Source organism: Centroberyx gerrardi, chromosome 13 (genome assembly GCF_048128805.1).
Source record: "Centroberyx gerrardi isolate f3 chromosome 13, fCenGer3.hap1.cur.20231027, whole genome shotgun sequence".
Lineage (NCBI taxonomy): Eukaryota > Metazoa > Chordata > Actinopteri > Beryciformes > Berycidae > Centroberyx > Centroberyx gerrardi.
The window spans coordinates 11,784,114-11,856,202 of NC_136009.1; the positions used below are offsets into that span (position 1 = coordinate 11,784,114).

At 39.4% G+C, this 72,089-nt stretch overlaps 1 protein-coding gene and 1 pseudogene across 2 annotated transcripts; both read left to right on the plus strand.

Moving 5' to 3' along the window:
- Positions 1–474: 474 nt before the first annotated feature.
- LOC144542105 (sodium- and chloride-dependent GABA transporter 2-like) lies at positions 475–15,353 on the plus strand (annotated as a pseudogene). The gene is made up of 15 exons (XR_013507100.1): positions 475–586; positions 816–950; positions 1,099–1,239; positions 2,304–2,388; positions 2,479–2,611; positions 2,826–2,960; positions 4,397–4,500; positions 4,582–4,706; positions 7,731–7,843; positions 7,970–8,107; positions 8,428–8,530; positions 10,510–10,610; positions 10,903–11,073; positions 12,804–12,979; positions 13,230–15,353. The product of XR_013507100.1 is annotated as a sodium- and chloride-dependent GABA transporter 2-like (transcript).
- Positions 15,354–21,136: 5,783 nt separating this feature from the next.
- LOC139923290 (sodium- and chloride-dependent GABA transporter 2-like) lies at positions 21,137–54,959 on the plus strand. Its single transcript, XM_078287641.1, has 14 exons — positions 21,137–21,326; positions 21,431–21,565; positions 21,707–21,847; positions 22,961–23,045; positions 23,136–23,268; positions 23,746–23,880; positions 47,343–47,446; positions 47,538–47,662; positions 50,621–50,733; positions 50,857–50,994; positions 51,310–51,412; positions 52,818–52,918; positions 53,209–53,379; positions 54,777–54,959. Exons 1-14 carry the CDS (start codon positions 21,137–21,139, stop codon positions 54,957–54,959), a joined length of 1,857 nt encoding a protein of 618 aa, XP_078143767.1.
- Positions 54,960–72,089: the final 17,130 nt, after the last annotated feature.

The window sequence follows — 72,089 nt, forward strand, 5'->3', positions numbered from 1 at the left end:
TGTGTTTATTAAATGTTTTTTTTTTTAAGCCACGTGCAGCCATATTACGTTCTGTCACCTGTCAAATTGAGCAAGTGCTGTCACTTATTATGAAATTAGTATTACCAGAGGTATGACTGGACTCTGGGGTTTCATCTACCCCAGCTCATGAAGCAAAGGCTGCATGGAGGCTAAAGGCTAAGAAACCAAAAAATTAGGGTGAAGCACTTGCTCATTTCCTCATTCTACTGTTCTTTGTGAAAGTTCAATATAATGTAATGTATAATGCCATTTCTTCAAAATATATACAGTATATATATATATATATATATATATATATATATATATACACACATTATATACTTCTCACCACTCACTCCATTACTGTTTTAATCCAACATCTCAACAGTTGACCCAATGGAGCCAGCAAGCAAGCCAGAGATTAAGTTGATGAAAGATGACAATGATCAAGATCATCCACCATCAGAGCCTCAGATGAGAGGCCAGTGGGCCAACAAAAAGGAATTCATTTTAGCAGTAGTTGGAGAAATCATTGGTCTCGGCAATGTTTGGAGATTTCCCTATCTGTGCTTCAAAAATGGAGGAGGTGAGAGCATGATTTTAAGGCATAAAAGTCTCTCTGTACAGCAGCTACTCAGGAGGAAGATGGAACAGATTGCATGAATTATATCTTGAAACAGTCACAAATTTAGAATTAGAATTTTTATTGATGTAATAACCATCATATTAGAAGTGCAGTGAATTGTGATTCAATTTCTCTCTATGTCTCTCTGTGTCTTTGTCTCTCTATAATCCCACAACATTTTTCCCATAAGGAGTTTTCTTTGTTCCGTATGTTCTGTTCCTGGTTACCTGTGGAATCCCCCTCTTCTTTTTGGAGATATCTTTGGGACAGTTAACCGGTCAGGGTGGAATCACATGTTGGAGGAAAATTTGTCCTTTATTTGAAGGTACTGCTAGCTCAACTGAACCTTCAATACAATAGAATACAGTTTATGCAATATTTATGCATGTTGAATTTGTTGTGCATCTACATTACATTATGTTGAAAATTTAGCATTTGTATATTTGCAGATAATGACATATTTTTGTCAATAGGTTTAGGCTACGGCAATCAAATGATTATGCTCTACTGTGTGATGTATTATATCGTCATACTGGCTTGGGCCTTCCTCTACCTGTTCTCCTCTTTCAACACTGAACTCCCCTGGGCCAACTGCAACAACAGCTGGAACACAGGTAAACATATACAGTATGTCATAAAATTTGGGAAACTGCATTTTGAAATCCATATTTAATATGAACTTCTTTTCCCTTTAATTTGAAAGGTAATTTCTGTCCAACTTTTTTACAAGAACTAAAAGCATACAATAAACGTTTTGAGATGGAAAGTTGCTTACAGGAGAATTTGGTAAGAGGTCATGGATTTGAGTCTGTCTTATGGCCTTTTTCCCACGGCGCAGCCGAGGGCATCACAAGCCAAATTCAGGTCAGTCAGTCAGTCAGTCAGTCAGTCAGGTATGATGATGCACTTCGTCAGATGGCCTCTAGGGGGCGTTTTTGTCTGTGAGATGCAGTGTTTCCCATATAGAGGCACAAAATCAAAAGTTAGTCAGTGTGTAGAAATGGATCTAAATCGATCTCTAATGCGCCTGATGTGCGCATCAAGTCATGTCTGTAATTTGGAGATGTGCAGACCAGCAGCATTGAACTCAATCCACAGAGTCTCCCGGTGTGAAAACAAAAGTGAAACTTAATATTCCACAGTTAGTAACGAGGATTTGCAGACAGTAACTCGTCTTCGCTGCCCTACAAACTTTAACGGTAGGTGACGTCATCGTGTGGTATTTAAGTAACTAGTGGAATTAGGTAATTTTACCTGTCGTAGTGCTTCAGTGCGTAGAACTGAACACATGCGCCATGAGTCAGTACAGGATCTGTGCTTGTTTATGCTTACAAACCAAATTAGACCATTTGAGCTAATTGTAGCCTATCGGGACAAATGTTTAACCACCTTGTCTCTTAAGAGGACAGGCATAAAGTGGATCTGTGAAGAAAAACCCTGTAATTCCATCATCTTTTGAGGATGATCTTCTGTTGCGGTTCTTTTAGTGACCAAATATCAGATGCCACAGACTTTCTGTAGAATCAAAGATAATGGTGGCAACAGATCGCCACAGTGTTAGTTGTTGGAAAGCATAAATGCATACTGCAGCTTTTAGTTACAAAGCTGGCATGAATTGTTGACCAACATGTTAGCAAAATGCCATCCTTACTTGTTATTCTTACTCTCCCACTACAAGAGGACTGCTCTGATTATGGTCAGAATCATTCATCAAATGGCCACATTTAGGGGAATGCAACATCTTCAGTTAAAGAATTCTGGCAGTACGTATTCACAAGAACTCTATGAATGAAGAAATTGTTTTACACAATTGAGAAAGGAAAATGATCCTAAACTTAAATTTCTGTGTTCAGGAGAAGAATCTTGGGTGTGTCTGGAGGAATCGAGGAGATGGGTAGTATCCGCTGGGACCTGGCTGGGTGTCTTCTACTGAGCTGGATCGTCTGCTACTTCTGTGTCTGGAAGGGAGTCATGTCTTCAGGGAAGGTGAGATCTGTAGATAGATATACTGTATATAGGTAACAGTATATATATCTGAGATATATATTCATTACATATGCTTAACTGTTAAAAAATGCAGTAAGTATTTTATGTCCAAACGTTTCTCATTTTTGCATTTCAGTGATAATCTATGTCCTGACTTGAAGTAAAATTTTACCCCCCCTAATATAGTGATTATATATTGGTGGTCCTCTTTCAGGTTGTCTATTTTACGGCTACTTTTCCCTATGTGATGATGATAGTATTGCTGATCCGTGGTCTGACATTACCAGGAGCCATAGATGGCATCAGATTTTACCTCTATCCTGATCCAGGCCGCCTTGCAGATCCTCAGGTGAGGCTAAAGCGTGAATGATGAGTGAGTCACTCTATATAACACTAATATTTCAGCATCACAAACTGTATTCTTGCTTTCTAAAACAGCAATGTAAGATTACTATTTATAGTTCAAACATTTCTATAATGACCTTTAATCAGTGAATATGTTCTAATTAAGTTAAGTATAGCCTATTAATGAAGAACAAACCAATACTGGTGATGGCTACAGGGTTGCATGTCAAATCACACGCCATGACACCCACCATCTCAGACTGCTCTGAAAGGGTTCCTCTTGTTAGAAACCAGTAAGACAAGTATTCCTGTAAATTGAGCTTGGATAAATCAAGCTGACTGCACCCAAATTGGACATTTTAATTGGGTGGAATTCATATAATATTCAGTAAATTGTCATTCTTGTTAATGATTCAGATATGAGGAATCCAAATAAATTGTCATAATCAACCCACAGATCCCCCTAACTCCACGTCAATCCCACCCCAACAGACATATATATATATAACGTCAGTTCTTGTTGTTATATAAGTAGTATGAAGCTGGGCCTTGGACTATTGCTTCCTCATACATCATATTTGATGTATTCCTAGTGGATATGGGGATGGTTATTTCCCCCTGTATAGATTAATGAGTCATTGAAGTTGTTTGTGTTACGTCGTCTTACAGTATGGTAATGCCCGGTTCTAACCACCAGATGGTGCTATTCATGTTATTCAGTGAAAAAGTGAGAAGAATAAAAATAAATGTTCTCAATGTGAATTTAAAGCTTTACCTAATGATAATGACTTAGACATGTAGACCTAACAGGTAATATTAGAGAATTTGCTTATCAACCGTCAGTGCAACATTTGGTGGAAAATTGAAAGGAAAACAGATTATCATTCAGTAGTCTCAGGATTCATGTGGTTTGCCATTTGTCACTTGGCCTTGAGAATCCTTGAAAGTTTATGGATTTGAGGAAAATAAAATAAAGTCTTAAAAGTATTTGAAAATGAATAGATGGCCTTGAAAGTACTTGATTTTTTGTATATTATAATGTATCACCCAAATTCATTAATACACCTCAGCTCTCTGGACCAGGTGGCTATTTGATATAGGAGCACTTTTAAAATGAATTGGACATTTTATTAGGATTAATACGACATGTTGGACGCAGCTTGTTTCCAGGGATGACAGTGACATTTAACATTTCTATGTAATTCTAGCCACATCTAGACTTATTTCTTTGAGAGATCTTTTTGCTGGTTTCTTGTGTTTGTTAACAGATATCAGTCTTTTTGTTGTACTCTGTAGTAACTTCAACTACAGCAACAGTTGATGCTGCACACCTAGCTAGGCGCTGTGGGACTGGACAGCATCTACCACCAAACCAGAGTAATCATACATGTCATGCAGAAACAATAAAACAACTAAAACCATTTCATTGTTTGTTTTCAGGTGTGGATGGATGCTGGGAGCCAGATATTTTTCTCCTATGTTGTATGCTCAGGTTGTTTAGCATCTTTGGGAAGCTACAACAAATACAACAACAACTGCTACAAGTAAGGAAAATAAATATTTGTCTGTCTCTATTTATCTTTCTGTTGTTCACATGACTTAGTATTAATCTTTTTCAATTACAGAGACACATTTGCCCTCTGCCTGTTGAATAGTTTAACCAGCTTTGTGGCTGGCTTTGCAGTCTTCTCTGTCCTTGGCTTCATGGCGTATGAGTTGGGTGTAGACATCTCAGAAGTGGCTGAATCAGGTTGGGATTGTCCATAATGCAATGTTATGGCCCATATGTGCTTTATTTTACTGTGTTGTTTCCTTTACATTCTGTTTTCGTTCAATGATATTAAGTTTTGCTCCTGTTTAATTTCCTGCTTTTTGTTTTGAAAAGTGTATTTGTGTATATTGAAGGGCAATATACCAAGTATCTTTGTGAAGGCTTAGAAGACAGAGTCAGGGGGGAGATTTTGACCTTGACCAGTAGGGGTACATAGTGCCAGAATTAAGTGTCTTAAAGCAGAGGTTCTCAATTGTTTTTCAGCCAAGGACCCCTTACAAGACAGAGAATATACCGGGGACCCCCTCATTCTGATTTGTGATTTTGGGCTATATAAATAAAAATTGACTTGACATGTATGTCCCTTGGAATAATCTGACGTAGCCTATTTTTTACACTTCTATAGTCTTAGTTATGTGAAAGAACAACACAAGAGAAATGTATTAGAAAGATATTAGATATGTATTCAAAATATTTGCACCATCTCAACACAGAATACCCATAAAACAATCAATCAATTAGCTGCAAGTAACACTGTATTTAAACAAAATATCAAAGGGAAATCAAGAGAAAAGTGCTAATTTTAAGTGCATTTCAGAACACACACACACACACACACACACACACACACACACACACCAAGATAAAGTGTTTCACTCTTAGTTTATACCAGGGGTGCTCACACTTTTTCAGCATGCGAGCTACTTATAAAATGACCAAGTCACAAAGATCTACCCACTACAAAAATGCAAAACATAGAATTATTTTCAAATATATTGAGGATTCTTTATTTACAATGTATGTTGATGTACCCTGCGTAACCGCATGAGCCAATATTGCACAACACAACTTAATTAACTATGAACATTTTTTGTAATTACATCAGTTTACTTTGATGACTTGCACTGAATTGAATCAGCCAGGGATGCATAGTCCGGACAGTAGCTGCTGACAGCCAGCCTCAAGCACACTTCCAAATGTTCATCAGTCATGGTGGAACGGTACTTGGACTTAATGATCTTCATGTGGTATTCTTCTTTGGTATTGCGATGGTAGACTGGCAGATGAGGCAAACGCACTTGGAAAATGACATCGTGAAAAAAAAGTCCACCTCCCATTCCATATGAAAGTGATATGTTTTTGTCTTCTTACTTGGTCCAGCAACCCCACTCATTTTTGATGGTCATAAGCTTTCTTTAGTTTTAAAGAAAAAAGCGAGGGCTTAAAATTGGAGATAACTCGCTGACTAGCTTGTTAGTTTTGCTGCACTTAGCGCCTTTTTGCGCATGCGCGGTGACCTAAAGGTCAGAAAAATTTTGTTGTCATCTGACTGGCTGCCCTGTATGTCAATCAAAAAAAAAAATAGACGTCTATTTTTTTAATGTCATGCGATCTACCAATACACTTTTGCGATCGACTGGTAGATCGCGATCGACGTATTGAGCACCCCTGGTTTATACGTATTGATTGATAAAAGTCTAAACATAAAATAAATGCAGGCTATAACAAACTGGACACATGCCTGCATTGCAACATACTGTATGTATCAAGTAGATTGCAAAACATCTGCAACATTGCTACAATCCCAAACCACTACTTTGTTTTGTAACACTCACCATCCGTTGTTGTTGCTGACGGTAGTCCTCGCCCTTCCTCTCAAAAAAAGAGCGGTCTTTTTTTACATAATCTGGACGCTTGGTCTCGAGGTGCCTCTTCAATTTGGCAGGCTTCATCGCCTCATTGGCAAGACACTGCAGGCATATAAAACATTTCGGCCTCCCTTCCACTTCAATAAATCCATATTGGAGATACTCCTCATCGTATTTCCTTACTTTTGTTTTTTGTTTTTCATTTACTTCATTTGTAGCCGTAATCGGTCGTTTTAAAAATCTGTCCATCTTCGTAGCATGCTAGCAGCCGCTGACTGACATACCAGTTATTGTTGTTTCCACGGTAACGGGTGACATGCTTGACTTTTAAATTTATAGATTCATTAGATTAGAACGTAATCTATGAACTATTTTAGATTTAAAAAAATAAAATATTATTCGTTGAACTATGAAGCCTTTTGTAAAAAAATAAAAAATAAAAAATAAACTTTTTTTTATATCATGATAATTTAAATGAATGAATCTGAAAAGTTTTCACGGACCCCCTGGCAGAGTGCCACGGATCCCTGGGGGTCCCCGGACCCCACTTTGAGAACCACTGTCTTAAAGGATACGTTTGGCGACTTTGGACCCATATATAATTTGTCTCTTACATACCTGTAATACTTGGACTCGCAGACAATATTGGCTCCCGAGTCAGCTGTCAGTTGAAACGTGGAGCTCCGTTACTAGGCCTCTCACTGCTAACAATGAGTCCAAACCAGGTATGTCAAAATATCTCCAAAAAAGGCATTTGTAGAGTGAGTAAACGGAAAAGTTGCAAAGTACAAAAATTTTTAATGATCTCTAATGTCATGACACAATTCTGCCATTATGCACACTTGCACTAATCAGGAAGTCATAGAATTATTTTTCTCTGCCACAGCACAGACTGATGTGAGGTGAAAGTGCATTACTGGTGGCGTGATCTAGTTTTACAGAAGGTCAGGTCAGATTGTAAACAGTTGCACATGGAGCCAGGTAAAGTTTGGTAGAAGACTATCCACTGTGCAGACTGTGAAAATAAAGACGGCGGTTGGTCACAATATCGGTTTGACAGACTGGCTTTTTTGGAGATATTTTGACAAACCCCGTTTGGACTGACTGCTTGTTAACGCATGTTAGCGCACTGCATGAGCTCGCCGGTTCAGGTGATAGCTGACTCGGGAGCCAATATTGTCTGCGGATTGTCACTGAATTTATCCTTTAAATACTACACCATCTCTGGGCACAAGCTCAGCAGGTGTTATGTGATTACTCTTGCTCTACTGATTACATGGAATTAGTATACAATGTACAGTATCACCTATAATGACTCTAACATATTTTGGCATCTGTTATGGACCACTTACAGGCCCTGGCCTGGCATTCATTGCCTACCCTCAGGCAGTAGCCATGATGCCTGTTCCCCAACTCTGGGCTACATTCTTCTTCATTATGATTATCTTCCTTGGACTGGACAGTCAGGTAAGGTGTTACCATTAAATTGTGGTAAATAAATGTAGAAAGGATGTAAACTCAAGCAACATTCCCATTGAAGCCCTTCAGTTATTTTTTATTTGAAAAGTAAAAGCACTAATTGTTTACCCACAGTTTGTGTATCTGGAAGGCCTGGTCACATCCATATCAGACATGTATCCATCCTTCTTTTTCACTGGTCATCGACGTAAACTACTTCTGCTGGTCATCTGTGTTGTATGCTCAATTGTTGGCCTGTTGATGGTCACTGAGGTGGGAGTCCATTTTGTTTATCCTGTGTAGTTAAAACTGTTTGGAAATTACCTCTATTTGTAGTCATATCCCTTTGTCTGTAGTTCCCTTTGTCTGTCTGTCTCATGTCTGTATGTTTCTCTATCTCTCTTTGTCATATATGCTTTGCTGTTGGACAGCTTTGCCTGCTGTGGAATGGCAAGTGATTTTGCCTGTCCCCATAAGATAAACATACCTCTACAGCTGAGATTTGTTATTTCAAAGGACCTGCCTCTTTTCTCTTTGTTTCTCTCTCTGTCTCTTTTCTGTCTCTCCCTTTCTTTCTCTCTAATGGACTGTAGGGTGGAATATATATATTTCAGCTGTTTGACTACTACGCTAGCAGTGGAATACCGATAATGTTTTTTGCCATTTTGGAGTCTATTTGTGTAGGATGGATATATGGTGAGTTACAGAACGTTATTATTCAAAGACAATTATCATTCATGGCAGTCATTAATTTGCATTAGAAAATATGGATTTAAAAATACAGTATACTCCAAAGCCACCAATAATACTATCTTGATTTGCGCAGCAACTTTCCTATCAATCGAGCTTACGAGGCAGGGCAGGAGTTTTCAAAGAAATTTTGACCTTCAATTATAATGCCCCCATCTGGCCAATCAGTGTATATTTTTAAACACCAGAACACAGTGTCAAGATTTAACACCCTTCCAAGTTTCTTCAAAGTTGGACCAGTGGTGTATCAGTTATGGCCTGGTTTAAAATGTTGACCTTTATAGCGCCCCCATCAGGTCAATTCATGTTATTTTTAAACGCCAGAACACAGTGCCAAAATACATCAACCCTTGTCAAAATTGGACCATTGGTGTCCGAGATATTGAAATTTTTTACCTTTGAATATAGTACCCCCATTAGGCCAAACACTGTAATTTGTAAGGAGAGTTGAATGAGTGTAGCAAGTTTCATGTCATTGGGATTTAACTGTGTAGGAGTTATGACCTTTCAAATGTAGAAATGTTTCCCATGAATTATAGCGCCTCCATCAGGTCAATTGGTAAAATGTTTTAAACACCAGAACACAGTGCCAAAATGCGTCATCCCACCAAGTTTTGTCATAATTGGACCAGTGGTACCCAAGGTATCCCATTTGAGTTTAAAATTCTGACCTTCAGCTATAGTGCCCCCATCAGTTCAATCAATTAGACCAGTGGTGTCTGAGATGTCACCTGACATATCACATTTGACAGATGGACGGACACAGCCCGCTCCATAGACCCATCCATAGATGTGTTACCACAGTTGTACTAAAAACAAAATAAATGTCTGACTCCCAATGTCCAGCCGAGATTATGTTTCAGCTCTTGTTCTCTTTGATTAAAATTTGAGATTCCTCCATGGTTGTCCAAGGCAGTATAACAGTTTAAGAGATTGCTATTGATGGCTGCATTAGGCCACTGCAGATGCATTTCTTTCATTTCATTTCATTTTGAAGTGTGTAATGGCAGAGTAAATAGTCTATAGTCCAGGCCCTGGAAACATGGTAACCATTGGTAGTCATTTCCACACCAACTCATGAGTCTACGTCATGCTGATGGAAGTAAAATCATTGTTCTAGCTAAACTATTCCAGAGGGATTAATCCAGGCTTAAAGGTCCCATATTATTCAGTTTTCATGATTTTGTTGTCAAATGTACTGGTTCAGGATGACAATAACATTGTGTTTGACATTATGTTTTGCAAACAAATTAAGTTTAGTTAAAAGTTGAATTCATGTAGTTAAATTGAATAATTTTGAAGACTCACAGGCACAAGAGTCACAATACTGGACCTTGACTGGCTGACAACAGCAGCTCCTCTAATTCAAATCTAAACCTGCTGAGTGGAGGCTTTCCAGTGTGTCAGTTCAAATGCTGCAAATGGGGCTGATTGGAAGGATTTCAATAATTATTTAGTGAGGGGAGCCAATCAAAACAAAGTCCAGTTGTGGTGCGTTAGTCTGAAATGGTGGATTTTGAAAAAAATAGCCTAAATTTAAATGTGACTGCTCAAACAAAATCAACCAATCAATTTTAACAATGTCTTTTTTAAACATTTTTGATTATTTGAATATGAAAATTTTAAACCTGTTAAACAAAGTTTTAATGCTATGATACACTGGGCTACTTTTTGGCAACTCTGAATGACAACGGTGCCCAAAGAGTTGCCTCATTATTGTTTTAATCAGAACATTGAACATACATTGCCAGGAAACATTTAAATAGAAATTTGACCATGGGACTCACCCTGTTGCCTGCTGAAATATGCCCAAATATTGCCTAGAATATCACCTTCCTTACATTCAAATATAGATTATTGAATACACAGCACAGGACTTCATGCTTTGAAGGCTGATATGGCTAATATGAATGTCTGTCTCCAAGGTGCTGATCGTTATTATGATAAAATTATGGACATGATTGGTTACCGCCCGTGGCCTTATATGAAATGTTGTTGGAAGTACATCACACCTTCTGTCTGCACTGTAAGTAAATGTATTGTGTATTATTGTTTCTGTAAGCCTCTGAAGGTCTACATTCGGCTTTATCAAAATACTGTATGCCAAAACTATTCAAAGAAAAAATGAATGTGTTATGGGTCTGTATGCATGTATGTGAGTATGGATACATGAATGTACAAACGTGAATGTACGCATACATACAGACCCATAATTATAATTCATTTTTCTTTGCATGTTTTATTTTTATCCCATTACGAAGTCAAAAAATATGCCGTTTAATTTACGTTCTCTGCCTCTACCTCTTCTTTTTTGACAGGGCATATTACTTTTCTCTCTGGTCAAGTTCACCCCTCTGAAATACAACAACACCTATCAATACCCCTGGTGGGGCAACGCCATTGGGATATGTCTTGCTCTCTCTTCGGCTCTCCTGGTTCCTCTGTGGTTTCTCTACAGTATCACTGTAACCTCAGGAACACTGAGACAGGTACTCTATGTATTATGCAAATTACACACATTAGCTATTAGTGCATCTGTGGTGGCCCAACGTACCCTGTTCAGTACAAAGATTTACTTGAGTTGTGAGCTAGTGCTACTGATTAGATTAACATTCAACTTTCAAAAAGTGCTCAGGGACAAACAGGGACTTTTTGTCAACATAACAACAATCCTTCTTTGTTATTTGATTGTAATGATTTTATTAGGTCATCATTAAACTGTGCAATGGCTGTGGTAGTAACCTTAATTGGCCAGTTGATGGCCCTCATGTAACATCATTCCTAAGATGCTACATTGTTTGACATACATTGTTGTAAAAAGACATAATATATCAACAGAGACAGCCCCTAATACAGTAATCACTCAATTTAAAACTATCATTCAACACATAAAACTAGCCAGCTTATGACCTGCAACCTTACAATAATCTTGTATATCAGCTAACTTTAACACAACAACTCAAATACACTCGATAATTATAGTAGTTGAGTCCTGTGTAACTAATTGATTTGATGGACAGGATATCTAGTGGTCTGTGAAAAAGCTGTGCCTTTCAATAACTAGAAAAATTGTAATAACCACACACAACCTTGCCAATATACAAAACTCAATATAGGCCAAACTCATTAAAAGAATGTGCTCAGTAGAGCACAGACCTCCGCCATGTCTGACAATACCTCTTCAGAGACATTACAAAAACCATAAGAAGGCATGGCCCAGTGGTTCTTCCCTGCACATCCTTTTGTCAAAGTTGTAATATGTGAATCTGTTCTGAAGTTATGCACCTTTTGGTGATATGCCACCCCTACCTCCATGCCCCCTTTTGGCCAATCGACATGAAAAGTTAATCAGTTCTTCCTTGGCCCATAACCAACCTTCATACCAAGTTTTTGTGCAAATCTGTGACCAATGTTTTGAGATATCCTGCTAACGGACGGACGGACAAACATACAGACGCAGGTGAAAACATTACCTCCTTGGCGGAGGCAATAAGCTGGCCCCCATCCCACCAAAGCTGGTGGACTACCACCAAATTTACAATCAACTCATACAATAAATAACTATATTATATCTTTATCATGGAAGCCTTAAAGAGAAATGAGAGAGTGTGAAATGTATTAGAAAATACACAATCTCGAAGTAAAACACTGAGAAACAACACAGAATTTTAAATGAAATAGCCTATGTAACGGTATGCTTTTCAAAACCATCACCAATTAATAAAAACTCATCAAATCTTCTCACCTAAATGCACAATGTCAGTTATTAAAAAATGTATGGGTTAATGAAGATTGACTCAGGCAACAACTCATGCACACTTTATTATCACACATACACACTTTGTGTTAAACAAAGTGTGTATGTGTGTTAAACACACATGTATTTTACATTTCAATTGCAATATAATAAATTAGATTATCGATACATTTTTTGTTTTTCTCTATGCCCAATTTATTAATCTCACTCACTCATTAGTCATGATGTTATCCAAGACTATAAACGAAGGACTTGTAACATCCACTGAAATTGTATTCTTTACCCTTACACTGCTGTAGTGATCAAATTGGCACGAGTGTTTCAGTTCAGGTTTTCAATGGGGTCCTATTGTCTTTTACTTTATGCAGTCTGCTCTACTTCTAACCCACCTGTTACAGTGAATTTAGTATGAGAGTGAATTCAGTGGTTAATGTTGGGTTATGTTTTCCTCCCTTCTTCCAGAGACTGAAAACATTATGCACTCCAGCAAGAGACCTGCTCAATGCATCACCAAAGAGGATTCTTGACCCCGAAACACCCCATTCTGTTACAGAGCTGTGTACTTTGACCACGGCTGAAAACCCTATTCCAGTTCTGAGGGGGATTACTTTTAATGAAGACATCAACACTGAGACGCTGTAAGTCAAATGTTGGTGCACTGGTGGTGATTTGTGGTTAGTGTTGGGGATTGAACAATTTGGCACTCTGTGCACTCTGTGGGCCCTCTGTGTACAGAGGGTGAGAAGCCAGAGAAGACCATGAGTGCTCTGGAACAGAATGACCAAATTGTTTAATTGTATTATTATTATTATTATTAATTATAGTACACACAGTATGATAATGAATACAGATCATAATGGGGATTTATGTTTCTCTCCCTCCTCACAGAGAGTGAGAGTGTTATGCACTCCAGCAGAAGACCTGGTCAGTGAATCACCAAAGAGGAACCTCAGTCCTGAAAACATCTGTCATTCACAGAGCTGTGTGCTTTAAACATGACTGTAAAGCCAGTTTTGATGGGGCAGTGCTTGAATGAATACATCAACACTGAGATGCCACAACACAGATCATATTATGTGAAGTAATGCGGCACAAAATTACAAAGTCCTACAGAAATGACCCTTCATCTTTGTTTTATACATTTTTTGTGTTGTTTTTGTGTTTTGTGTGTTGTTTGTGTTGTCAGCTCTCTCTTTACCACCACGGTTCGATACAATGTGAGCATTACTGTAGCTGTTGCACCTAACCGGACAATGTCATTTTTGCTTTATTCAGCCACCGCTTCATATAGCTTCATTCCTTTATGCATACACCGTTTTCCCCTCATGGCTCACCTTCAGACGGTTCACGCTATAGACAAGAAGGGCGAGAACACAACTACGTTAGTTCCTTTTTTAGCCGCTTTTTATTCTATTTTTTCTACCTTAGAGAAGACTGGTCATTATGTGGTCATGACAGCTCCGACGTAGCTAATTAGCCACTTGTCCATTCACCCACCGCCACCTGCTAGCTACATTGAACTAACACTCCTATACTACCTCAGCTCACATGGCTGAGAATAAATTTAAGAAGTGTTTCAGTGTTTAAGAAATGTATTCCTAAGCTTCCCTTCATCTCCAAAATACTGGAGGAAGTAGTAGCTGAGCAGATTCTAGAGGTGACTGAAGGACACAACATTTTTGGTTTCGACCAAAAACAGTACTGTGACTGCCCTGCTTAGAGTTACTAATGACATCCTCATGTGTGCTGATAACAGTGATTATTCCATCTTAGTGCTTCTCGACTTAAGCGCTGCCTTTACCACTATTGATCATGCCACCCTCATTGATAGGCTCGCTATACATGCTTCCTTTGGGCCAGATTTTCAATAGTTTTGATTGCATCTCATATCATTGTTGCACTGATGATACTCAGTTAATTCAATCTATTCATTCTCCATGACTGGCTCCTAACATTAACACCGCTAAAAATCTGGCTGTTGTTTTTAACCAATGCATGAATTTTGAACAGCATATCAACAAGCTGGTTCAATCCTGTTTTCTCCCAATAAGAAACATTGTAAAAATTAGATAAGTGCTATCTGTCAAAGATCTGGAATGTCTAATTCATGTTTTCATTTTCTCATGTTTAGATTATTGCAATAAATACTGTTCTCTTGCCTTGGCCAGGCAGCCTTGGTTTGGCTTCAACTGGTCCAGAATGCAGCAGCCAGGCTTTTATCTATAGGACTAACTGTAGGGCCCACATTACTCCAATTCTCGCCTCGCTGCACTGGCTGCCTGTCAAGTTTAGAATTAATTTTCAGATTCTTTTAATCACTTACAAGGCCATGAATGACCTGGCCCCTGATTCTATTTGTCAGCTGCTGATCTGTGAGCTATTAGATCAGCTGAGTCTGTTGACTCTTTTAAGCAGCTCCTAAAAACCCACTTTTATATGCTGGCCTTTTTGTGAAAAGTGGTTGTATGGGTTTCTTCTTTTTATTTGGTTATGATTTGTGTGTATGCGTGATTTTATGTGGGTATTTTTATAGGTTTGGCCTCTATCATAACAGGATCTGTAAATGTTTGATGTTGCATGTGTTTTACTTTATTGTGTATGATTGTGTTATTTTCAGATGGCTTTTAAGGGATTGTCTCTTCTTAAAGTTCTTTGTTACCATGTGTCCTTTTATGTCTTTCATGTCTTTTGTTTTTATTCTCTCTTTGTGAAGTGCTTTGTAAACTGTGTGTTTTAAAAAGTTGCTATAAATAAAGTTTTACTTACTGACAATAACGCAAATTGCATTCTGTGACAATGGTTGGTAACGGTTGCCAACCTTATGTTTGCTGACGTGGGGACCCCAGAGGAAGCATGGGAAAGGTGTGCAGTGAGATCAAGCAAGACCATGTCTCAATCTGTCTCTGGTGGGTGGATTGGGGCCAGAAAAGATGATCTTCTTACCTGTTCAGTAATTAAGTGATGAGTGATTTACATGTCTTCCTTTAGTGCCTGAGACTGTTTGGGAGTCATTTGTGCAGGTGGATGCAAGGAGTGGGGGTGGAGTTGGTGGTGAGAGGGTGAGGGAGACCCCTGCTGGGAGGAGGAGAGCTTTGTCTGGTGGTGGTGGTGGTTCCTGTAGTGTTATCAGAGTTGTGTTGTGGTACATCACTGCCACCTGGTGGACAGATACGGATAGTATCCTGTAATAGGGTTGGGGTTACTAAATAAAGGTTACCGAGTTGAACACAAGACGTGTCGTCCCGAGTGCTCACTTCTACAGTCCTTCCTTGCCATCGTAACTGGGTTGGAAGTGTGGTGGAAAAAGTTAAGAGTTAAAATTGGATAGAAGTTATTAAAAGTTAAGGACATCCTCCTGCATGACCTGGATTAGCAATTTGATCTTCTCAGCACTGGTCTTTTCCGAGGGGAGGTCTTCTGAGGAGATCAGGTCCTGGTAATTATTACTTTAGCACCTCCGTAAATATTATCCCAAACAGAACAGCCATGGCAATATTTTTTTCCACGCTAACCCAGTACAATATAAGTAGTAATCTGCCATTTTCCAGAAGACATTCCTCGGAGTTTCTGGAGCACCACCTCAGTATCGGTGTCACGGTAAATGTCAGATTCTTATTTTTGACTTGTTTATTTAAAGCAGGTTTACATAGGCTACAAACTATGATGGATGTCACACAGGCGTATTTGTGGTAATTCTCCGTATTGGCACTGCTAGTATTAGCCTATTTTTTTTTTTTTTCACACATTACTGTTTATCCCGTTATCTCGACATTACAAATGAATTGTCACGTGATATCACAATATTTTCTCGAGATTACGTTTTATCTCGTTATTTTGAGATAACAAAATTGGTGTTCTCGAGCTCCCCACTTAAATATCCTGATGTCTCCAGATGAAAAAAACATATTTTGTAGTATATGTATATAGCCTACCTCACTTCAATATCACATTCCTGTTCGGGAATTTTCTTGACATAAATTATAGACTAGCCTGTAATTAGTTTCACTTTCAGCAAGTACTACGTGAATTTAGTAGCTACAGTTTGGCTTGCTTATGGGCTATATCTGGTTAATGGTTATTATATCTGTTCACATCAGGTTAAATTCAGCCAGGTTAGCACGGTCTTTTGGCTTTGAGGGAAAAGGGTTATCTTGATGGAGAGAACATTACGCCAAACTCCATTCAAAAATCTGGCAGATTAATGTTGCCTTGCTCATAGGCAAAGGGACATATCATTTAGGCTAACACTTCGTACGAATGGTTATGACCTATCCATTCGGCATTCATCCAGTCCACATTTCCCTAGTTGAGTAGCCTAATGAAAGTGAGAATAACACAATTCTTAATAATAATGGAACTTCATTCTAAAATGTAACTACAGAGCAAATTGGATAGTTCTCTAGAAAACTAGAGCCAGCAGCTTTGTCTCTCCTCAGTAGACCTATTGCTTATTCTGAATGTGGTGGTGTGTCTGCACCAAGGAGGTTCTATATTAACTGCACTCTGCAGCTTGGTAGGCGACTGTTGCCAGGTGACGGAGTCGCGAGTGGGGAGGCGGCGGGAGGGCGAGAGTCGGGCCGAGATTTAAAAATGGCTTCTTCCTCTTCTTCAAGCCTCCCGTCAAAGTAGAGAGAGAGGGAGACTGAGGGAGAGATTGTGAGATATTGCCCTGAATATGAAGCCGAATAAGCGTGGCTTGTCAGCGTTGGAGAGGATGAAAACTAGTATTGAAACTGAGCCAGCCCATTTTACAGGTTCATCACTTGACGATAGCAGGAAGAGGGCTGGTCTAAAATCTCAGTTTAGATTCAGTAGACCTCAGTTGAGGTTTGAACTATTTTCATGAACACAGTTTTGTAAGTCCTAATTACAAATCACATGAAAGTTATTTCAGTTCACTAAGAAAAAAACAAACATGACAGACGTGAATCATTATAGACCTAATTCAACAGCAATTCAATTAATATGAAAGCAGAAAGGAGACAATTACATATATATTAATTACAATATATGAACATGTAATTTTCATTTGGAGGCAGTCCAGTCAGTAACAGAAACTAACACTCTTATTTGGCGATGTAATTTCTGAACATGGCCCTCCAACTCTGAGTTAGACCATCATGAGGAATCTATGGCAACTAGTAGGCTATCGTTTCATTAGCAATAGAAAACTTGTTTAAAACCAAATGAATGAGACATTGTTCATATTTTTAGTGCAGTGATTGATTTAGATCTTTATTGTATTCAGCCATTCATGTATGTTATTGGCTGATACTTTTTCTATTTAACAATGAATAAAATACAGCTCGACACCAATTTCACTTTGGCCAACAGAGCTGAAGTTTACAAATGTTATATCCATATTGTTAAATGACAAATCCACCCTAAAACAGAATTCATATAATGCTATTCATATAATGCTATTGCTATCCTATGGATTTGTGAACATTAATACTGTAATAAACTTTAGCTGTTGAAGATTTTAAGATAGCATAAAGCTGCCACCACCTTTGTTAACCCGGTCTGGTCCGGTGTCAGAGGCAAGAGAATATTCACCACACAGACAGATATATGGTACAAAAAATAGCCTTTATTGAAGATACGAATTCATTAAAACTACAGCTAGACAACCCAAAGCAAAAAGCCCCCACAGAGGTCGACCCCTAATAGGCACAGGCGGCCACCCTACGACCCTACAACACACAGCACTGCAAGTGAATTAGGATAAACTTGGCACACACCCTGGCAGAAACACTGCACACAGTACCAAACGCACAGCAACCCATACACTGCACACTAATGAAACACGGCATCAAAATGCACATCAATCAATAAGGACCACTCCAAACTGTAGGCAGGTCAGAACCATTTCTACCAATAGGGGGAGGCAGAGGGCCCCCTTAGCCACCAGCGTTGCCTCTTAATGGGCCCCTGGCAGGGTGTCAAATCACTAAAATCTGTTTTTACAATAAATCATATAGACCAAGACAAAAACAACTCTTAACAAGACAATATATAAACACTTATCTCGCCCCGTCTGGCGATAAGACCCCCCCGTGGGGCGCGAACATAGAGCCTCCCGTAGAACCAGGAAGCGCCCACAGAAACACTCGCTGCAGCCAGGATGCCAAGACAGTGACGGCAGACGACCTGCTTGAGACGGCGTGACGGCGTGAGGTGATGTGTGGAGTCACGATGATAACAGCCCCGTGAAGCACAGGCAAAGGCACATACTAGTCCCCGGTCCCTCTCTACCTAAAGGAGGTGTCCAGTCTCCCCTCCTAACACAGGAACGGATCCCCTGCTTGGCTGTCTTCACTGTCGGCAACACTAAAAGTTGCGAACAGCACCCTCCCGCCACAGTGCCACAGCCACAGCCACGGACAAAAGCAATTCAGTCTCTCTCACGCGCCGTCCGGCCGTTCAATGCCCCTCTTATTCCAGTGTGATCCTCCCCACCCCCCTGACACAGGTGAGAGTCATCAGTCATCAATTCTCCCAGATACGCGGGAATTCTTCCCTACGAGTGTCCACAGGGAGATCGAGACCCTCCCCCACATTTCCTCACTACAATACGTAGTCGTGAACTCGAGAAACATCTTGTGATGATGCTATTATTAAATCCTGATCTCTAATAACGTAGAAGAGTAGAGAAAGTAGAGAGTAGAGAAAGTAGTAGAGAAAGTAGTAGAGAAAAGTAGAGGAGTAGAAAAATAAATGACTAAGGCATTTCTCTGCTTCCATAGGAATCAATATGTGGCGATGCGCAGGATGTGTGATGTTTCAGGAGACTATGGTCCTCTGTAATATGTATGTATACAGTACACAGTTAGTGGGGCCACGTCATGGTAATTATTAATGTTATCTTGCTTCATATCAATTTTAAACACAGACATTAAAATAAAAATACATTTCATTTAGGCTAATTGTTAGGCTAGGATAGTGCCACAATCAATAGGTGCAGTTGTGTGGCATTATCTACAGCTATAAAAGAGCTAGCCTACATGTTGGTGAAGTACTCCTGAAAAATGCATACAGGATTACTGAATAGACAGGTAGAGACCCTAGAATCCCTACCTAGAACAAATAAAAGAACAGATAAAAAAGGAATCTGGCTAATGCCCAAAGCCTTTATGTTCTGCAGAAGGGAATTTCATGCACATGCTTTGGTACTGTGCTTCAATTAATGAACTTTAGAAATATGTGACAGATATTTTACAGAGAATATTAAGAATAGGCCTTTCAAAATGCCCTCTCCTTTTATTTTTTGGTATTAGCCCAGGTGCTCATCTGTCTTTTCAGGATAAACGTATTGTTTTGGCCGCATCAACGGGTGCTAAAAAAAACTATCCTTAAAAGCTTGTTTGATCCTACAATTTCACTGAACAAAACATGGCTATTTCTTTTTAATAAAAATGGTGAAAGTAGCCGCACACTCGTAGCTCCGATGCAATAATTTAATTTACTGAGACATTAACAAAACCGACGTTTCAGCAGCTAGGCTGCCTTCATCAGGGTTGATCTACCAATTTTTTAAATTTAATTTAATTTTTTTATTTCTTTTGAATGAAATTTGCTTAATGGAAAGATCAACAGCTAAAGTCAATGGGGTCAGATGCTCTCAATTTCACACAGACGTTATTGTCTTCCTAATATTCTCCGGTGTTGGGATGGAGCAACACAAACAAAGTTGGTTTTTTTTGTTCTCTGATATTGTAATAACATTTTGTCGATGTTTCACTGATTATATATTCTCAATCGGAATGTATCAGCAGAAGGCCTGAGGATGTATTGGTACCGGCCCTATGTGCATATGGATGTGTATGCATGTGTCTTATATTTCGTCTTAATAATTATGCTCCTTTTTCTTTCAGTATTAGTATCATTATTATCATATGTGTTTATATGTGTATGTATGTATATTAGGGATGGTAAGACTCACCGATTCGCATTGGTGCACCGGCATAAAAGTTCATGATGCGATTGCCCTGATTAAAAAAGTGTGCACCGGATACAATTTGGGATGAACTCGCGATGCATCGGTAAAATCCGATTTATTTATATATAATTATTAGTAGAGGCCCTATGCCTTTATTATTTAGAAATGTGACCAATAATTTGTTACCAATAATTTGATATGTAGATTGATTCCTCCTTTCTAAACTGTTTCTCAAGCGCACTCTCTCATCTCCACTGCTATCAGTGGCCGACGTCAGAGGTCAGAGGCTACTACGGAGGCCGAGGCGTGTCACATTAGAGATCAACATGGAGGAGGAAGAGGTACACAATCCACCGAAGAATACCTATAAATCAAATGTTTGGCATATACATATAGATACAGATACATATGAAGTTGCTTCATATGTATCTTTAATGTATCGGATCGTTGGCAATGCATCGAGATGCGTATCGCATCGGCCTCAGTGATGGAGATGCACATCCCTAATGTATATGTGTACGTGTGTGTATGTATGTACAGTATATGTATATATGTTTTTTTTTCTTTCTTATTTTTTTTATTTCAATCTATCTTTTTTAGTGTACCTGTTTACTTTTTAGTGTATCTGTTTACTTCCCCCCTCCCCCTTCTCTTCCTACCCCCGCCCATCATGTACTGTAGTGCTGTATCTTCACATTAATGTTTTGTACATTATATACTCCTTTTTGAAATGCAATAATAAAAAAACAAGCACAAAAAAAAAGAAAAAACAAAGAACAGATAAAAAAGAACTATACTTCTCATCACTCACTCCATTACTGTTTTAATACAACATCTCAACAGTTGACCAGACCCAATGGAGCCAGCAAGCAAGCCAGAGATGAAGTTGATGAAAGATGACAATGATCAAGATCATCCACCATCAGAGCCTCAGATGAGAGGCCAGTGGGCCAACAAAACGGAATTCATTTTAGCAATAGTTGGAGAAATCATTGGTCTCGGCAATGTTTGGAGATTTCCCTATCTGTGCTTCAAAAATGGAGGAGGTGAGAGCATGATTTTAAGGCATAAAAGTGCATGTGCACTAAATGCTGCTTTAATTTGCCCCTGACAATTTTTTTTTTTTTTACAAAATTCTTCTTCCCATAAGGAGTTTTCCTTGTTCCCTATGTTCTGTTCCTGTTTACCTGTGGAATCCCCCTCTTCTTTTTGGAGATATCTTTGGGACAGTTAACCGGTCAGGGTGGAATCACATGTTGGAGGAAAATTTGTCCTTTATTTGAAGGTACTGCTAGCTCAACTGAACCTTCAATACAATAGAATACAGTATATGCAATACTTGCATGTGATAAATCTCTAGTGTGTATACCTGATATCATTTAGCATCTACGTATATTTGCAGATAATGACATATTGTTGTCAATAGGTTTAGGCTACGGCAATCAAATGATTATGCTCTACACTGTGATGTATTATATCGTCATACTGGCTTGGGCCTTCCTCTACCTGTTCTCCTCTTTCAACACTGAACTCCCCTGGGCCAACTGCAACAACAGCTGGAACACAGGTAAACATATACAGTATGTCGTTACTGTGTTACTATTCCTAAAATTTGGGAAGCTGCATTGTGAAATTCATATTTGATATGCACTTAATTTCCTTTCCCTTTAGTTTGAAAGGTAATTTTTGAGTCTGTTTTTTTATCCTTACAAACCAAATGAGACCATTTGAGCTAATCGTATCAGAACAAATGTTTAACTGCCTTGTCTCTTAAAGGAATAGTTCACCCAAAAATTCAGTCAATTCACCCAACAATTCAGTCATTATCTACTCACCCCCATGCGAGTTGAAACTCTGGTGAAGTTTGTTAGTCCAGTGGTTCTCAAAGTGGGGTCCGGGGACCCCCAGGGGTCCTTGAGGGGTTCCAGGGGGTCCCCAGCAAAAAGGGGAATAATTTATTTTCACTATAATTCCATCCATAAGTAACACAATGACAGAATGTATGACTATTTTGGCCATGGGTTTCATACACTTTCTGTAATAAAACATCTAAAAGCAAAAATCTTATCAGATGGGGGACCCTGGGACAAAATCTTATCAAATGGGGGTCCGTGGTCTAATTTGTGTCAGTTTAGGGGTCCTTGACGTGAAAAAGTTTGAGAACCACTGTGTTAGTCCATAAATGCATTCCGGAGCTTTCCAGCACAACTTCGTAGCAGCGTTCTCCAAAAAAAACTGAAGTCATTAGGAGTGTAAACAAGGAAGTGGAGGAGATTCACTGCACACGCGCAACATTTTTCTAACGTTTTTCGGCTGTAGTGAAGATTTGCTCTAAATAATGGCGTCAATATCGATCTTTTCCACTCACTGTGCGATTGTTGGCTTCAGGAGACTTGGATTATGCTTCAAGAGCTGTATGGAGTCATTTTATGGATATTTTCTGTTCTTTTTCTGCTCTTTTTGGAACTCTAAAGATCAGTCCCTAACTACTTCAGTTTTTTTGGGAAGCTGGAAAGCTCCGGAATGCTTTTATGGACTACCAAACTTCACCAGAATTTCAACTCGCATAGATAATGACTGAATTGTCATTTTTTGTGTGAACTATTCCTTTCATCATCTTTTCACCAGCATGTTAGCAAAATGCCATTCTTACTTGTTATTCTTACTCTCCCACTACAAGAGGACTGCTCTGATTATGGTCAGAATCATTCATCAAATGGCCACATTTTGGGGAATGCAACATCTTCAGTTAAAGAATTCTGGCAGTACGTATTCACAAGAACTCTATGAATGAAGAAATTGTTTTACCCAATTGAGAAAGGAAAATGTTCCTAAACAGACATTTCTGTGTTCAGGAGAAGAATCTTGGGTGTGTCTGGAGGAATCGAGGAGATGGGTAGTATCCGCTGGGACCTGGCTGGGTGTCTTCTACTGAGCTGGATCGTCTGTTACTTCTGTATCTGGAAGGGAGTCAAGTCTTCAGGGAAGGTGAGCTCATACCTTGCCTACTTGTAATTGCCAACTTGGTTGTAATTTAACTCCGTACAAGTTTGGTTGCAATATGATCCTATCACCATTACACTTGATCATTACACTAACTTGTACATTTGATTTCATCTTAATCAAGCTTTGTTGTAAATTATATATAATTGCATATAACTTTTATATCTAAATACTTGTATATCTGTTATACATGTGTTTGAATATGTATATATATATATATATATATATATATATAAATATAAATATATAATTTATATATACATTCATTCATTTCTTAAAATGACAGTTCTGGTCCTCCATAAGTTTCAGCTACATAAATATAATTGCAAATGTAATATAAATGTAATTATATATAGATATTTATTACATATATTACATTTAAACTGTTACAAAAAGCAATAAGTATTGTAGTATTGTCTTGAAGTAAAATTTGACCATTATATATTGTTGGTCCTCTCTCAGGTCGTCTATTTCACGGCTACTTTTCCCTATGTGATGATAATAGCATTGCTGATCCGTGGTCTGACATTACCAGGAGCTACAGATGGCATTCGATTTTACCTCTATCCTGATCCAGGCCGCCTTGCAGATCCTCAGGTGAGGCTAAAGCATGAGTGATATCAAGACAGGTATTTTGCCTTTGGCAATGTCAAACGCTTTGCATTCAGAAATGTTGACGCCTCCAAGTAGAGATGGTTGATCCATTATTACAGACACACAACTATTCGCTCTTGCTCCCATCCCGTCTTTCAAAATTGTGCACTAGGCACAAACCTGCTGGAAAGAGCAATTTATCATCAGCTTCCCTCTACGTTCAATAGCTTCTTCAGAAGAAGTCAGGAAAATCATAGTTACAGTACAAGATGTAAGAGACAACTTTTGTTGCCTCTTACTCGAACATCCATGTCTCAGTTTAGTCTTCATTTTAGAGGAGCCAAAGTTTTCAATCAACTCCCCCCTCATTTCTTTGATCTCACACCCAATCTGTTTAAAAAAGCTGTCAAACAGTATTTATTTCACAATCATCATGTTTATTGAGGTGATCATACTGCTGTCTCTTTTTTGGTATAATTAATTACTTTATGTTAACTAATCCTTTCCTTTTTTTTGTTGTTTTCTCTCTTTATTCCTTTGCTTTTCCTTTTCTTTTTGGTTTCTTTTAATATTCTTTTACTTATTTTCTACTTTCCCCCCTATTTATTTAACAGTATTACTTTACCTATTGATTTGCTTATATTGTTTTGTTCTTTCTAAACTCTTTTTTGGGTTTCATTACACTATATTGTAATTATGTGGGAGATACTCCATAAGCCCCTCTGGGTTTATTTGGTCTTCCTTGCACATGCTCTTTATGATATTGGTATACATTATGGATATTTTGTTTGAATTACTCTTTTGTGCTAAATAAAAAATATATATATATAAAAAAAAAAAAAGAGTGTGTTTACACACTCTTTAAAGCTCTATGTGATAACTTGGAACTTGGCATGTCAGCGGCTACTCTGGTTAGAATTTGCAACTTCACTCAATTTCAGTCAATTTTACTGCTGCTGCACTTTTAATGACATCAGACAACAAACAAGCGTGTGCTTATTGATCACGTAAACACTCACTGTAGGGTGCTTGTGATAGAACTGTTTGTACACATAAACACTCACAATACTGTATGATGCTTGGGATAAAACGCTGTGTCCGCCATTGTAGAATACAACTCACAAAAGCCAGCGGGATGGGTTAGGGTTAGCTACAATGCTAATGCAGCCGTGGTAGTTGGTGTTAGCGTTAACGTCTACTATGAGGAATTTTAGGAAAACATTTTTTAGATGTTAGCTAACATATTCAGTAATGGCATAACTGTTATTTACATGCTACTTATTGTTGCTACACTGTAAACCCGAATGCTCAAATTAATTAATTGGATTAAGTAGTGAAAACTTAAAATATGTTAAAAAATACTACTAACTTAAACATTTTGAGTGCCTGTAGCATTTTCTTACTTTTGAGTTCATTAAACTAATAATTTTCGATTCATTTGAACTATTTTTGCGGATTAAGTAACCAGAATTTACAATTATAGATTCAATTGTACTTAGAATTCTACAGTTTCAACATTAGTGCGTCTGACGTCAGCAACGTCAGTGCGGGTGCGGGAATGTGCCAGAAATGGTGGATCTGCAGCCTCGTGTGCTTCTGTGTTCTTCGTTTCGCCCGGTATCAGCGCTGTTGGATTAATTGTAAGTATTAAACACGAAATTAGATTTTGTTTTAATGATTTGTTGATATTTGGAAGTTGAACGTGCTGAGCTAGTATTCAGGTTAGCCACGTAACGTTAAGCTAGCGGAACTGTAGCCTACCTGTATTGGATACAGTGATGCTAGTTAGCCAAGCAGGCTAGTCAGAGGCTAGCTCCATTGGGACTGGCGCTACACTGCGTGGGCGCCAATCTGTGACACGTGTGAAACATATTGTGTGAAAATATTTGCAATATAGTATAAAATCGGGGCTAACGCTTTACAGCTCACAGGGGAAATTTTTCAGACCTTAATATGAAAACAGTTGGGAGAAGCCAGACAAAAGTGAGATTTTATACTTAATTGCAAGTATATTCAAAATATGTTTTACTCGTCTAAAAGAAAAGGGTTCAAGGCTTTCAGAAATCTTATCATATTGGCAAATTTCTGGAATTTCTGTCTGGAAACGTTGCCTACATTAAGGGTTAATGGCGCAAAGATTTTGTCCAGGTGATTTTTATGGAAGGCGGGACTGGCGCCCACACAGTGTCAGGAGTTTAACAGAAATGCCTGCATTGTTTGCATTACTTGCACGTACAGTTAAAGATGTGGTTGTGGAAACTGTTTATGTCAAACCTGCAATGGTGCATAGCAGAATGTAATTTATGACACTGTGTTCATAATCCAGGGAAACCAATCAGTGTTTGAGTTGCAGTGCTGAGTGAACAGCCAACGTCACACCTTCACCATGTGTCATTAGGTAAGTTAAATGAGTTGGTTAAACTAAAGAGAAGTTATATTAATTCAAAATAAAGTCTTTCTTAAATGGGGAAGTTAGGAATAGATTGTTATGTTGTAGAGTTAGCATAACACATGTGCATTGGAACCACTCAGTCTAGGGTGAGGGAGGGGGGCATCTGTGTCTATGAGAGCTGTGATGAGAACCGTTTAGCACCAACCGTTTTTTGTTCTTCTGTCATTTAATGTCATGAACAGGAGGCCCATTGTCAGAAAGGTTGTATGTATTCTGATAGAAAAATGGGTTTAGGTTGATGAAGCCACCAGACTCCCTAGAAGTGACACAGCGCTAACATTTTGCTGTGTGTGTGTCATGTTGGCTCAGGCACACTCACAATGACAGTGCTCCTTGCACCTCTGCTGAAAGGAATTCTGAGGGAAACCCTGTCTTAACACTTATTAGATACTTTAAGTGATGTTGTAGATTTGGCAAATAGATCCACTTTATTTTTGAACAAATGTTAGCTGTACTGCATGAGCATGTTTTCCTAGCCAAGAGTATCATGAGGCAAATTTAGGTCAGTCGGCCAGTCATCTGTTGCCTTGTCAGATGGCCTCTAGAGGGCGGCTTTGACTGCAAAATGTAGTGTTTCCCATACATTGGCATAAAATCAAACGTTGGTCAATATATATAGGAATGAATGTAAATTGATCTCTAATGCGCCTGATGTACACATCAACTCATGTCTGTCATTTGGTGATACACAGATAAGCAGACCCAACAGCATTGTACTCTGACAGTTGCCCACTGTGTAAAATTGCATTTGTTGCAAATTCTCCTGTGTTAGTAACAGGATTTGTAAACAGTAACTTCATAACTTATCTTCTGCTGCCCTACAAACTTAAACACTAGGTAACGTTATTACCTTGTAATATTTTAGTAATGTTAGTGGAATTATTTAACCAATAACCATGTCAAAGTGTTTCAGTACATTGAATTGAACACATGCACTGTGGGTCTGTACAGGATGTGTGTTTGTTGTAACTTAATGTTAGTGTACTTGTACTGAGTTGTGAGTATAATGAATAGGGGTTCAGATTTAAATGTTTTATGGAGGTTTACACGTTATCACAAGCATCCAGTAAAAAAAAAATTCTTGTGTTTTCAGGTTGCTGCCCCCAAGATGACTTGGCAGTGTAAGTTGTGTTCGGCACATTTCACTTTCAGAACACATTTATTTAAACATTACAGACTGCAGCACAGCCACTTTTCAAGAGTTAGCCCACTTCCATGCCTTTATGATGATTGCATGTGCACATTTCAGACGCTTAATGCACTGAGAACTCATTTGTCAAGATACCATACTCCAGAACTTACCAGTAGTGCAGGGCAGAGGCCGCAGCCTATGTCATTTAAGTGCCCTTTATGCACATTTCAGCAACCTTTTGCTGAATCTGTACTCTTCTGTCACTTCAGAAGGCATTTAAAAAATCATGAAACAGTGGTGTGCCCATACAAGGATTGTAGTTACAGTACAAATGTGTACTCTTCATTCAATTCCCATAAAAGTAGAGCACACCAAGCAAGTCTTGCATCAGACTTCCGTAATGACATTGTTTGTGAGCATACTCAGAATCTCCAAGCCACTAGTTCTGAGGGCACCAGTGATTTGCATGAAGAATGTCCAGGCCAGAGCACAGAAATGGAGGATGATGATCAGTGTGATAATGACGAACTAAAAAGTCAGCTCAAACTTAATGTAGCTTCTTTATTTCTAAAGATGCAGGCTATCCTTCATGTCTCAAACACCGCTACACAAGAAATTGTGGACCACTTGAATCAGGTCTTGTCTTTATCCCAGCCATTGATCAAGCAGGCTGTTAATGAGATATTGCAGAGACATGGTCACAATATTGCAGATTCTGCACTGGATGAAGTTGTCAGTGCTGTCATGGACTCCAACGTTCTATTTAGTGCTACCTCCAAAGGTGCAGAGTTGTCTTCTTCCAAGCGAAGAAAAACATTCATTGAACGGAACTATCCATCTGTAATGCCAGTAGAGTATCAGTTGGAGCAACCTGGTCATACCATGATGTATGTTCCAATCCTTCAAATGATTCAGGAGTTGTTTAAAAACACAGACATTCTTGACAAGATCAGAGAAACAAACACTGAGCCTGGTCATTATGTGTCATATCGTGATGGCTCTCATTTCCATGAAAATGAGTTACTCGTGACAGGAGATCTAATCCTATCACTCCAGCTGTATATTGATGAGCTTGAAATTACTAACCCTCTTGGCACATCACGCAAAGTTCACAAACTTTGTGTAGTATACTGGGTCCTTGCCAATCTGTCGCCTAAATACCGATCAGCATTACACACTATACAACTAGCTGTGCTGGTTAAAGTGACAGACCTCCAGAGGTATGGATATGCAGCTGTACTTGCTCCAATGCTGCGTGACATTCATACTCTTGAACAGGATGGTGTCTTTATTGAATCTGTTGGTCAGAATGTCAAAGGCACCATCTTTTGTGTTTCTGCTGACAATCTGGCTGCACATGGATTAGGTGGCTTTGTCGAGTCATTCAGAGCAGAGTATGTTTGCAGATTCTGTACTGCCACAAGTGAAGAGTTTCAAGTAACTGAAGTCAGAGAGGAACACTTTACTCAGAGAACCAAAACCAGTCATGACCTTCATGTACAAAGTGTCCTCGAAAATGACAGCAGCCAGTTTGGTGTTAAAGGTGATTGTGTCTTGCGCAAGTCACTGCAAAACGTCCATCCTGTCACAGGTTTTCCTCCAGATATACTACATGATCTTTTGGAAGGTATCGTTCCTGTTGAACTTTCTCTTTGCATTAAAGAGATGATCCGGCTGAAGTACTTCACTTTAGAGTATCTGAACCAAAAGATCAGATCATTCCCATATCAGCACGCTGATAAAGTAGATAGACCTCAGCCAATTCCCAAAACATTTCTTTCTCGAGCAACAATAGGAGGCAATGGGCATGAAAATGCCACTCTGCTCAGACTACTTCCCTTACTTGTAGGCAGTGTAGTACCAGAGGGTGATCGTGCATGGGCAGTTTTGATGGAACTGAAAGAGGTGGTGGAATTAGCTTTGAGCCCATCGTTTACTGATGAAACCTTAGACTATTTTGAGTGCAAAATTAGTGATCACAGACAGATATTGCAAGAGGTTTTCCCTGAGTTTAGGCTTCGTCCTAAACATCACTATGTGGAGCATTATCCCACCCTAGTTAAGTGCTTTGGGCCGTTATTGCATGTTTGGACCATGCGGTTTGAAGGCAAACATCGCTTTTTCAAGAGAGTGGTGCATGACGCTCAAAACTTCAAAAATATTTTGAAGACACTGGCAGTCAGACACCAACAGATGATGGCATATCATCTTGGTGCACCATCGTTTTTCAAGCCGAAAACACAGACATCCAGGGTTGACTCTGTTTTGGTTTCAGCACTACCAGAAGTAGCTCAGGCACACATTAGAGGACAAACAACTAGTGACACAATCTACCATACATCTAAAGTGACCATTGATGGCACAGACTATGCCAGTGGAATGTTTGTGTCTGTTGGAGTCAGTGGGGGACTGTCTAAATTTTGCAAAATAGCACAGATCTACCTTGTGAATCACAATGTCTCTTTTCTCTGTTGTGATTATGACTCCTGGTATGTAGAACATCTCCGGTCCTATGAGCTGTCAGCCACACAGGAAAGCCTATGTATCCACCTGCACTCTGAACTCAATGATACAGTCCCACTCTCTGCATACAAGATAGATGGCTTGCTGCTGTTGACTCCAAAGAGGTTCATACAAGTGAGACAGAATTGAGACTATTCTATGGTGAGTAATTCTTTATTAATCAGTAATTGTATCTTTGTTTTGTTTTGTTTGCTCAGTATAATCGATCAGCGCATAATCTGTATATTTGAATGGCAACCTTTTAACCTCTCAAATGTGTCTTCATTCATTAGTGCAATGGCAGCTGCAGCCCCACAAAACATGATCCTTCGAGTCATTGAGAAGGACCACGTAAGAAAATTAAAACTCAGCTCACGGCCAGCCTCTGTTGATGCACTGATTATGATTTTAAAAGAACAATTGGAATTGGACCTTGACTTCAGCTTGCAATATGAAGATCCAGACTTTGATGGAAAACTTACTTCCCTGGTTGACATCGAGGAGCTGCCACAAAAAGCTGTTGTGCATATCTCACTTGCACAAGATTCTAGTTCTCTTGCATCGACTGAAACACTTTCAGATGTGTCATCCCCAGAACGTCTAAGCAGATGGCCTGCAGGTGCTTTTCCAATTCCCACATTTTCGTTTGACGTTGAGCTGAAACTTAGACAAGGGAATACCGAATTTGAGAAGAATAGAACACATCTTAAGTTGACAAGGGACCAAAAGCATGATATTTTAGAAAAACTTGCGTCTACTATATATGGCTTCAAGGCGTACCCAAGTGATAGAGAGATAGCAATGGCAGCTGAGGCTCTTGTGGCCAAACATCCCTGTTTGAAAGAAGCAGGATCTGACACTGGCTGGAATGGATGGAAGAACAGCATCAAATTTAAGATGGGCAATTACAGGACCAAGATGAGAAGGGCTGGATGTCAGGAGGTCACTGTAAATGCTGGAAAAAGAAGTCATAGCAATCCTGACAATGAACCTTCACACTCCAACATTAAAAGACCCAAGCGTGCAGAAGTCAACTTTCTGCCCAACTTTCCCCAAGGAGAGGATCCCTCAAGTCTTGAGCATTTGAGGCAGAAAATTGTTGAAGAAGTTCAGAAGACTGAGAGAAACCTACCCCTAATTGGTAAGATGATGCAGACCACATTTGCCCTGCGGCGACAGACCATAGTGAAGACCTGCCCACCGGTGAAACAGCTCATGGACCTTTGGCCTGCTCTCCATATGGAATCTGAGGTAATATGGATTAGCTGTCTTTTGCCTGTTTTTCCTTTGCTGGTGATGTATGTCAGAAATTAAAACTCAGTCATTCATTATCTCTTCCCCCCCATGCCAGTTGAAACTCTGGTGAAGCTTGTTAGTCTATACAACAGTCCGGGAGCTTCCCAGCACAACTCTGTAGCAGCCTTCTCCTAAACAACTGAATTCCTCTGACGCCATACGATTGCTATGGGTGGAAAAAAACAAAATTTTATCCATGAATTAATGCAAATGGAGGCTTCCTTCATTGTTTAGCTTCGGCTTTACCAAACCTATGTGTGTGCAACAGTGCGCGACCTTCATCTTCTGAGGTTTGGTGATGCGGAAGCTGAATACAGTGCAGAAAGAATCAATTTGCATTAAACAATGGATAAAAGTTTTTTTTTTTCCACTCAGAGTGATCGTATGGCATCAGAAGACTTGGATTATGCTGCATGAGATGTTCGGAGTAATTTTATGGTTATTTTTTGAACTCTAAAGATCGGCCCTCAAAGACTTTAGTTTTGGAGAACGCTGCTACGGAGTTTCAACTGGCATTGTGGGGGGTGGGGAGTGGTGGGGGAGTAGATCATGACTGAATTTTCTTTTTGTGGGGAACTATTCCTTTAACATGCAATTGTAGTATGCCCTCTTGTGGTTAAAAGTTGGCATTACAGGTTTTAGCAAATACTTTCATGGATATTGGACCAATTTTGAAATTCTCACACCGGCCCAAGCCTACATTCTGTATAGTTTCACCAAATTTGACTAATGTTGAACTGACTAATTGATGTCACTGTACTGTCCTTTTCCTCTTTATTTAAATGTAGGTGTATGCAGAGTTCCAGCGGATCACAAACCAGAACCTGCCCAACACATTCTATGCTGAGCTTGATCGCCACACTCCTCGTTTGATGACCTTATTCAGACAGAAGGCATCCAAAACTGGGAAGACAGCAGATGCTTTGGCTGAAATTTTTAAAATCCATGATGAACAGGTGAAGAGATTACACATTTCACATGTTAAATCTGTGTAATATTGGTGTTATTTTTAATGATTCAAGTGAGCTTTTGAATTACACAATTAGTCCTCTCTATGTCTTTGCCATTTCTCTGATTGCCCCAGATAAGTCAGCAGGTTGTTTGTGGATTTATGTCCAGATATCAATGTGGTGGCCAATTGCTTGGGACTCTTTGGCATCAGGTTTGATTAGTTAATTGATTAGTTATTTACACGTCTGTTGTAATCTTCATAGGAGTTACATGATATCCACACAAGGCGTACCACTGTTCTACATGCCCTTCCTGTGTATCTTCGTGAGGAAATCTCTGGATTTTTCAGAGCATGCATGGTAAGTCCCTTTGAAGAATTATCAGGCCCATTACCTTCTCTTTTGTGCCCATGGTGTTTTAGATGAAGTGGATGTGATTAATGTGATCTCTCTTTCATTCTTTCAGGATGATACTGATGAGCCAGAGATTGGGGATGCACCAGTGGCCCTCCTTACAGTCGTCAGCGACAGTGCCATGAGTCCAGTTCACTACCATCCTGTGAGAATCTCCGTCGTCCTAGAAAGTGATGTCGTGGTCAACCTCCCCAGACTTGCCGATGCCTTCCTGGTAATGTTTGGCCTGATCTATGCACTACATCTCAGCTATCCCAAAGGACTGACCAACACTTTTGAATTCACTCAGAAAATTTTACTTGGTTTGGAAGGTGGTAAACTGTCACCCAGGCTGCAGACTCTCAAGAATGACTTGATGATACATGTGTAGTAGGGATGGCAAGATCTGCGTATCTCATGTTACGATTCGATACGTGATGTGGGGTTCACGATGCGATACAAGACATTCTGAGACACAAATCTTTCCACGATGGCACCAGCTCGCTAGAATGTAAACCAAAAAAAATGTCATTACAAAGTGCAAACAATGTCATTTGGATGGAGAGTTTGTGAAATTTTAATGGGCAAGCCGGGGCAATTTTCATTACTACAGCAGAATAAAATGTAGCTAATATCACATTTTTGTATTGTGATATATTGAATTTTGATGTATTGTCCCATCCATTCCATGTGTAGAAATTGGTCTGATAAGCGGAAAAAAGGCTATTTTATGGTTGGACATGTACCCTCTAGTTCAAAGTTATTTACTTACTACTACGATTTTCAACCAGGTGTCCCAAAGTACACACTGTGCCTTTGGACTTGTTAATGTAACAGTTTTACCTTTTAACATTTCTTGTTATATGTAGAGTAGTAGAGGAGTTTGTAAGCTATTCGTGACGTTTATGAAGGTTTGTTTACAAAGTTGCTGCACTAGGTTATCAACCCGATGGCCCAGATGTGCCTTTATACTTGTTAATGTAATAATTAGACATTTTAACAGTTTTAGTGAAGAGTGAGAGAATTACATGCAAAGTGTATAAGCTATTGGTGACATTTATGTAATTTTGTTCTTAAAAGTTGCTGCCCTACTGCCCTAAACAGGTTTTCAGCCAGATGGCCCAACGTACACACTGTGCCTTTGCAATTGTTAAATAGCTTTTTTTATATATATGTATATATATATATATATATATATATATATATATATTTTTTTTTTTTTTTTTTTGTGTATATTTTTTAGATAAATATAGTTTATATATTTCTCTGTTTTTTCTTTTTTATAGTTATTTATTTGTCTTTCAAATATTTATTTCACTGTGTGTTAAAAGGGAGAGGGTGGCACGAAAAGTTTACTCTTAGAACAATTTTTGAGTTCTCTGCACTTTGAATATGGTGTATATGTATATTTTTTAAGTTAGTGGTACTCATTGTAATTAAGGCAATCAGTTGCCACAATTTTTTTAAGTTTCAAGGTAAATGATTTTAAGTTTCAAGAAGTCAATGTTTTTGAGTTGTGAGTATGCAAAAGATTTAAAAAGAGACTAATAAATATTGAGTTTATTGAACATGAAATGCTCAGTTTGTGTACTTAAAATTATTCAGTTATGTTAACTTATTGTATTGAGAGAGATGAATGAATATTCTAAGTTGCATTAACTGAAAATATTTGAGTTGACTTAATCAGTAATTTGATTTAACGCTAATCAAATGGTACATGTAACACTAACTCCAAATATTTAAGCTCTGAAAACGTGTGACTTTTGAGTTCATAAACTTAAAAAATCTAAGGCAATCAGTTGCCTTAATTTTTTTGAGTTCTGCTAACTTATTTGGGTTTACAGTGTATTGGTTAGCTACTCAAGATAGCTGCATAGCTGAAGGTCTGCCAGAAAAGTCTGTTGGGGGAGGGTGTCATGGGTGTAGGAGGGTACTGGAGTAGTAGGAGGGCCTTCAAACAACAACAAAGACAGCATTGGTTCGCTCCTGTGTTTTTGAATGCAAAAATTTCCTGCGCGCGTGTACCATGATGTGTTTACTTTGTTTCACTCACTAACATTTAGCAACCCCTTCTGTTATAGTAGTCATATTATGCTTCAGTAAAGCAGAAACATTACACATTAAACCATTAACTAATCATCCCTATGTCAGTGGAAACTCCATTTAAAGCTACACTAAGTGATTTTCCGACCACTAGAGGGTGACAGAAACCACAACACATTTGTAAACACACACAGCAAAACTACTGAGGCTAATGGCTAAAATAAACGTACATACGGAGAAATGTCGCCGGTTACCAGTCTCGCTTTGCCAGATTTTTCTCCCGCTGAAGGTTACATGTCCCACAATGACAAGTGAAGAGGTAGGTCACAAGTTTACTACTTGAACAAGTTTACTCGCTCGCTTCATCGATTCTGCCATTATGAGACTTTTTTGAGAGCTGTTTGAGAGCGCCGCTTTCAAACAGCGAGGGAGGACTGTGGTCAAGCCAGCCTCCACTTCGAAAAACACGGTCAAACTAGCCCCCACGTTGTTTTGCGGTGTGCGTATATACTAGGCATTACGGTAAGAGCGTGTAAGAACTGATTTCAAAATAAAAGCAACGTTCCGGTGAACGTGATAGGACGTGAACATGATTTCACATACATTCAACAAATCAGTCAGTCTGTCTGTCAATAATGAATGAATACATAAATACATAAATAAATAAATAAATAAATAAATAAATAACATACATACATACATACATACATAAATACATAAATAAATAAAACAAAATTAATAATTATTAAATAATAAATTAAATGAATAATAATAATTCAAAAAAACAACTACCGCCTGCAAACTGTATTCCAGAGAAAAATTGAGGCTTTGAAAATCGAGGCTTTCTCATTTCAATTGTGTGAATAATTAGTCAAACTTAATAATAAAGAATACATTTCCAAAGACCAATCTGACTTCAAAATGACAGTACACCACCTCAGAGTGTCATTGAGAAACTTTCTGTTTCCACAGACCAATTTCACTTCAGAATGATAGCAGACCACCTCAGGGTGTCACTCAGACCATCTCAGGACATTCTGATGTGGAATTTCAAAATTAAAGCCCTCTAAAATGTCATATATAAACTGTGTTCCCTCTAAATTCAGATTAGAATTAAAAGGAAACTTCCTGTTTCCACAGACCAATTTCACTTCAGAATGATAGCAGACCACATCAGACTGTCACTCAGACCATCTCAGGACAGTCTGATGTGGAATTTCAAAATGAAAGCCCTCTAAAATGTCATAAATGAGATACCATATTTCCTCTAATATTGGCCTGGGCCTTTATTTACCTCAACTGCAGAGGGTACCAGGCCTTTATTGGAAGCAGGCTTATATTAGAGACAGGCCTTTATTTCTAATTCCCTCTGTTTGATAAGTATATTTGCTCATATTTTAGTACGAAGCCTCCTTGTTTTCTGATCTGCTTCTGTTGGGGTACGTTAGGTAGACGTTTTTTGTTAGGGTTAGGGATAATTACGGTAATCGACGACGGCATGCTCCAGAGTCTTCCGCCGGCCGAGCCATCTTGTGGCACTTGTACGTTACTACAAACTACAGTTACAAACAGGCACCAGGAGTTTACCGGTATCCAACGTTGTTTGCATGTAAGCTGTAGCTAACTGAAGCTAACTGAACCTGGGCGCCGATCCGGCCGAGATTTCTCCGGGGGTCCGGGGCTTGGATCGGGAGGATCAATGCGGGCCGTGGGCGCGGTGGAGAGGACAGCGGCGGAGAGAGGAGACGGACACGGTCCAGCCATATACTAGGTTTTGACCTAGTCTTGTTTCCTTTGTTTTTTCACTCTGAGGTGGTCACCTCAGAGTGTCACTCAGACCATGTATGTATGTATGTATGTATGTTATTTATTTTTTTATTTATTTATTCATTCATTATTGACAGACAGACTGACTGATTGGTTGAATGTATGTGAAATCACGTTTATGTCCTATCACGTTCACCGGAACGTTGCTTTTATTTTGAAAACAGTTCTTACACGCTCTTACCGTAATGCCTAGTATATACGCGTACCGCAAAACAACGTGGGGGCTAGTTTGTAGGGGTGGGCGATACCGCAAAATTTGGTTTCGATCCGATACCAAGTAATACAGGGCCAGAATCGCCGATATCGATACCTATACAGATACTTTTTATTATTAAAAGCGGCTTATGTACTTTCATGTAGGGGAGAGCAGTGTGTCATGATTTATGAGGTGAATGCATCATCAATAGGCTAAATCTGAATACATTTTCATGACCACTAAATTATTTGCCAAAGGTTAGCAATCATTGTAAGGTGAGTGGTAGAATTTCTACCTGCCACCTGAGAGACCTGGGTTTGATTCCCAACTGAAGCATGTATGTAGCAAGCAAAGGGAAAAAAATTGGCTTCATTCATTTATGTATAAATAAATAAAATGAATAAAGCTTTTTCTTTTTTTTTTTTAAAGTTTTTTTTGCGTTCCACTGTTAATTACTTAATCACATGCATGTTAAAACACAGGACAGTTTTTAAAGGCAAATAACAAAAATATTTTTTTTATTATCATAAATTGAATGTGCAAACATGAAAAAAAAATTTGAATAAACAAAGTGCACACAATTATTTGTGGAGAACAATGAATGTTTTAAAACTAAATAAATAAGCAAAGTGCAAATAACTAAACAAAAGCACAAACTACCCTCAACCATTCTTCTTTCCTTCAGTTAGAGCAATGGTTCTCAGGGTGACCAACTGCTGAATCCTGCCCCTGTCTCTGACATTTTAAGCCAAGCCTCTGATGCAAAATGTGAGGAATTTGCTAACTTTTTAAAAAACAAAATCACAACTATCAGGGCTAGTATCGCTTCAGGTGCTGGTAATTTCAATAACCAACCTTATAAAAGTCAAACATCCATGAGGGCATTTTCTAATATTTCTGTTGCAGAACTTAATAAGATTGTAATAGAGAGTAAATCTTCCACCTGCTCTCTTGACCCTGTCCCCACTACATTTTTTAAGAGGGTTTTCAATAGTGTTTCAAACTCTGCTCTGAAAATCATTAATACATCACTTGAGACTGGGGTTTTTCCTGATGCCTTTAAAACCGCTGTTGTGAAACCGCTGTTGAGAAACCGCTATTGAAGAAGCCACTGTTGAAGAAATCACATTGGACTGTGGGGTCCTAAGTAACTACAGGCCCATATCAAACCTTCCTTTTTTAAGTAAGGTACTTGAAAAAGTGGTTTCTAACCAAATTAACAACTTTTTAAATGAAAACAACATTCTGGAGAAGTTTCAATCAGGTTTCAGAGCCAACCACAGCACAGAAACTGCTCTCACCAAAATAGTCAATGATTTGCGAATTAGCACTAATGCCAACAGGGTCTCAGTTCTGGTTCTTTTGGACTTGAGTGCAGCATTTGACACCATCGACCACAATATTCTCATAGATCGTCGGTTGGTCTCTCTGAATGTGTCCTAAACTGGTTCAGAACGTACATTACAGGGAGGAAATTTTTCATCTGTCTTGGAGATCATGTATCAGAGAAACATGATCTAACTTCTGGTGTTGCACAAGGAAGCTGTCTTGGTCCCTTGCTTTTCTCACTGTACATGCTTCCATTAGGTGATATTATCAGAGAACATAATGTCCATTTCCATAGCTATGCTGATGATACACAACTATACATTTCTGTAGAGCCAAATCATGCAGATGCCTTAAGCTCCCTCACTACTTGTCTATTGGCTATCAATGATTGGATGAACACAAATTTCTTAAAACTGAATGAAGATAAGACAGAAATACTTTTGGTCGGCCCCAAAGCCAAAAGAGAAGAACTCTCCACAAGACTTGGGAACCTGAATCCCTCGATCAAATCAGAAGTAACAAGCCTGGGTGTTATCTTAGATTCTGATCTAAGTTTTAATTCCCATATAAACAAGGTGACCAGAACAGCATTCTTTCATCTTAGAAATATTGCCAAGGTGTGGACCTTCCTAACCCAGAAAGATGCTGAAAAGCTAACTCATGTGTTTGTTACAAGTAGACTGGACTACTGCAACGCCCTTTTTACCGGCCTCCCAAAAAAGTCTATTGAGAGGCTTCAGCTTATCCTAAACTCTGCAGCTAGACTTTTAACAAAAACAAGGAAGCGAGAGCATATCACTCCGGTTTTAGCTACATTGCACTGGCTCCCAGTGTCCTTTAGAATTGATTTTAAAGTTCTTTTACTTGTATACAAAGCTCTTAATGGCTTAGGACCGGCCTACATTACAGAATCCCTGCTGTTCTACATTCCATCAAGAGCCCTCAGGTCTTCTACTGCTGGTTTGTTAGAAGTACAAAACCCCACTCAAAAGAAGATTGGGGATGCAGCCTTTCTTAACTATGCTCCTAAACTGTGGAACACCCTCCCAAAGAATATTAGAGAGGTGGGCTCTGTAAGTATTTTCAAACAACTGCTAAAAACTTATCTTTTCAGCTTAGCTTTTAAATAGCCTTCATTTTAACTGTTTCTGTTCAGGATTCCAACAGAGCTGACATGGGCAAGTACGAATTTTCATTGGTCTTGTCCGGGTAATGCTTACTTGCACGAGTGAACACTATATGTGGGAGGGACAGAGCTTTACCCTGTATGATTCTCATCCATCTGTGGATGGTGAGGTTTTTGACCAAGAGGAGAATCTATGATTCTCAGTCCCTTAGGCAGTGAGATCTGACGTAAATATCGGATCAAGAGTAGAATCAGGAAGGACAGGGGAAAAGAAAATTAAAGAAAAACATATGGGTTCACTCACAATGTGCATCTAAAAGTGGGGGTATTTGTTGTGTTCTTTTATCTTTCTATTCTACTTGATTTGATTATTTTAATGCAATGCATTTTGCTTGTTCTTTTATATGAATTTTATCTTTTTATCTGTCTTTTATCTGCCTTTTATTGATGTAAAGCATTTGGAGCTGCATGTTGTGTATGAAAGGTGCTATACAAATAAAGGTTATTATTATTATTATTATTTTCATTTCTTTTTACCTATGTTACACGTGTAATCCGGACACTGTAAATAAATGCACCCTAAGCCTCCAAGACCTTGTCCTGAGTCTGCCTCCAACCACTTCCTGGACCGTTTGGCTGCGCAACCCCTTTACAAGTGGTGGCAATGGTGGCTCCAGGCCTTTAGCGGGTGGTAAAGAGCAACATGACTAAAGGCAGAAGTGGTCAGCATACAATGGAGGCTCACCAAGAGGAACCCGTAGATGATCATGACCAGCAGGGGGCAACAGGTGGTCAACCCCTGGAACCACAGAGCATCTCTGAATTGTCAGGCCTGTTGAGGGCCCTCATGCAGCAGCAGTCTGACAGGGACATCAGATGGGAGCAGGAGCGGAGGCGCCAGGAGGACCGCTGGAAAAGTACCAGTACCAGTACCAAAAAGCACCAGTTCATCCAGCTCCAGCAGGAAGTGCAGCAGGACTTGGTGTGAGGTTCTTGGGGTGGAAAGGCCCTAAAATGCAGCCCTTCATGGAAGGGGAGGACATTGAGCACTACCTGACTTGACCTACCTATTTGCCTCAGCCCGCCCAATGTTTCTTCCAAGTTTTCCTACTAAGGTTTTTCCTGGGAGTTTTTCCTTGTGTGCATTTAGGGTCTAAGGCTGGGGTGCCGGGTAGGTTAGGCTATGTAGAATAGGCAGATTGTTTGTCTTGCAAAATCTACCTTTTTTGCTATGTTTGTCCTACATAATTTTGTTCACCACTGATTGTGTTTAGCTAGACCTAGCTAGACACATTCTCTGTAAAGTCCTCTGAGACATGCTTGTGATAAAGGGCTATATAAATAAACTTGACTTGACTTGACCTAACCACTTTTGAGCGAATTGCCCATGCGTGTCAGTGGCCAAAGGAGGAGTGGGCACTGCAAATTGCATCTCTTCTCACTGGCAAGGCATGAGCTGCTTATGTTGGTATGGACATCAATCAGTCAATGGACTATGTTAAGGTTAACGCTGCTGTTTTATACAAGTTCGAGATCAGCCCAGAGACTTATTGGCTGCGCTTCCGCACTTGTGTAGTTGGGACTGAAGAAACTCCCAAAGAGCTACAGGCCTGCTTTCAAGACTTGTGGATGCTTCCGAAGGCAAAGACGAAGGAGGACATCGGCGATGCCATAATCACGGAGCAGTTTTTGAAAGTGCTCAACCCAGATCTGCGCACGTGGATCAAGGAGCGTGACCCCAAAACTTCAAAACAAGCAGCTGAAATGGTCGAAGCTTTTCTTTCCGCCCGCCGCACCCCAAAAGGTTACTTCAGTACCAGACCCAACCCTTCAGTGCCAGCTCCTGGTAAGACAGTGGGCGGGAAGCTTTTCTTGCCGTCTGCCGCACCCCAAAAGGTTACTTCAGTACCAGACCCAACCCTTCAGTGCCTGCTCCTGGTAAGACAGTGGGCGGGAATGAGAATAGAGCTAGAAACCTGAGCAGGAAAGGTCCAGTTAGCTCAGAGCACCATGGTGTGCAGGGTGTTTCTAGGTGGTTGCTAGGTTGTTTCTGGGTGGTTGCTAGGGTGCTTCTAGGTGGTTGCTAGGATGTTTCTAGACAGCTGCTAGGGTGTACTGGGTGGTTGCTAGGGTGTTTCTAGGTGGTTGCTAGGGTGTTTAAACTTGGTTACTAGGGAGGTCTAGGTGGTTGCTAGGGTGTTTCTAGGTGGTTGCTAAGGTGTTTCTAGGTGGTTGCTAGGGTGTAGGAGGTGGTTGCTAGGGTGTTTCTAGGTGGTTGTTAAGGTGTTTCTGGGTGGTTGCTTGGGTGCTTCTAGGTGGTTGCTAGGGTGTTTCAACTTGGTTGCTAGGGAGTTTTATGTGGTTGCTAGGGTGTTTCTAGGTGGTTACTAGGGTGTACTAAGTGGTTGCTAGGGTGTAGCAGGTGGTTGCTAGGGTGTTTCTAGGTGGTTGCTAGGGTGTAGTAAATGGTTGCCAGGGTGTTTGTAGGTGGTTGCTAGGGTGTTTTTGGGTGGTTGCTAGTGTGTAGTAGGCAGTTGCTAGGGTGTACTGAGTGGTTGCTAAGGTGTTCTAGGTGGTTGCAAGGGCACTTCTAGGTGGTTGCTAGGGTGTAGTAAGTGGTTGCAACGGGGTGTCAAGGTGGTTGTTAGGGTGTAGAAGTTGATTGCTAGGGGGTACTAGGTGGTTGCTATGGTGTCTGTAAGTGGTTGCTAGGGTGTACTAGGTGGTTGCTATGGTGTTCTAGGTGGTTACTAGGTGGTTGCTAGGTGTTTCACCTTGGTTGCTAGGGAGTTCTAGGTGGTTGCTGGGTGTTTCTAGGTGGTTGCTAGGGTGTTTCTAGGCAGTTGCTACGGTGTACTAGGTGTCTTCTAGGGCGCTTCTAGGTGGTTGCTTGGGTGTACTAGGTAGTTGCTAGGGCGATTCTAGCTGTGTGTGTGCGGGTGGATGTGTACCGATGTGTAGGGTGTGTGTTTGTGGCCGACTACACATGTACTGGTACTGGCACATACTGGTAAACATACTGATACTGGTACTGTACTGTATTTCTAGGTGGTTGCTATGGTGTACTGGGTGGTTGCTAGGGCGATTCTAGCTGTGTGTGTACGTGTGTACGGGTGGATGTGTAGTGTGTGTTTGTGGCCGACTACACATGTACTGGTACTGGCACATTCTGACAAACGTACTGATACTGGTACTATATATGTACCAATAGCAGAAGGAGAAATGGAGAGCTGCGTGTGTATCTGCTAACTACTCTGGTCAGTGAGAATCAAGTATACCTAGCTGCAGCCTGCGGAACGGGGCGGGGCTACAGATCAAACCTGTAATCCCGCCCATTGATGATTTCATTGGTTTAGAGGTGGAAACAGGGCGGGACTACAGATTGCCTGTAATCTAAATTGAGAATCCATTGTCTGTGTTGGAAATGAGGGAAGTAGTTTGTTTACTTAGTGGTAGTTATTCAATTTAGTTTTCTACCATATATATTCTCAAACACCCTGTTGCATGTAAGAAAAGTCAATAACACCAGCAATTAAAATTAAATGTTTTTATGGTGAAATATATTTATTACCTTTCCGATTTTTTCAAATGACAGACAATACAATTCACACTAAGTGTGTGTGTGTATAGAGAGAGAGAGAGAGAGAGAGAGAAAGAGAGAGAAAATTACTTTTCACTCACTATTCAAATCATCACAATGCACAACCGACAAGCATAGTTAACATCAATGCTATCATTACTGGCTCACTAGCTGCTAGCATTAGCTACAGATCGCTAGCTGCTGAAGTTAGCTACAGATCGAACCTGTAATCCCGCCCATTGATGATTTCATTGGTTTAGCGGTCGACCTGTAACCGCTCAGTGAACTACATCTCTCGTCTCGCACAATATACGTCACCAACACCAACATGGAACGGAACATACGAAGAGAGCAGATGCACCAAATAATATATTGGCTACTTGTCTGTGTGGAATGTGTTCGATTTTTGTTAGAAGTGACATTTAATTTTTTGCAGGAAATTTTTGAGGAAACTATTTATTTGATAGCTATATTGGAAAAATGAGTTGTATATATAATTGTATACTTGAAGAAGAAGGCATTGCATCAGAACCCATCTTCAACCAGTCGCTTCTTTCACTTGGACTCAGTGTATTCTTGCATATCTCAGACTCAGTGTTTAGTGCTTAGTGTTAGGGTTAGGCTTCCACCATACCAATGGGAATGACAAAGAAGCCAATGTTTTGAATATAATCGTGCCCAAAATGGAGGTATGCCCAAAATCCTCAACATGCACAACGAATAGTCCAAGTCTGAATAAGAACAGCTCAAATGTTTGTGTCTCAATCGGCGTGAAGGCTGGTTCATGCTTCTTATGTGGCTAGATATGTGGGAGCTGCAGACTAGTTCTCTGTATACCTTGGAGTTTATGCTTCTTGCGCTTCTAATGATGACTGTGTGCCTGGAAAAAAAGTGTGCAAAAGTGTGAAAATTTAGCTCTCCACATGCCCCAACAAGAAAAAATAACCTGTCCTGGATGGAGGTGCTGTCTGCATTGTTTCAAACAACCTCTTCCAATGTGCCCAGTTGTTTTGGCTGCAAATAACGTAATTTTGACTGCACTCCATCACGTGCGTTTCCATGTGATGCATGAACCGGCCTTAAGACCCATGTAAATTTATGCAGTTTGAATCGGGCCCTCAGCTTTTATCAGGGGCGGATTGGGCCATTGTTCTGCATGGGTCGGTAGGATAAAATAAAATAAAAATAAAATAAAGCACTGTAAGGCACTGTAAAGTGATACATGAGAATCCATGGTGCACCAAGCGATCTATGTCACATATGGTAGAGCCTGGTACAATTACAATTTAGGCATTTAGCAAACACTCTTATCCAGAGCAACAACAAGTGCAACAGTAAAATAAGTGAACATTCCTCAAGCATCAATACAGTAAGGAGCCAGATAGTTCAGAGTGCTATGAAAACAAAAGGTGCCATAACATTCATCAAAGAAAGTAAAGTAAGAACATCCCTTCTACCAGCAGTTATGCTAAGTCGATAAGCAAGTGTAAGTATAATAACATAAAGACAGTAACAACAACAACAAAAAGTGTGTTACTAGTGTGTGATTGCGGGATATGCAGGATACGAACCCTGGTTTGGGTAAGGGGTCGGGTTGGGGGAGGGCTGGTCAGGATACGAACCCTGGTTTGGGTAAGCGGGAGTTACAGTAGTCAAGCCTGGACATGACAAGAGCTTGGACCAGGAGCTGCGCAGACTCCTTGGTGAGGCAGGGTCTCATCTGACGGATATTGTAAAGAGCAAATTTGCAGGATTGAGTAGTGGCTGCAATGTGGGACTCGTAGCTGGTTGTAGAGGATAGCACCAAGGTTTTTGGTGGGTGGGGTAGATTTGTTTTTGTCAGTGGTTGTGGAGAGATCTTGTAGGGGACAGGATTTCCCAGGGAAGAGGAGCAGCTCAGTCTTGTCCAGATTGAGCTTGAGGTGATGGGAGGACATCCACATGGAGATGTCAGTCAGGCATGCAGAGGTGCGTTCTTTAACCTGTGTCAAGGAGCAGGTGGTGGTTGACTGTATCAAACGCAGCAGACAGGTCAAGCAGGATGAGGACCGAGGATAGGGAGGCAGACTGCTTGAGTAGAGTGCTTGTGACGCAGTGAGGTGTGCAGTCTCACTCCAGTGTGCTGGCTTCAATCCTGACTGATTGGGGTCCAGCAGGTTGTTCTGTGATAGGTAGAGGTCACCACCCAAGACATAAAATAAAAAAAACAGTGTCTCTACCACTGGCAGTATTTGTCACAGCGTCTGTCTGGTCCAAGCCTCCTACGCCCCGAGCGCGTGCACGTCCCCGCTCCCAGGTCCAATCTTCTGTGGACAACGGCTGAGCGGTGGGTGCTCCGCCGGTGACGTAGCTTTCGGGCGGCTTCTCAAACTCTGTGTTCCTCGGTGGCGATGGCGGAGGTCCGTGACTCACACGCCAATGAGTCAGAAAAGGACCATCCCTTTTTTGACGGATTAGAGAGCGTTTTTCCCATCCCCGCTCCCGAGCTGCCTCTTTCTCCGACATCAACTCCTCCATGACATCTGACGGGTTAGGGTGGGTGATAGCATGACATTCAAATGAAGAAATGCATAAGTGAGCGGTGTGAGGAAGAAGGAATTTCCACTTTGTGGAAATTAGCAAACCTGTGCCACCACCTCGGCCCGAAAGCCTAGGTGAGTGGCTGAAGGTGTATGCTTTGGAAAGGGCAGCAAGCAAGTGTAGCTGTGTTTTCTCAGTGAGAGCAAGGAAATGCAGAGAATGGAGGGAGGGATAAGCAGAGGTGAACTCAGCTTTCTGGACTGCTGGCTGACAGTTCCATAGCTCCCCTCCACACTGATCTGGATACAGGGAAACCTAGGTGGATAGACAAGTAAGTACAGGTACAAGTAAGAATAACTATTTCAAACAGCTATAGCACAGGATTTGATCCTTATTTTTTCCCAGTGAGGTTTTTGTGCAGTTTTTCCTTGTCCTCAGTTGAGGGTCTAAGGTTGGGGGGTGGTGTTTTCATTTATTGTTTTCATAATGTGGGCATTGAGAAGCCCTTTGTGACTGTAACAGTGATTAGGGCTACACAACTAAAGTTGACTTGACAGGATCCTTGACAGGAAGTTAATTGCATAAAATGTGAGGAAATAAGATTGATTTGAAGGTAATTTTTATTAAATTTATGTTACAGGTAATAGTTTTTTTTACAGTGATTTTGGGGCTTTTTTCTTTGCATTTGAGCATGACACATAGTTAAGGCGTTTAAGGCGTTTAAGGCACACTGGTTGGGAACCACTAAACCAGAGTAATCATACATGTTGAATCAACATGATCAGCAATATGTAAAAGGGGTAGATCAACCAAAAACTATAAACAAGGGATAAAACAACAAAAACACTTTCTGTTTGTTTTCAGGGGGGTATTCCAGAAAGCAGGATTGGCAAGTTATCCGAATCTGTTAACTCAGAATTCACAGAAATCTGGGATTTTCTGTTCCAAAAACTGAGATCAGAGTAAATCTAGATCAGTTACTATGGCAACTTATGTTCTCAAGCTAACCAGCTCTGTGGCAGGTTTACTTGAGGCTTACTTGAGTTAAACCCAACTGAGCCTGCAGCATTTAAGCATCACACAAGTCAGTTTGTTCAACTTTTCTGGAAAATGGCTTTAAACCTGTCTTGAAGATCCCGTTGACGTGGAAGCTCAAATTATTTGCAGGGCTTTACTTTGAAAGAGACTGCGATATATTTTATCACACCCACCTGTAGCATATCATCGTTACCGTTTTTCAGAAGAGTCAATTTATCTAGCCTTCTTCAGCCTCACATTTCCCCCTGACCTCTGTACACACGTTATGCATTGCCCTTCGTTTATTCGCTACTGGAAGCTTTCTGTATAACATTGTAGATAGAGATAAGAGATAAATATTAATTATGAATGTGATAAACCTACCCTTTATGTTGGCACGTGTGTCCTGGGCGTAGTAGTTGGCTCTGATGTGCTCCTTCATGCCATCAGTTATCTACCACTGTTCAAAGATAGGGCCAGCTCCTACGAGTTTGAATTATGTTCTTATACTTTTTTAAAATTTGTTGCCAAGTGCATTTCATGCCGCCTGGATTAGACTACACCTAAATTAAATGTAAAAAAATAATTAAGAGTGTACAATTCAGGCAATAGCCTATGTTGCATCCTTCATATTAATTAAACATTAGTTTACAGAGGTATGTTAAATGTTGAATGACTAAAACAAGCATTAAACTTGATAGTTAACTCACGCATTAACTCTATCTACAATTTTTTGCCATGCCAAGTCTCACAAGTGTTGCTGATGTGTATTTATTTTATTTTTTTGCTGAAATTCACTACAAGCTGTCATTAATATTTCTTGTTCAGCTGGAGTGAAATATGACGCTCTGCTCTGCTTGTCGCCTCTGAATACATGATTAATCCTATTTTCAGTCCTCGATTGAGGATGGCTTTATAAATTCACTGTGAATGTGCATAGTTCAGTCTCAACCTATCTGGAGTTGATCAAGCCCGATCACTGAAATCTGAATTAGTTGTTCTGGAACCGAAAATTCCCGCTATGCCGTGTCTAGCTCACTCAAGTCAGAATTCAGGATTTAGTTTAGGATTTCTTAAACCGTCTTTCTGGAATACCCCTCAGGTGTGGATGGATGCTGGGAGCCAGATATTATTCTCCTATGCTGTATGCACAGGTTGTTTGGCATCTTTGGGAAGCTACAACAAATACAACAACAACTGCTACAAGTAAGTAAAAATAAATATTTGCCTGTCTCCTTTATTTATTTTTCTGTTGTTCACATGACTTGGGATACATATTAATCTTTTTCAATTACAGAGACACATTTGCCCTCTGTCTGTTGAATAGTTTAACCAGCTTTGTAGCTGGCTTTGCAGTCTTCTCTGTCCTTGGCTTCATGGCGTATGAGTTGGGTGTAGACATCTCAGAAGTGGCTGAATCAGGTATTGGATAATGCAACATTATGGCCTACATGAGCTTTACTGTATTACATTGTTTCTTATACATACTGTTTTTGGAGTCAACGTGAAACGCCCAGCCCTGTTGAATAGAGTTGAAACGTTCGGTTCCGGAAGAGTTTTTGACCAGCCATTGGGATTTTTAACTTCAGTGATAGCTGCCATATTACACAACAGAGAACCCCTTCAGTCTCCGAGATCAGAAAATGATAGTAAAGGATGCTGTAATGATCCTCGGTTATAAATGTTTCAACCTCGTTAGTGACGCTTCCGTGTTTAAAACGGCACCAAACACTACAGTATCCATGATCCTTAGAGGGAGTTACTATGGTGACAGCACAACAAACTCGCAACATCGATTTGGTAGGTGTGTCAAGCACATAGCGGTAGAATTGTAGAATTAGTATTCATGTTTTTTGCCGAATGTAAATCTTATAGTGTGATGTTGCTATAGAGATGACAGCTGTGTAGTGCTGTAGCGCACCAGCGAGCTAACCGGCAGTTCTCTGATACTTGTTGTGATAAGTCGTTGATTAAACTTACCTAATGAGTCTGATTCCATCCACTCTAAAATTTAATGGGTTCTTCCTTGGCCCATGCTACACCCTTCCACGAAGTTTCATGAAAATCGGGTCAGTAGTTTTTCCGTAATCCTGCTAACAGACAAACAAACAGACAAACAAACAAACAAACAAACGGCACCGAAAACATAACCTCCTTGGCGGAGGTAATTACAATAAAAATGTTCCCAGGTTTTCCCATACATAGACAACTTTGTGGCGGCCCGCCACAATATCAGCACTGACTGGCACAATGTTTTTTTTTCCCACAATTTAATTGTAGAGCTGCGTGTAGCGCACTAATTCGCTCAGACCTACTTGCTCCGCGCTCTCTCTCTCTCGCTCTCTTTCTCTCACTCTCTTTCTCTGTCTCTCTCTCTCTCTGTCGCTTGGTCACTGTCTCTCTCTCTCGCGCGCGCGCTTGCGCGCGCTCGCGCTCTCACTGGACCCGTCTGTTTGCCTCCCATTACACACGTGGGCGTGAGGGATCTTTTTTTTTCCATGCCAAGAAGACGGCCGGCTGAATTCCCGAAAAGAAGAACTAACAGTTAACGTTACTTGGAATACAGCTGAGTTTCCGAGATCAGCACGCTGTAGCCTATATAGCTGCTAGTCAGTATCCACTGAGTGGACTGATAACGTTAATATTAACTTTTTAATTCTGACTCTGAATGTTTGCTCCCTCAATCCAGATTAATATTGAAAAATATTTTCAGAGAAGGAAAAGGACTCGTCCTGAGGAGGAGCAGGACAGTCTGGACCAGAGGAGCTGCTGAGCAGTAAAACAGAGTAGATAATAATGTCAAAGGCTGTAATTTAACAATGTAAAGATACAGGTGAAACTGACAGCACAGAGAGATGTAGCAGGGCAGAGGGGCAGAAAAGCTGATTTCTCTGTAAAAGGGGCCTCATTTCTATTCTTCTGTACCTTGAAGACAAAAGCAAGCAACAAACAGAACAGTGTAGCACTGTTTATATTTTTAAGTTATGTTATCTTTGACACAAAGTACTAGAAAGGGAGCATTTTAGATATATACAGGTTAGTTATTTGTTTGAAGGAAGGAACTATTTAAAATGGAGTACATTAGATAATTTTTCAGTCATCCAGGTAATGGGATCCTTTATTGATAATAGCCTATACATTGACAATATAAGAGAATACAAGAACAAAAAGCCAGCCAGTGCTATTTAATAACAAAGGAATAGACTGCAGAGATGATGCACAAAGACACACATGCGCTGCCTGTGATAGGCTTTTTACTCCCAGTCCCAACCATTTGGCTTTGTTAAGACAGAAGAATAAACCATGCTTAATTTCAACATAACCTTGCAGCTTTATTTACTTATTTGCCGATTGTCTTTCTTTTTTGGTTTTGGAAATAGAACACCACCCTTGGCCTGGCCCAAAGAGTATTTGCCTTGTGGGAATTTGGCCCCAGGTGAAATCTATTTGATGACCCCTGCCGTAGCGGTTCAGGTCATTCAACTGTTACAACACTCTGAATGGCGTGTCACGTGACCATGTTTATGCGAAAAATGAATGGGTTTTTTTGCTTCCGGAACCGAGAAATGGCCACGCCCATGTCTTCATGTCTCAACTCTATGGGTCTGTCCGTTACAAGCAGAGGTGGGGAATCGAGTCACATGACTTGGACTGCATGAAGAGAATACTTGAGACTTGATTTGGGTTCTGGTAAGATGGGACTTGAGTTTGACTTGTACGTTGAAGCTTTTTAAAGTCTTGACAAAAGATCTTGTTGTAGACAGGTGATGCAGGAGACAGGAAGGTGAGTAGGCAGACATGAACAACTGGAGCATAGACTGGTCCCAGTCCAGTTCAGAGAGGGAACGGGGAGTGGAAAACAAGACCAAGACCGACAACACAGAGCAAGAGAGAAAAAGAAAGATAGAGAGAAAGAGCTCAAAGAGATGAGCCGGCTGGATTCCTGACAGATTCCAAGTTTGAAGGGTTTCAGTGCTGCTCCTGCAGTTCTCTTCAGATGGATTCGCCTTGTACAGTTCTGGTATAAGGATATTCAAAAATGAAGCCTCACCAGCCCTGCAAAAATTTCTGAAAAATTGTGTTACCAAAGGAGAGAGACAGTCCATTCCCTTTAGTGTTGATTTTTTTTATTAAGACAAGAGGAAGGCTTAGACAACAGAGTCAGGGAGAAGATTTTGACAGGACCTGTCCTGGGCCAGCAGGGGTACATAGTGCCAGAATCAAGGGTCTTTACTACACCATTTCTGGGCCCAAGCCCAGCAGGTTTTATGTTATTACTCTTGTGATTACATGGAATTAGTATACAATATAGGTACAGTATGACCCATAACGTCTAATCTAACATACTATATTTTGGCATTTGGTATGGACCACTTACAGGCCCTGGCCTGGCATTCATTGCCTACCCTCGGGCAGTAGCCATGATGCCTTTGCCCCAACTCTGGGCTACATTCTTCTTCATTATGATTATCTTCCTTGGACTTGACAGTCAGGTAAGGTGTTACCATTAAATTGTGCTAAATAAATGTACATAGGATGTAAATTTCACATTCCCATTGAAGCCCTTCAGTTATTTTTTTATTTGAAAAGTAAAAGCACTCATTTTTTACCCATAGTTTGTGTATCTGGAAGGCCTGGTCACATCCATATCAGACATGTATCCATCCTTCTTTTTCACTGGTCATCGACGTAAACTACTTCTGCTGGTCATCTGTGTTGTATGCTTCCTTGTCGGCCTGTTCATGGTCACTGAGGTGGGAATCCATTTGTTTATCCTGTATAATTAAAACTGTTAAGAAATAACCTCTATCTGTATTCATATCCCTTGGTCTATGGTTCCCTCTGTCTACCTGTCTACCTGTCTCTCTGTCAAATGTGTTTTGCCGTTTGACAGCTTTGCCTGTTGTGGAATGGCAAGTGTTTTTGGCACTAGTATCTAATGCAGGCAGAATAATGTCTCCATACGATATATACACTTTACCAGATAAGATTTGTTATTTCAAAGGAACTGTCTCTTCACTCTCTATTTTTTTCTTTATCTTCTTCTCTTTCTCTCTTATGTACTGTAGGGTGGAGTTTATCTATTTCAGCTGTTTGACTACTATGCTTGCAGTGGAATGCCACTAATGTTTTTTGCCATTTTGGAGACCATTTGTATGGGATGGATATATGGTGAGTTATAGAATGTTTTATTCAAAGACAGTTACCATCCATAGCAATAATAAATCTGCATTAGTTATGCATTTAGTAATCAAGTATAATACAAGGCCATTAATAACAGATAGCCTCTGATGCAGATAGCCTTTATGTGGGCATCCAGATCCATTTCACAAGAGAGTTGCATTACAATACAGTTACAATATAGATATGACAGATGTTATTAATGTTTATGCAACATCATTAGAGGATAGTTCTGGTTATTTTCAACCTGGACCTTATTTTCCTAGTTTTTGCCATCATGACGATTAATTGTGTTCAAAATTTCATCACTTCACTGTAGAGCTTTACGCACCTCCAGTTCGCCAGGAGTGAACTGGATTCAGCTTTCAGCCAAAGCAGACATTTTTTCAACTCTGAAAGCAGGCGAGGTGCCCATGGCGCTGAGCGCTGAAAAGAGATCAGGTCCATGTATTGGGTCAGGAGTGCTGAAAGCGCTACCTTGTCATAGAAAACAACAATGAAAAAACACTAGTGCCTAAAAGACAGGTGCGCCGTGGACACAGCCCCTAAGACCTTAACTGGAGTATGGCCAGTAGCCGAGTTACTCTGTGCATGTAAACATAGTCATTGGTAGCCCAAGTCCATTCCTGTGTTCTGAGGAAACTCCCTACCTGTAAGTCTAGTTCTTAAGCAAAGAACTTTGAAAACAAAATTAAATTCAAGCCATGCTAAAGAATTCATAACTTAGTCATTTCAGGGGGAGTAAATGGACTGCATTTATATAGCGCTTTTCTAGTCTACCGACCACTCAAAGCGCTTTACAACAATGCCTACATTCACACACACATTCATACACTGATGGCGGCAAGCTACCACGCAGGGTGCTGGCGCAACCATCGGGAGCAATTTGGGGTTCAGTATCTTGCCCAAGGACACTTCGACATGCGGACTGGAGGAGCCGGGGATCGAACCACCGACCTTCAGATTAATGGACAACCCGCTCTACCTCCTGAGCCACAGCTGCCCCACAGTAATCCTTGCTCAATCTAAATCATATTCATGCAGTTGGCTCTTATGAAATATTAAATAGTTATTAATTTGTATTGACATGACCCTGTAAAGGGAAGTTTTGAACCATGATACACCAGGCTACTTTTTGGCAAATGTGATTGTGCCCAAGGAGTTGCCTCAATGTTGTTGCTTTAATCAGAACTTTTTATTGCCAGGATGCTTTTGAATAGATATTTGACCATGTGACTCCCTTTCTTGCCTGCTGGAATGTTGCCCATCTGCATTGCCCAAACATTTCCTATTGTATCACCATCCTTACATGCTAGTATAGATTATTGAAAACAGAGTACATGAGTTCACGCTTTGAAGGATATGGTATAACATACCATGAATGTCTGTCTCAAAGGTGCTGACCGTTATTATTCTAATGTTATGGACATGATTGGCTACCGCCCATGGCCTTATATGAAATATTGTTGGAAGTACATCACACCGTCTCTCTGCACGGTAAGTAAATGTAGTTTATAATTATTTCTCTAAGCCTATGTAAGACACTGGAAAGATAATGAAGTTGTACATTGTACTGTAACAATATAGAATTCAAAGAAAAAATGAATGAGTTGTTATGGATCTGTATATATGTACATATGTATGAAAATATGAATGTATAGATACAGGCCCATAATTACACTTTCAATATGGCTTTGAATGTTTTATCATTTTCCATATCATATTCCATTAGTAAGTAAACAAAAAATGCTTTTCATTTATGTTCTCTGTCTCTTTCTTGTTCATAGGGCATACTGCTTTTCTCTCTGGTCAAGTTCACCCCTCTGAAATACAACACCACCTATCAATACCCCTGGTGGGGCTACGCCATTGGGATATGTCTTGCTCTCTCTTCAGCTCTCCTGGTTCCTCTGTGGTTTCTCTACAGCATGACTGTAACCTCAGGAACACTGAGACAGGTAGTCTACATATTACACATCTTACACACATTAGCTATTAGCACAGAAAGTGGGTTCTAATCAGCTCTTGGATGTGGTGGAAAACAATAACATTTTTTTTAAAAATAAAATTTCAATCTAGTTTTTGTAAACAACACAGGTTTGAAACAGCTGTTAGGCTCACTAATTACATCTTGATGTGTGCTGATTCTGGGGAATGCTCCATTTTGCTGCTACACAGTCACAGTGCAGCCTTTGATACTGTTGATCGTGCTGTCCTTCTTGAAAGCGTAGACTGTTGGTGGGTATTTCTGGATCCATCTTTAATTGATTTGCATCATATCTATCAAATAGAAAAGTTATTTTATCTATTGGTGATTATATTTCATCATCTGCTCCACTGATGTGTGGAGTCCCCCAGGGCTCTATTCATCGACCTATTCTATTTATTACTGCTATGTGGATGATGTACAGCTTTATCTATCATTCAAGCCTAACGATCTTAACCGATTAGTGATTTTATCTGCTATTAAAAACTGGATGGCACAAAATTTCCTCCACGCTTAACTCTGATAAAACGAAAATTCTTGTCATTGGCCCAAACCAGATTCGGCAGAATATTGGCCTGCTAGCATTTGATATCATGCCCTCCTCTAAAAATGTACTGTGTTTTCCTTTTTCCAATGAAGAAACTTGCCCAAAATCAAATCATCTTTGTCTTTTCATGATTTGGAAAGAATCATTCATGCTTTTATCTCATCACATCTTACCTATTGTAATGCCTTGTTCTCTTGTCTTAGCCAATCTGCAATAGCCCAGCTCCAGAAAAAGCCTTGGTGTAGCGCTTTTGACAAAAACTTCATAGGACCCACATTACACCAATACTGGCCTCGCTTCATTGTCTGCCAGTCAAGTGCAACATTGATTTCAAAGTTCTTCTGATCACATACAACGAGGCACTGCATGGTCAAGCTCTGACTTACGTTATTGATTTGTTGTGTCCTCATTAAGGTGTGGTCTAAGAAATTCCCTGTGGGTATCAATCAAAGTAGTGCCAATATTTTTGAGCTTGCTTATACAAAAGATCTGAACGGTAATGTGAAAAACATCAATACCTCTGTTAGTGTTTGTCCAGTGAATGTTGAGTTTGAGTTTTCCTTGTTGTTTGCCATGGAAACCACAATATAACATGCAGGGAGCACATAGCGCAGGGTGAGAACTAGCCAGTATTCATTTCTTCTTGACAAAAAGCAACTGAGCTAGCTAACTCCAGTGGAATTGTACTCTGTAACCTAATACTGTCAAAGGGATCAAATTGGTGCGAGAGTTAGATTTTCATTGTGCCCATATTGTGTTTTACTTTATGCAGTGTCGTCTGCTGGGTTAACGGTGGATTCTGGTTCCTTCCCTCCTTACAGAGACTCAGAGTATTATGCTCTCCAGCAGAAGACCTGCTCAGTGCATCACCAAATAGGAGTCTCCACCCTGAAACTCCTCATTCCTTCACAGAGCCTGAAGTGTGTGCTTTGAACATGGCTGAAACAGCCATAGATGCCAGTTCTGAGGCTTTGAATGAATACAACAACATTGAGATGTCGTAAGATGTTGGTGCATTAAGCAGTGCGTCATAAACAGGAGGACGGACAGTTTTTCTTGCCTCTTCAGAAAACATTCACTCACTAGGGGGTCTTGGTGGCACACTGGACATAGCTACATATTGGGTACTTGTGACATCTTGGATTTGAATCTGACTCATGACCATTGCCACATATTATTTTAGATTTACACAAGGTTCTCCATTCTTTCAAAGTGAAATGAATTTTATTTTTTGTCAAAAAATAAAATAGAAATAACACATTTAATTATTCTTCTCCTTTGTTTAAACAAGGATAAGTTGCCTTAGGGACAACTATTTTATTCAAAGATAATTGGCCACCACCAATTTGGTGGCACTTAACTCCTTCTGTACGTGTGTGTGTGTGTGTGTACAAATACACACACAGTGTCAAGTTCAATCAGAGGACATCTATGCAATGGGTCAGAGGGTCCAGTGGTCTTATTCTGCCTCCTGTCTCTCTCTCTCTCTCTTTCTCTCTCTCTCTCTCTCTCTCTCTGTCTGTCTCTCTCTCTCTCTCTCTCTCTCTCTCTCTCTCTCTCTCTCTCTCTCTCTCTTTCTGCCATTGAAAATTGAAAACATGTCGAATACATCAAAGCTGGGAATAAAATAATAATTGCAACATATACTTCTGGAACAAATTTTATTTCATTCTAATGAGCTGCAAGACAAGCATTTTGCAAAACATCAGATGAAATATGATAATATTTCAAGCATTCAGTGTTACAAACTTGTTGCTAGATTTAGCAACTTTTCATTGCCTTCATTGCAACTTTACTTTAAAAATTGACCAGCAACAAATCAAGTTACTTTTCCACAGGATCTGTGAAAACTGTCTGAAGTACATTTTGGTAGGAAAAGTAGGCTACAGCCCTTCCCTTCTCTAATATGAAAATGACAGTCGCTGGATCCTCTGACTCCAGTGACATAGAGCCATGATAAATATTTATTTATTTATGAATGTGTCAAGGAATATGCTTTGAGCATTTTCAATAAATGTACTATATTTTTTAATTCTATCTTTATTGTCACTTCTATGGTTCTGAGCTTGCAGGCTTGTAGATAGTGTCAGTCATCATTTTATGTGTAGGGGAGAGCGGGATAAGACGAGCCAGTAGGTAACTCGAGCCACCCCCTGTATTCTAGCAATGTCTTGTTTATTTATATAGCCCTTTATATAGCATCATATACAGTACATGTCATATACATAATACATCATATATACATATAACATATACACATTATATACATCCTATACTACATCATATACATGATCTACATCATATACATCATTTTACTAGATTATGTATTAGATTATATACCATCATATACCATACTACACACAAACACACTCACGCCAGTGGGCAATTTAGAGTCTTCAATTCACCTGATCTGCATGCCTTTGGACTGTGGGAGGAAACCAACGCAAACACAGGGAGAACATGCAAACTCCACACAGAAGGACCGGGGCGGAGATTTGACAACCCACAACCTTCTTGCTGTGAGGCGACAGTACTGAGCCACCAGTGGCTCCTTAGAAAGAGACTTCCATTTCAACATGGCTGCGATGGAACCAGCCATATAGAAGAAGTAGTAAGAAAATGTATGCTCATAAAACTGTTTTTTGCAACAAGTATCATTTTTACATTAATTGTTTAATGGCTGTTATCTCAATACCGCTTTAGCTACATTCAAACATATATACAATAAATGTTGGTCTACTACCAAGTACTAAAACCACATTAATTAATTAACAAAAGGTTAGCAGTAATAGTGTGTAGACCAACTTTTTTTCAAAAAGGTGGCTATGGGGTAAGTTGAGCCAAAAGCTAATGGGTAAATTGAGCAAGTTGTTCAACTTACCACCTTGTTGATTTCTGATATTAACAATACTTTTTAATGAATAACTCTGTCCCTTGTTGATTTCTGATATATGATATAGTATTTTAATGAATAACTGTGCAATCTATTTATTTATTTGTTTGTTTTGTATCTTGAACAATATAGAGTAGTGTTTCTGAACCCAGTCCTCAAGGACCCCCTGTCCTCCAACTTTGAGCTCCAACTCTACTCTTGCACAACTGATTCAATTAAGGTGTCAGGAGAATGTGTGGCCCTTAATTGAATCAGTGCAAGAGTAGAGTTGGATTTTGTATTTCCCTACGGCCTGGATAGATGGAATATTGAGTAGGTGTGGCTTCACAGCCAGGAGCTGTGCAGGAATTAAGTAGACAAACGATTCCATCACAGTCCCTGTTATATTTTGTTTCCATGTTCATAAGTCTAGTTTGTGTTGCCTAAGTGTGATTTTAATATGTTTAATTCCAACAAGTAGCCACTATAGCCTTTTTTAGGGCTTTGTTCAATAAAAAAATGTGAAGTCATGGAATATTGAGTTGTTGGGGAATATTGAAATGGCTCTTTAACCCTCTAGACCCCAGTAGAATTCTAGAATGTTGCTGCAGTTCACTGGGAATTCTCACTTAAATCAGCATTTTCTTGCTCATCCCAAACAAACAGCTATATCTCAAAAATAAAAAGAAATTGACAATCACAAGTTTTTCCATTTAAAAAAACACAACTTTCCCTTTAATTTGGTACCAAATACATGGCAAGGCGATTCAGGGCGTCTCCTTCAGTGTCATTCAAAGTAAGACAACAAAACAGATCCTTCCTATCTTGGCTAACGATAAGCTTTCAAAATCAATACAAAACCTCCAGCGCCTCAACCCACACAGTAATAAGGTCAGACAGTAATAGTCGCCAAACAAATATGGAAAAAGTTGCCAAACTTAACGTTATATGGATAAAAGTCGCTGCAACCCGCTGTTTAGTGAAGGTGATCTTGTGTCTTGTTTTATCGAGCAAGAACAAGCGATTTCCATCAAAAGACTTCAACTCACAATGTCTTCGTAACTTTCCACTACATACGACGGGTCAGGTTCTGTCTCACAGCACAATCTGACAGCTTCCAGAAGGTTTTAAAGCCATTTTTACCGGTGGAGGACGACTAAACCCGGGGAAAATCAAACGTCTCAGTGTCACCAGATATACAGTATTTTCCGGTTCCGGTTCATCGATGACAACTTGAAGTATATATAAAACAAAGCTGATAACTTGATTTTCAGTTTTTGGTACATTTTAAACGATTTAAAAATGACGGGCGCTCTTGGGCGCTATAGTGAAATATAGAACGGGCGCTATGGGGTCTAGAGGGTTAATAGCCTATAGAATGTACACAAAGCCTATTTGTTTCTGTTTGCAGTTTGTTTACGAAACACATTTGCATTTAATTTGCAGCAATGGGCAATTTCTTTAAAAATTGGTTTCGAATCTTGTATTTTCAAGGCTTTTCAAGTAATGTTACGTGTAATGCCAAGTAATGTCACATTTAACTCAGTTTGGTTTGCAAAATGACATGCAAGCACATTTTACTACTGTTCTAGCTCACTGTTAATGTTATGATTAAAACTATTGAAAAAATAAGTCAAAAATAGTTTTAATAAAGATGTTTTAAACTGATAACATTATCTTCAATCTCATTTGACATAGAAATAGTTTATTTGTATTTTATCCAGACTCCAACATGAATAATTCAGTGGCCCCCAAGCAACTCAATTTACCCCCTTGCTAGGATCAACTTACCCCCACCCTGGGGCAAATTGAGCCAAGGGACCAGTTTTTTGTGAGAAGTTGTATTTTCATTCTTCTTTCACTTAGCTGCATGCTTACCAGACAATTTGAAACTCAACATCCTGAAGTATGGGTAGAAGCATTTGTTTTAGTTCTGTCTCATTTTTCCTTGCCAAGATAACATTTTGAGAAAAAAAGAAAACTGGCTCATCTTACCCCGCTCTCCCCTACTAATACTTTATTTTGCTATTGGTCTATATGCATTCTATATACATTGTCTTGTTATTATTCAGTTTTAACATATAAAAGATTTAGGAATGACAGTAGTATGAACACATGTATCACCAGCCTCAGTGTTCCTGAGGTTACAGTCATGCTGTAGAGAAACCACAGAGGAACCAGGAGAGCGGAAGAGAGAGCAAGGACTATCCCAATGGCGTAGCCCCACCAGGGCTATTGATAGGTGTTGTTGTATTTCAGAGGAATGAACTTGACCAGAGAGAAGAGAAATGTGCTCTGTGAAGTGAAAAGACATGAAACAAGGAAGCCAGAGAATGTAAACCTAAAATCAAATATAATCAAAGAAAAAACAAGCAAAATGTAAATTTCTTACTTCTCTGTGCCTATACAATACTATGCAAAAGTCAAAGACCAACCTTTCGTTTATTTAATTTCCAGTCAGTCGGCCATTCAGTACACATTATTTTTTGTTGTCAAACAATAATACAGGAAACATATATTTAACAGAAAATTACACAAAAGCCTCCAACACTAAGTTTAATATAAAATCTATCAGTATTTAATTTGTCCACTATTTACTGCATCCTACTGCCACTTAAACTCTTCCATTCTTCAAATCTTAAAACCAACAAACGTTGTTCCCAAAATACATTATGTTAGCACACTTTCCCTTCAAAATGACACTAACATTCACATAAACTACTCAAACACACCTTGGCTGCCTTGCACATTTCTGTCTCATGTGCATCTAAAATGACTAAAGGCGATATTTCCGATGTGATTTGATATAGGATAATACACTTGCATAAGGAAGGTGAAAGTCAAAGGAAAATAAGTGGAAAAAACAGACTCCAAAACTGGAGTTAAAAAAAAATATTGCAAGATATAGAGAAAATGGGACTAACAACCGTGCAACCATGGTAGACCACCAAAACTATCACCATCAGATAGACAGTACATAAAGCTTTCATATTTGAGAGATAGGAAAAAGTCAAGCTCCACTCTGGTTTCAGATTTGAAAAGTCTCCCGAGAAGAATGTAAGCTGTAATGAAGGCAAAGGGTGGACACACTAAACACTGAAAAATGTGATATTAGTTGTGGAGGCTTTTGTGTAATTATATGAAAATACTGTATGTGTTTCCTGCATTTTTTCTGACACTGAAAAATGAATAACATGCGTTTTGACTGGAAATTAAATAAATGAAAGGGTGGTCGCTGACTTTTGCACGGTAGGTCTATTCATCACACATCACATTTTATTGACGCTAAAAATCTTTTAACAATGAACCATCCTTTTGTTATTCCTTTGGCTTGAACAAAAAATCGATGGTACTTATAGAAAAATGGTATCCTATAAAAAGTGCAGTACTCACTGTGCAGATAGATGGTGTGATGTATTCCCAGCAATATTTCATATAAGTCCAAGGGCGGTAGCTAATCATGTCCTTAACATTATCATAACGATCAGCACCTTGGAGACAGATATTGATAGTAGCCATGTCAGCCTCCAAACTTGAACTTATGTACAATCAAACATTGCTGTTATTCTATAATCTAGATATACCTGACTTGTAACACCTTGTTGGAAAGGGCACAGATAACATCAGCAACAGTATTTGACACAGTAATTTACGGGCCTGTTGTAGGACTGTGTCTCAGAATAATCAGCAGTGGACCAACTGGAAGCAAACGGTAACATTTAATTGCCATTTGTAACAACGGCTTGAGTTTGGTTTTGTCATGACTAAGATAATCAGAACCTAACCAAACCCAGGTGTAAGAAAATTCCTCAAAACACTGAACTGAAGCACAGGTTGAAAGTTGGAAATACGTGTACTGTCTTCACATTCTCTTGTTCAACTTGGAAATGCATGTGTAGCAGCCCAAAGCCCCCAATCCCAAACTTTTTGGGACAACTTATTCTGAACTGCTACAAATGTATTTGCAACATCAATACATAGATTCAGACCTATTTACAGTCTATGATTCAGACATACAGTACATATATTTAGAGCTATATACTTATATTTCTGATATAACTGGAGTGACATCAAAATAAATAGATCATAGAAAAAAAATGAATATGAACATGGGTGCGAATTTGGTGTGACAGGTGGGGATGACCAACGTCGGGAGTTTGTTGGTCCTTCCCAGAAAAAATAGGCTACACACACACACACACACACACACACACACACACACACACACACACACTGGTGAACTACTGTTCACTATATTAATACATAAAGGGGCTGGTCTGTGACGGTAGCCATGTAGGGGAATCTAATTTGCAATTAATCTTAATAATAACTTGGATTTTAGATGTTAAAACAAATAAGATACAAAATTTCAAGGTCCAATCCAAAATAAAAATATTCACAGTACATGGCATTCAGAGAAAAAGTCAACTAATTAAAGAAAGCTGCTGATCTCTACAAAGTACTCCACAAAGACACTGTGTGTGTTTTAGTGATGGACTAACCTGGGTCAAAGGAAAGTGGTATTTGGTTACTTGTGACACTTTGAAATGATGCAAATTATGTAATAAAGTATCTCTCCACTAGATGCCGCATGTACTCCACAATTGAATCTGTGCCATTCTTTCACTTTCCTGAAGCAAACTTGAGTCTGCTCAGTGTTCAGTAGTGTCTGCACTGGTCCACTGCAGGAGGGAGACTTATCTTGCAAATATAATGTTTTGAATTACCTTAAGATTCACATGCTGTCTTGTTCACAATCATTTATTTAAGCTTTTTTAAATTTATTAGGGCCTCGGAATCTTTGATTGCTAACCGTTAACAGACCACAATTATTATAACCTTCAGTTGACAAGCAAAACACATATGTGTTGCTTGTTGACATACAGTCAACCTACCATATCAACTATGAAAAAAACGTTATTTCTCTTTTCTGCATATCTGTATCACCAGACGTGAAATCCACAGATTAGTGCCAGATAAATTGATTTGATATCATTATATGAACTAACTCAGTAAAATTAATTGCATATTTCTGTTGAGCGTAAAAATAGTTGATGAAAGTGAATCACCTTTTCCTGTTGCCTTTTCTCTCACACATGCAGTACATTAAAGAAAGGTTCATCATGATTAATGTCGTAACTCAAAAGAATATAGGCCATTTCTTATACCCAATGCAATGTATTGTTGCTGAGGTTGTGTTGTATGTTACTGTGAGCTAAGCTACCAAAACCTCAAACACCCAAACACCTCCAACACCCCTGGACTAATTGCTCATTAAAATGCTTGTTTGGGTTCTTGCTGTGTTAGATCTGTACAAGCTATTCTAAATGGAAAGGACTGTCTGTTCTACAAATGGGTTAAAGGAGTAATGTAGGACATCAGTGAAAATCTGGTTTCAGGTTGTAGTTAAGGTGGTTCATTTGTAGATGGCATTTCTCCAGTTCTTTGGGTACAAAAAGGAACAAAACCACTGTTCTACATGTTTTGATAGAGTTAAATGTAGGCTAGTGGTATGCATTTTGCAGCTAAAGCAACTTTGATATGAGCTGTGGAATCTGCGCAAGGAGATGTTACATTAGTTTCACCCTCTGTGATTGTCCCTTTTGTTTTCTCTGTTTGTATGGGAATCCAATGCAAAAATGTCATGACTGAACCCAAGTGGGTGTTGGTTTGTACATTACAATCCTGTATTTTAGATGTGTGATAGGCCTACCACTCATTCACAAATGTACAAAAGTGATTCAATTCCAATGTAAGTTAATGTACTTTTCTCCTCAATCTTCCTGTCTTTGGTTTTTTTCTGAATTGAACCCAAGTCATAAAATGATTGCTCTTATGTATTATAATTCAGGGTAGACAGACATTTTCATGTCCAGAGACAGGTCGCCTGTCTTTGGGTCTTGCAGGTCTACCCCCTGCTGGTCTGGGCTTCAGTCACACCAGAACCTTCTCTGATGGTCTGCCCTGCTCTCTACCCCTCTCAGCTCTTCTATTGTCTCAAGAATTTAAATAACTAAGGGGAGTGGACTGGCTACTTGTGACATTTCTATCTATATACTTCAAATTTCATGAAATTTGTTTTAGCAGATTCATAGATTAGAAACATCCATTTTCAAATTCATTGGTTTATACCAGCTATGTTGTTTATCCAACTGACCTAGTTTATAAACTATTTCTGTATCTAGGTCAACTAATGTTTGGTGTTAATAGATCGAAAAATGGAAGAAGCATCGGAGGAAAAACTGTTGCAAATGGTATCATGTTTCATGTCAATCAGAATAACAATGTGAGATATGGCCTTTACAACTTTACGTGTCACTGTAGCATTCGCTTTGGGCCAAACAGGATTAAACGGTGTACATATGCTTTTACAGGCTGTGTATATAAATACAAGTTTTATACAGATTTTGTGAATGCACTTTGACCTACAAGTTCTAGCCTACTATACTATTATATGATAATTGTCATAGACCACACACACTTTAATCGATCATGACCAAACTTCATATTTTGACTAGTACTGCGTCTTACAGCACACATACCAGATTTCATGAAATTGAATCATCCAGATTATTTGTAGCGCCCCCTATGGGATGGTTATGGAATGCCAAAACAGACATGATGACCTCAGCTGACTTGTTGAATTGCAGATGAAATACATACTGGTGATACGTTGGACCACAATGTAAATGTTGACAGGCAACGTAATTCATTCTGCAGCATAATTCTCCAGGTACATCATTTTATGAGTTTGGGTTTGTGCGGGAGTTATGTTCTTTTAAAGGTTAAAATATTTTATTTAAAATTGTTATTATTGTGCTGCCATCTAGTGGATTGGGGTTATATTTGTTGTGTAGCAAGCCACCACCATAATCTATCATTTGCCAAATTTCATGTCTCTGCCATACCATCTCAGAGGAAATTATGAAGGAAAATAATATGAGCTTGGACCCCTAAGAATAAAAACTAAGATCATATACAAAGGGAATAGGAGGATAAAATCTGGCTTCCAGCATCCATCCACACCTAAAATAACTACAGAATATTTGTTAATATCTGGTTAAATATTGGTGCTCATGGAGGGCCATTGCACAGTGGCATGCTGTAGAATGACCAGAGAGTGTGCTCAAATCTCTGAACACCTAAAAAATCTAACAAATATAATAAATATAATACATGCAACATGAAGGATATTCAGTCAGGTTAGTTTAAACATCATTATTGTTTCCTTAAATGTCATGTGATTTGAACTGTGCCACAGGCTCTATCTGTTGTTTGTGTCCTACAGAAATGTGCTCTGACAATGAACAGGTCATATAAAATGGGAAAAAATGATGTATCATAATAAATCTAACAGGCCTCAACCAGCCGTGGGACCCATAATGACCCACAGAAATTGTTTGAATTGTTCACTGGCTGAAACAATACATTCATTGGTGCCGTGTTGCATTTTCAATGATGATACAGAAAGAATTCAGCAGTGGCAACACAAACAAAGCAATGTAAACAGGTGTTATGAAGGCAGCTGCAGTAGATAAATGAAGAATGTAGATTATGCTGTTTGTTTTGCAGAGGTGTGACAGCACCTCAGGATCAGTGAACTGGACCGGACCAGGATGGAGATAAAATCTGATACCGTCTAAATCGCCTGAGACCACAATCATCATCACATAGGGGAGAGTAGCAGTGAAATATACCACCTGAGAATGAGTCAGCAGAAGACAAACAGAAAAAAATCTACAAATCAGACCTGACCTGAACAACTCAGTCTTGGGTGTTCTGATGCATTTCGTCAGAGAGGCAGCCACAGAACAAATGTTCTAATGCTTCATAATTCAAGTACCGTGACTATTTGAGATCTCTGTGGTACAAAGATACCGATTTCTCTAAGGAAGCAACAGAGTTTACAGTGAAGGTGGATGTGTTCAGCAACACCTTCCCACCTGCTGTGGCAGGGTTGCCAGATCTCAGGAGAGAAACAAGCAACCCTGACTCTCAAAAGACGCCCACAACAAGCGACTTGGCTCTGGACATGAAGCCCAAAATAGGCAACCACATTTTCCTTCTTCTAATTAAACACACGCTTGAACGGCGTTATGTGATAACACAATAATCACTTACTGGATTACACTATACATATATAATTGATGTTTTGTTGGGAATAAAGGCTGGCAGTCTACCTGAGCAGCACAAGTTTACCTTGTCACCTGCATAAGGTCTATTTTGCTAAATATTGATGTTTCGCCCTTCTCACAGACTAGAATGGCAAAAAATACCACTAGCAAAAAAAAAAAAAAAAAAAAGAAACACAACCATTCCACTCAAGACTTAGTGTTTGAACTGCAGAAACAGAGTGAGACTGAGAGGACATTCAATGCACTGAAAAGACAAATCAAAATGATATGAATTATGTGCACATATGAGGCTTTTTGTCTGTTGGATTTGAGCCCTGATTCCTTTGCTTTCTACTCTAGAAATGTTATTGCCACTGGCCAGAGATCAACCTCAAGATTGCCAATGTTTGAGATGAAAAATGCTGTAACATCCCATGAAAAGGATGCATTTGAGCGTTGAAAGAATGCAGTTTAGCAGGAAGAGACACCAGCAGATGTTCTTGTTCTTGTTCTCAGATAAAAAAAAGGTCACATACAGTATAGTACCACAATCAGCAACAAAGCACAAAACAATCTATCATGCTGGCAAGCAGAGGATTCATGGTTCAAGACTGGAAAAGAGACTACACCTCAACAGGAAGCTATGGCCCTCGCTGGCATAAATGACACATGTAACATCACACTGGCACAACTTCTATTAGTATTTAGAGCTCTACAGAATACCAAATAGTATAGCTGTCACAAATGGTCTTTTGCTCTGAGGCGTCCTGGTGGCTCAGTGATCTAAGGCACATACCATATAACTGTGGCGTCTTAGGTTTGAATCTGGCCTGGGACATTGGTCGCATATCATCTCTCTCTCTCTCCCCAATGTTTCCTGTCTTATCTTCACTATAAACTATCTAATAAAGATGAAAAAAATAATATATATATAAAAAAACCTCAGATGGTCTTCTGCTCTCATCTACCGCTTTCCATCAACTGCTACAAGCCCAACACAGCCCCTGTCACCCAATATATTTCTGAAGATTCATTGCAGATACATTGAAGAGGGCCCCAGTAATACTGCTAAATTAATAAGATACAGGTTTACACTTCTACCAAAACATCATTTAATTCTAATCTTGGGAGTTGCTGGAATAGACTCCTCGACTCCTATAGATTAAACCACAGGAAGCTACATTTGAACACTGTGTATGCGGCACCCTAAAGGATAAGGGTTATTTGACCTTAAATGCTTGAGCTTGCTGTAATGTCCATAGAATAGGAATTTGTCAAGAAAAGGATTGGAGGGACTGTAAATAAACCTTCCTCCCAGAGTCCCAACAGCAGACATGCATCACTGGGTGCATAGCAAGCCCCCACAGCCGTGCCCTTTTTCTGGTGAAACAGTTGGTCCTGAAACAAAAACACATTGTTATGAAGAGTCCATTCTGTCAATTGTAAAAGAAAATCGTTGGGGGACAGTTTCTCATCACGTCCCTCACTGTTGGTGTAAAGTGCCTCTATGTCCACAGTCACGAAAAATCCCCAATGTTTTTAAATTCATCCATCTTTTGAGCACATGTGAGGTGTCTTACAGAAAAGAGGGAAGCTCAGCTACAAGTGGTTTGATAAAAAAGTCCACATATTAAGATAAGGGTTCAGCAATTGTTCCAGTGCCACTGATAATAGGCCTCCTTGGGGGATTCTCCAAATTTTTACAGCATGTATCTTGGGTAACATATAGAAAGTTGACAGGCAACGGTTATATTGTTCCTTTTGTGTGATCCAACCGTCATTCTTTGTTATGCCTAGTATATCTCCGAACTCTCCTTTCAGCTATTCAAGTGGATTGGATCTGAGAGGTGAATAATACTGTGGGTTGTTCAATTGGCGTAAAGCCACATGCACATATTTCTGCTTACCCCACACCACTATGGCTCCTCCCTTGTCAGCCAGTTTAATCAGCAAGTCCTCATTTTTCCTCAGCCACTGGATAGCTTGTTCTTCTTGCTTAGTTATACTGGACTGGAGAATTTTTTCCGGTCCTGAAACAGTTGTTTGACCTCATATGAGACCTTCTTCATAAATGAGACAAGAATTGTTGTTAATGGGGAAGAAGGTAGACTTAGGTTTAAACTGATTAGGAGTGGTCATAGGTCCACTGCTTGTAGAGTTTGGTGAAGAGGATATAGTGTTATGTGTATTCTGCTTGTACCAGACTCTTAAGTGCAAATTTCTGTAAAATTTGAACAAGTCCACTTTAGTTTGAAACTCCTTCACATTATAGGTGGGAGAAAGAGCACAGAGGTACATTATTTGGAGAGAGAGATACCTGAAATTTTGATCACTATGTCATTCTCTGAGTCTGCCTGGATGAGCTCCGTGTCCGTGGGCCCTGATACTCTCCCCTGTAGTGGACTGGGTGTTTCCCTCTTTCCTTTCCTCCCTCTTAGTATCTTGCATCTCTTCTGGGGTGGGCAGCATGAGTGGGAGTTTCTCTCCCACTCATGTGGGAGTGTTTGAATTGTAGTGGGTCACCTGTACATATTGTGGTACCACCTGGTGGTGACTCTCACTCTATACATGCTTGGTATCTATACCATGGGTCACATGACCTGCTAGTAGTTTGGGTTCCACCCAGTGTGGTACCTATATATTCTTTTGTCTTGTTCCCTGATGAAGGCCAGGAGGCTGCAACATGTTGGTTCAATGTTTTTTAACTTTTGGAAAGAGACAGAGTGCCTTGGACTATGTTTTTTGGGATTCCCTTATGGTGACCTTTCTATACATATTATGTATAGAAGGTGATTTTTTCCCCCCAATTTTTTTCTTTCCTACCTTGTGCATATTTCACAATTCACAAGTAAGTTTATCATCTTTAAGTAATAAAAATCGCCACACTGTGTAGGTCGCTATAGAACTGGCTAGTCACATAGTAATCCCGACATCATCATGGTTTCATTTATTTGTAGCACCCAGATTTCAAAATAATGGTCTTTATGGTTACACTCATTCAATCGATTGGAGAATTTACAATGCAAGAGAAATGGATAACTTGATTGGATTTGCATTAGTGTGCATAAGTATTTGCATAAGTATAAACATAATAATAATAGCAATAATAAATATAGCAGCGGGGTCCAAGCACAATTTAAAAAGACAGATAGACAAAACATCACAGAAGACAGAAAAGGTAGACAGACACACAAACAGACACGTTTTCTGAAGATCGGACACACAGATTAGTCATGGCTAATTTTGTGTTAGCCCATGACTTATAGCAAGTTCATCATTTAATTGCAACCATATTGTTTATCGCACATTGTTCAAGTTATTCACAATGACCAAACTTTCTATTGTAAAATATGACCTTTACGGTTGGCAGTTTATGACCAAGCCTGGATTTAAACCCACAATCTACCATATGAAAGGCTGACGCCTTACTGAGCAAAACTCCTTTTGAGAGCTTACTGAGGGAGAAGTATTGTGATACTGCAGCCTATGATTGATGGTGCTAACCACTTAACCACATACAACTTTGTCGTGCTCTCCATGAATGAATAAATCAATACTAAATCACAGACAGAAAACTGCTGCTGCACTGCTCTTCAGTAGGTTGAAACTTCTGGCCACACCCCAATCAATGATGCCAAATCAGATATTTTGCCTTTGATAGATCAAGCACCTTTGAGTTTTCTGCACTGTGTGATTTAGTGTTGGTTTCATTTTCATGAAACTTCAAGATGATCACAGTACATCAGGCAGCTATGAGAAGCCGCCTAGGCCAAAATTGAATACTTCACTTGCACATACATATATACCGGTACTAAGCACTTGCACATACATGCATACTCTCATGCATATACATACATATACACATGCATATACATGCATATATACATGCATATACATACATACATACATACATACATACACATGTAAGTATCTATGTATATGAGTGTGAGAATGTATGTACATGTGTGTGTCAGAATGTATTTATGTTTGTGCTTGAGTATGTATATATGTGTGTGCATAAGTATGTATGTATGTGTGTGGTTGAGTATGTATATATGTGTGTGCATAAGTATGTATGTATGTGTGTGGTTGAGTATGTATGTACCCGGAAGGCACCATACTTTAACCGGAAGTTGCTACCACAAGGTGGCAGTGGCACACCAACCGCCAATAAACATAAAAGATGGAGTTGAGACACAGGTGGAGGCAAAATGCATTATGGCGGTCAACAATACAGCTCAGGCTGAAGCTGTCTCTTTGCTTCAGAATCCGCTTACATCTCCTTCTGTGATCAATGCCATTGCAACAGCTGTGGAAAACCATAGTAGTCAAGTATCAAGCGCTATTTATCCAAATGTGGAAAGAGAGCTAACTGGGTTATTTCGACCATCGGGGTCTCACAGCACCATGCAACCCAGCAGCTCCCAACTCAACAGGGAATTCTCAAATTCTGTCACCCAGTCTGCTCGACACAACACGCCCCAGTATTTCACTGCGGTAACGTGAGCCGCCGAGTACGAAACCATGGTCAAGCCAGCCGCCGTCTGAATTTCGTTGTGCCTAAAGTAGTGTAATTATGGTAAGGACGGCCTCTGAGCGAGGCGAAGGTCCTGAGAGATACGTATACGCGTTTTCTTTCATGTTCTTTCTGTGTTCTTTTATGAACATAATGCTGACATCGGTTTGCATTGTACTTTTTCCTCATGTTTGACCTGTTTTAAGTTTTATTTTGCCAATGGGTTATCAGATAAATCCTAAAGACTGCTGTTTCCGATGTCCTCTCTAACAGTATTAAAGTCGAGTCATCCCACTGTACCTGTTTGTGGAAATTGCAAAATAAAATAACATCTTAGCTCTGTAGGCAGTCTGGTGTGTTTGTGCTTTGTTTGGGCTTTGATGAAACATTTTTGCATTGTTTCGCAGACACTTCCAATGCACAACACTTTATGGTGTCTTATTAAACTGTGATCAAATCTTACAAGAAAACAAAGCCAATCCATTCACGTGATAGGCTTAGCATCATCTTTGTCAATCATTTGATTGGATAAGAGCACATTAATATATTGTGGTTGGATGATGGATAACAGGGTGTTCAAGCTGTGGAAACTACTTGTATAGCAGTTTTCTAAATGGTACGATTTCACAATGCAATGAGAATTATTATATCTGTAAATGATAAAATGTATAAGTAATGTGACACGACCAAGTACGCTTAACGTAGGTTTGCACTTGGTCATCTTTCTTAGTAGCTTAGTTAATAGTTGTTGTGGTTGCTAACTCCTAATCTCCTCTTCTATCATTGCATGAAATTTTGAAATATTTTTCTTAAAATCTTTGAAGAATCTCAGTTCAAATTAACCTCCAAGACCAAAAAAAGCACACATTTATCTGAACTTTGACCTTTCACCAAACAAATTCCACAATAGGTTAGTTCACTGTTGTCATGGCATCCGCTTCTTAATGTCTTATTCTATCACTAGTACAAATTTGGTTACATTTTACTGTACCAACGTGGAGATATCCTACTTCGAAATCCCCTCCAAGACCAAATATTACACAAGCACAGATACATTTATATGAACTTTGACCTTTCACCAAACTAATTTCTCAATAGGTTAGTTCACCGTTGTCATGGCATCCGATTCCTAATGTGATATTTTATTGTTTACCAGTGATAGAATAAGACATTAGGAAGCGGATGCCATGACAACGGTGAACTAACCTATTGAGAAATTAGTTTGGTGAAAGGTGACCACCATAATGCATTTTGCCTCCACCTGTGTCTCAACTCCATCTTTTATGTTTATTGGCGGTTGGTGTGCCACTGCCACCTTGTGGTAGCAACTTCCGGTTAAAGTATGGTGCCTTCCGGGTACATACATACTCAAGCACAAACAAATAAATACATTCTGATACACACACACATACATACATACTCAACCACACACATACATACATACTTATGCACACACATATATACATACTCAAGCACAAACAAATAAATACATTCTGATACACACACATGTACATACATTCTCACACTCATATACATAGATACTTACATATGTATGTATGTATGTATGTATGTGCATGCCTGTATGTATGTATATGCATGTATATATGCATGTATGCATGTATATATGTATGTATATGCATGAGAGTATGCATGTATGTACAAGTGCTTAGTACCGGTATATATGTATATGCAAGTGAAGTATTCAATTTTGGCCTAGGCGGCTTCTCAGGCTAGGCTGACTTCTTTTGTTCATACATTCATACAACACATTTTACTACTCACCTTTCGGTCGGATACGCCAGGTTTGTCAGCCTGTTCACTCAGAGGAAGTCGTGACACATCATTTCTGCTACTTAAGGAGATGCTTTACTTATTGGTCCTATGTAAGATCTGCTCCGCTCCCTGTCTGATTCATTTGTAACTCCAATCAAAATGCTTTCTAAAATTTAGACCTATGTTAATATCAGTGTATAACCCCTTGTTTTATATGGTTTACATGGTTTCTGCCATTGAAAATTGAAAACATGTCTATCAATCAAAGCTGTGAATAAAATAATAATCACAAAAACAAAACATTTTTTCATTTAAGTACCTGACCATCCTCATTCAAGGCACAAGACTGTAACTGGAAAATGCAAGACACAATCATTACAGTCATGTAAATAATACTTTAGAGAATCAGTAAATCAATGATTTTAATATCTATCTGGAGAAATTGTTTTTTTTTGTTGAAAATCTACAGTAGTTCTTAGATTGTCTGTTACAGACTTAAATCCTCTCTTTATCTGTCTTCCACACAGACAATTTTTTTACGGTCTATAAATAAAATCAGAAAAAAAAGTATTTTACAATAGCACCATTATCACAAATTTTATGTTGATGAATTGCTTTCAACTTTGTCTGTATTTTGTTATGTTAGATAATACTTCCTGGAAACAAATAATCCCTGATATTCAGCTATTTAAAATTATACATGTTCTTATTTATGTATTAAGATGTGCCACAGGAAGGAGATCTGGTTGTTCACACTGAAGAACTCTGTGATGAGTGGCAAGGTTGGGCTCTGTATACTGTATGTCCACTCTGATGAAAAAAACAGTAGTACAGTAGTATTTACCCTTTATTATCATTC

Excerpts from the sequence above, each read along its gene's own strand:
- LOC139923290 (XM_078287641.1), top strand. The coding sequence starts at position 21,137 with ATGGAGCCAGCAAGCAAGCCAGAGATGAAGTTGATGAAAGATGACAAT. Across the intron at positions 47,663-50,620 it reads CTCAGAAGTGGCTGAATCAG|GCCCTGGCCTGGCATTCATT; the intron begins GTATTGGATAAT and ends GACCACTTACAG. Across the intron at positions 51,413-52,817 it reads TTGTATGGGATGGATATATG|GTGCTGACCGTTATTATTCT; the intron begins GTGAGTTATAGA and ends TCTGTCTCAAAG.